General features: G+C 45.7%; 1 protein-coding gene across 1 annotated transcript; it reads left to right on the top strand.

Annotated features, from left to right (window-relative positions):
• The first annotated feature begins 20,923 nt into the window (after positions 1–20,923).
• DUSP5 (dual specificity phosphatase 5) lies at positions 20,924–69,486 on the top strand. Its single transcript, XM_081541278.1, has 9 exons — positions 20,924–21,495; positions 25,976–26,124; positions 29,188–29,407; positions 32,135–34,593; positions 37,809–37,889; positions 40,306–40,437; positions 53,322–53,488; positions 67,885–67,929; positions 69,225–69,486. Exons 1-4 carry the CDS (start codon positions 21,117–21,119, stop codon positions 32,539–32,541), a joined length of 1,155 nt encoding a protein of 384 aa, XP_081397404.1. The 5' UTR covers positions 20,924–21,116; the 3' UTR covers positions 32,542–34,593; positions 37,809–37,889; positions 40,306–40,437; positions 53,322–53,488; positions 67,885–67,929; positions 69,225–69,486.
• Positions 69,487–71,712: the final 2,226 nt, after the last annotated feature.

Here is a 71,712-nt window from a genome sequence, read left to right as displayed (position 1 = left end):
CCGGTTTGAAGGAGATTGCCAATCATATGAAAAAACAGAAGCACAGATCCCTTGAAGGTATTTTGTATGTCATAATACAAGAAAGAACCTTATGAATGAATGTTTGAACTCATTGCAAATGACCAAAACCAAATGCAAACTAGTTCAAGCAAAAATAAGTAGTAAGTAAATAATAGGTAAATAAATCTGGCTCATTAATCCAGGTGAGGCCAGAACCAGGAACTCTAAAAACTCAAATAATGAGCAACTCACTTCCTCACTCTGCCTGCCTCTCTCTGTGTGTTGGCCTCTTTCTTGGGGTGCTTCCATCTGGTAAAAGGAAAAGAAGAAGGGCTGTGGACCATGCCAGCCTGGCTTGCATCATGTCAGTTTGGCAAACCCAAAGGCAAAAGAGGGGGATTTTTCTTCTCCCTATATTTCATTCACAAAGTCCCAGGCAAGGATTCCAATTGGCCTGTTTTGGGTCATATGTCCACCCCTGGACCAATCACAGTGGCCAAAAGAAAGGGTATTAACATGATTGGAGGAAATCTCAGGGAGCAGGGGATGGGAGGGTTACCCAGAAAAAAGGGAATAATATCGTCAGAGGAAGCAGAAGGGACGACAGGACAGTCAACCATGACAGGTGTCCACTCCCAAGGCTCAGAGAGCAAACGGAATAAGAGTTGGCGTGTGGGGAACACAGTGAGGCTCTTTGGCAGAGAAAGTCCTAACCTGGAGGCTGCACAAGGGGCAGAACTTGAGGCCTTAGGGAGAGAGGGAGGCTCCTGCCAGACCCTGGAGGCAGGAGGCTGACGGTGTAAGGCAGGAATGGCTCCAGGGGACCCTGGGGGAGCCATTTTAATTGTTCTGTGGGCTGGTTGGCTCCAGGGTGTAAAAACAAACCCTGATGGGAGGGATTCCCTGGAAATGGAAAAAAAGGTACGTAGAAGGCAGAACACAGGATGTTGCGGAAGCCCAGTGGACGCCCCCACACAGGGCTCAGGCTGAGTCAAGCGGACGTCTGGGGCTGTGAAGGGGGCAGGCTGGAGGCAGCTGGGAACAAAGCGCAGCCTGGGGCCAGGAGCTCTTCCCTCGAGAAGGAGTTGCCTAGAAGGATGTTTCCAGCCCAGCTGATCTGGCTCACCATCCCCAAGTAGTAGCTCTCAGGAATCCCACAGTAGTTACATGGCAGAGAGGCAACCCTCAGTGGGATGACCAGGGTCTAGCAGGCCCGGCGGCCATGTTAGTGGCCTAAGACGAGGGGGGCCTGCAGGCCCAAGAGTCCCTGCCTCAGAGAGGTGTAGGAACCAGGGCAAGGGTGTCTACTCACATCAACTCAACAACTGCCACATATCCATTATGAATCCGGGGCTCTGGTGTTTGCCCAGGATACAAATCCCCATTCTGACATTTGACAAATACAGGACCTGGGCCACATGCTTCACTCTCTGAGTCCCAGAGTCTCAGTCAGGAAAATGCCCATAACACAGTGTCATACCTACCTGAGAGGCACCTACCTGAGGGGCGAGTGTGAGGCCCACGTGAGAAAAGGTTATGATTGGCAGGAGGTTCTGCATCAGTGTGTGTCATAGTTACAGTCAGTGTTGGTTGGCTTGTCGTTTCTGACTTTTTGTGATCCCCATAGACGGTAGCCCTCCAGGCTCCTTTGTCCATGTGATTCTCCAGGCAAGAATACTGGACTGGGTTGCCAATTCCTTCTCCAGAGGATAATGACATGATTTCATAACTTAGAGTCCCTGAGGTGAAAGTTGTGAGCACCTAACAGTGCAGACAGTCACACAGAGGCTCAATGACCCCAGGCTGAGGACACTGTACAAGGCACAGTGCCCTACACTTGAAGCAGTTTCCCACCTCACTGCCTTTGCTTGGAATATGCTTCCCTTGGATCCAACATGGCTCACTCCTCTTTATCCAGGTTTAGGATAAATGTCATCTCCTCAAAAAAACCTTCTCTGATCACCCTACTAAAAATGCAACCTCCCTATTCTCCAACCAATTACTCTCATTTATGATCTTCCTTTCATTATTGTTGTTGTTCAGTCGCTGAATCATGTCTGACTCTTTGCGACTCCATGGACTGCAGCATGCCAGGCTTCTCTGTCCTCCACCAACTTCCAGAGTTTACTCAAATTCATGTCCATTGAGTCAGTGATGCTATCTAACCTCGTGTTCCTCTGCCACCTTCTTCTCCTTTTGCCTTCATTATTACCCTTTTATATTAATCTATATATTTTATTTGCTTATATTAATAATCTGATTCCCCTCTGGAACATAAGGTTACTGAGTACAGACACCTGTTTTGCCACTGTATGCCTACCCTAGCATGGCACATTGACAGGTGCTTAAATATGTGTGGAATGAATAGATGAAGAATGCCCTTATAAAACTCAGGCCATGCATTTCAACTAAGGCTCAGCGAGGTTCGCTCACATCTGTCATGGCCTTATATACATCCGGCTTCTCAGAGTTCCCTGGGCGTGAGGTCCTGGTTCAAGTCAAGCCATGGAGTCACCAGAGCTGGGTACCATCTCTTGTACCCCCATACCAACCTGGTCCTCCCTTGGGTTCTGTGGTTCACCCAGAACCTGTGAGGGGGACTGGGGTTAGCCAGTTGGAGTTTAGCATATAGACCATTGTTAGACCATCATGGATAGGTCTATCAATAAACATTTGCAGAGTCACTTGCTACCCGCCTTTAGGGAGTATCCTGGGCTGGCCTGGGGAGACAGAGCCTGTTGGATATCCTACTTGGCTGCTGTCCTGAAGCCTTCTCCATGGCACCTACTGGGTGGTATCATGTTTAAATGTCTAACTTCGAATGATAATTCATGATTTCATGCTGAAAAATGTCACTGAGATACAAGTCTGACACTCCAGTTTGCTGATTGGCATGATCTCTGCCTGCAAGTCAGTGCTTTTCAAGACATGGTCTGTGGCCCATCTATAATGAATCATGAGATGCTTGGGAAAACAAACAAACAACAAAAAAACTACACAGGCTCCTAGCCAGCCTAGACTTGCTAGACCAGAATCTCTCTGCAGCAGGTTTTGAAGTCTGCACTTTTCTTTAGAGTAAATAACTCAGGCAAGATCACATAACTAGTGAGTAGTGGAGGACCAAACCCAGGCAGTAGGGCTCCAGAGCCTGTGTGTACCTGACTTTTGTTTGATGGTAGCTCTCTATTCCCCACAGGCCTGTCGCACCAGGGACTCAGCAACAGCTGTCTCTCTAAATTCCATTTGCACCCTTCCAACAAGCAGGTCCAGCCCCCCAGCTGATGGCCACCTCCTTCCTTTGATGAAATCTGTTGTGAGCAGGCAGGTCTGTCTGTCTCCCCCATAAGTTTAGAGGGTGAAGAGTTATTTAGATCATTTTTGTATCCCTGGAAGCCAGGACAAGGCCTCGCCCAGACCAACTCCAGTCTCTGTGGGTTGCAAATAGGATATATTCACCTACCTAATACTTCTGTGCCTACCCTGTGCCAGGCCTTTTGTGGGCGCTCAGGATGCAGCAGTGTAAAACCAAACAAAAACCCCTTCCCCCCAAGGAGTTTATCTTCTATGTACAAGTGAAGTGATAATGACCTCTGCAAGGCCTGCCGAGAATATAAACTGCAAGTTGGAAAGAAAAGTAAGAACTCTGGGGACTAAAGCAATCAAGTGGGTCTTCCTGTAAGAGGTTTCACTAGCATCACCTTCCTTATGATTGAAATCACCTAAGATAAGTCTGTTGAAGACTTGGGTTTTCTCTGTAGAGCCTCACTCCCAGTGACCAATGCTAAGGATGTGGTGTATCAGGCACAATTCCCACAGTTCAAAGCACCTTGATCAGGGTCTGCAAGGAAGGTGTGGGAGGAGGGGAAATGAGGATGGAGGGGCAGAGGTACATTTATTAATAGTAATGTTATTTTGAGTGAAATCTTTGTTCTGGAATCCAATCCCAACTGCTTCTCTTGGGTTGCTGTGGGGATTAAATGCTTAACTCAGACAAAGAAGGAGAGGTCAATTAATGGAAGGCATTGTTGCTGTTTTGGGTAGAAAACACGCTCAAGTAGTCCTAGCTCATCTGCCTGAGTGGGCAAGAGGGAAAAACAAGAGATGGTCTGGAAGACTCCCAGATTATGTGGGGCCTTTCAGACCAAGGTGAGGAGAAGGGATTTAATTTTGAGATGGGAAGCCACTGCAGGCTTTTAAGCAGGTGAAAGATCACCAGGTACTTAGAGAAAGGACTACTGGCTGGATAGAGTGGAGACAGAGACCAGTTAGGAGGCTACTGCCAAAGTCCAAGTGAGGGACAAAGGGGGCTTGGATGACGGTAGTAGAACAGGAAATGTTTCTGTGAAAGTGAAAGTGTTAGTCGCTCAGTCATGTCCAACTCTTTGCAACCCTATGGACTGTAGTCCACCAGGTTCCTCTGTCCATGGGATTCTCCAGGCAAGAATACTGGAGTGGGTAGCCATTCTCTTCTCCAGGGGATCTTCCCAAATCAGGGATAGAACCCAGATCTCTTGTATGGTAGAAGAGGAAACGTTTCTGCGGAAAGGCACCTATTTTGGATGTGTAAATGTGGCGGGGGTCGGGCACAAGAGAAAGAGGAATCAAGGAGGACCTCAGGTTTTGGGTCGGTAAATGAGGGTATCATATTCTTAGATGGGGAAAGTAGAGGAAGAGCAGATTTAGGAGACAAAATCAAGTGTTGCTCGTGTTGGTAGGGTTAGCTGAGGAATGCCCCCCTCATGACAGAACCTGTGAAAGTGTAACTTTATGTGGCAAAGGGACTTTGCAGATAGGATTAAGGGGAGAATTTTGAGGTGGGCAGATTGAATTATTTTGCTGCGTGTATGCATGCTCAGTCACTCAGTCATGTCCACCTCTGTGCAAGCCCATGGACTGCAGCACCCAGGCTTCCCTTTCCTTCACCCTCTCCTGGAGCTTGCTCAAACTCATGTCCATCGAGTTGGTGATGTCATCCAACCATCCTCATCCTCTGTCGTCCCCTTCTCCTCCTGTCCTCAATCTTTCCCAGCATCAGGGTCTTTTCCAATGAGTTAGCTCTTCACATCAGGTGGCCAAAATACTGGAGCTTCAGCTTCAGTTTTTCCAGTGAATATTCAGATGATTTCCTGCAGCTAATATAATATTGTAAATCCACTGTACTTTAATTTTAAAATAAATAAAAATGAAAAATGAATGTGATTTAGGAAAGGAAAAAAAAAAAAAAAGACAGTCCTTGGTATACGGCCACAGAAATCTAGAGTCTGAATGCTATCAACCAGCTCCCTTTGAATTCACCAAGTCTACTATGTACTGTTTCGTGGGAGGCAGATGGGGAGAAGCCAGCCAGGAGCTAGCTCACAGCCCAGGAGGAACTCATCAAAGGTAAGGGGAGAGAAGGCTGAAAACTCAGATACAAGGCCCCAAGCAGAGACAGTTGAGTCCCAGGAGCTCAGGGAGGATGGGCTCTGCTTAGACAGAGGGAGGAGGAGACACTATTACAGGGGCTAGGGGTTCAATAGCTGGGGAGAAAGGTCTAGAGGATGCTCTTTTAGCTCCTTCTGAGAATGAAAGCATGATTAATTCAAGAAAATTCTGTCTGAGGAGTGCAGGCAGCCTAAGAGCCAACTTTTGCCCCAAGCAGTTTGCAATCTAGCTATCAAGAGGAGCTCTGGAAGTGACCAGCGGAGCCTCGGAGCGATGCAGTGCAGGGAACAACTTCCGGACTCAGTTTAGCATCAGGCAGGCCTAGGTCTTTGCCCCATTTCTGCCACTAACCACTGCGCCTGTGCTTCAGTGTCCTTATGGAAATTTTACCTACTTCACCAGGTTGTTGTGAGGCTTAAAGGAAGATAATAAATCTGAAGTGCTCAGCAGAGAGCCCTGCACACAGTAAGTGCTCAGTAAAATGCAGCTATTATTATTAAAATAAGTAGGTGGTTCACTGGGTGGGAATCTCATGTTTTTGAGATTCCAGACTTCTGTCTGGATCATTGATAATTCACCCACCTGTATTTCTCCAGGTGGGGTCCCCAGCAGACCACCCCAGAGACTGTGGTAGGATCCAAACTCCACATTTTAACAACCTTCACCATGCCCACCTCCTTCACCCCATGATGTTCAGGCCACTCAAGGCCAAGAACCACTGCTTCAGTGTGACCATGCTCAGACCAGACTCCCCTGGTTTTTGCCTTTCAAAGCAGTGCATGGATGGCTTTCTCTTGGGAGCATCATAGAGGCAGAGTGCCTGACCTGGCCTTCAGTTTTCCCCAAGCCAGAGCCTTACACATACAATCAGAGAAACACCTGGTTTGCAATCTCCGATGGCTGGGACTCAAGGAGACTCTGAATAAGGATGGGGTTTAGAAATCTGCAGAGTTGAGCTCCCAAGAACACCAGCTCACTCACTCCCCATAATTTACCTCCTGGGTAACTCTCCCAGTAACCCCTAACACCTTTCCTTGTTCAATTTTTCTCCATGGCATTTACAGAGACTCCGAAGGCTACAAGTCTTACTCATTTTGTTTAGTGTCTATCTATCTCCATTACAACGTAAGCTCTCTGATTGAGCTTTTGTTTGTTTATTTGGTGTTTTGTTCTGCTCTGGTCTTCTCTGTCCAGGCTGTATCCCTGGGCTTAGAACTACTAGCTGGCATACCACCAGCCCTCAGTAAATATTCACTGAATGAGCAAATGAGTTGGACAGCTCTAATTCCTTCCTGCCCCAGAAGCTCCCGGTTCAAGAGACAGGACAAACCTGTGTCGCTTCTCCAGCTCTGTCGCCAGCTCATCCCTGGGGCAGTGTTGGGGGTGGGGTGGCCTGTAAACGTTTTGCTGGACTCTTATTAAATGTTTCCCCCTCTCCCATGCCAGTGTTTTCTTTAACTGCTCCTCTTGTGAGAATAGAGAACATTGCATGGGGTGGGGGGCTTTCAGAGCTGGCCGGTTAACAAGCAGTCATTCCCTATTCTTTCTTCCTCTCTCACATTCCTTTTTATGGGGCTGAGTGTATCATAGAAAGACAGGGGCCGCCTCAAAACACCCCTATCCTATGTCTACATATATAAACATTTACATGTGTATTGTTTTTGGTTATATAAGAAACAATAACAGCTGACCTTCCCTGAGTGTTTACTGAATCCCAGGCATGGTGCTAAGCACATGCATCTCTTTGTTTAACCCTCTCAACAACCCTGTGACGTGGGTTGTATTGTTGCTATCGTCCCACCTTTACATATGTGCTGCAAGAGCTTCTGTCTGATCCACAGACACATATCTGAGTTTGAAGGCAAATTAGATGGTCTGATTCCAACATATCCCTCATTCCTAACTGCTGCAATAACTGCCTCTCTCAAAAGATGTGTTCATTTTCAGAAAGTCAAATAAAGTGGTTAAAGACAACATGCTTCCATGGCAGGGGGCACAGGTTCGACTGCTGGTCAGGGAACTAAGACCTGGCATGCAGTGCAGCACAGCCAAAACAATTTTTTTAATAAATTTTTAAAAAAGTAAACAAGGAGAGTTTCCCCCAACCCTCTCAAAGATGCTGCTGTTAGCTGATAATGCTTTTATACTAGGGAACTTTTTATACCAGCAGTATGTATGCGGGTTTTTTCTTTTCCTACAATAGTTGTTCCAGACCTTTTGTTTCACTTACTTTTTTCACTCTCCAATATTATAATACATTTTGGACCAGATCTTCACTAAGTGATGCCTCCACTCTTAGAAGCTTTAGGCTAATGTTCTGGCTGCAGGGGCTAAGGATGGAGTGATGTGATGAAGACAAATCTATGGATATAGTAAGGAAGTATACAGCGTGCTGGCTAGACAGCAGCTGGATGAGTTTGGACTCTTACAGGTTTAGGAGCTGCCTTTAGAAGTGGGAGCTTATTTGTTTTGCTCTTGCTTTTTAGCTTAGGTCGTTCAGGGTACCATCCCACGGACTGAAAAATGAATAGGCTTCCCTCCTATTCCTTGGTAGTTCAGTCAGTAAAGAATCTGATTGCAATGCAGGGGAGCAGGGTTTGCTCCCTGGGTCAGAAAGATCCCCTGGAAAGGGAAATGGCAACCCCCTTCAGTATTCTTGCCTGGGAAATCCCATGGACAGGGGAGCCTGGCAGGCTACAGTCCACGGGGTCACAAAACAGTCGGATACAACTTAGCTACTAAACCACCACCCCTGAATCAGAGGATCTTAAAGACAAGCTCTTCTGGACAGTCCTAGGTAATCTCAATGCAAGCTGGGCTGCTGCTGCTACTGCTGCTAAGTTGCTTCAGTCGTGTCCGACTCTGTGCGACCCCACGGACTGTAGCTTACCAGGCTCCTCCGTCCATGGGATTCTCCAGGCAAGAATACTGGAGAGGGTTGCTGGGCTAAAGGGAGCCAAAAGGCTTGCCTTCTTAGGATCCTTACGGATTATACCCATAACTCATTGCTCAGCTTCCAGGCATAGTCACTGTGCTAGACGCCAAACTCATGACAGTAGTTCATTTAATCTGCACAACACTATCATGTAGGTCTCGCTGCCCCTACCTGACAAATGAGAAACTGATACTCAGAGAAGTTGTTAACTTACCCAGGAGCACACAGCTAGTCAGAGTCAGCCCTGTGTTTTTCTCCTTAAGGCCTCAGAGAATCACCAGAGAAGGTTGGAGCTGATTGAAACTCTGGCCCCTGATTTCATGTAAATGAAGCACACAGCCCAGAGCCCTAACACAGCTGGCTGCCGGCCACACAGCAGGTGTAAGGAATTGGCTGAGGTTCCGGTTTTTCAAACTCTATTTGTTATAAAAGACCTCCAGGGAAGTTGGTAGAAGTGAAAGGAGTGGAGTCAGTCCTACATCCTGGTAGCCCAGAGGCATCGGAATAACTGACTTCCTGAAGAGGATTTGCCCACAGCCAAACAGAATTAAGCTGCATGTCAATATGAATCCAGGGCAGGAGGGATCCTAATCTATAACTTCCTCCAGAGAGACAAACCCTACTCCTGCCAAGGGGGTCAGCTGATAGAACTGCCTCGAGGGTATGTGTGGGGATATTACTACTGGAAACCAAAGACTGCAGAGAAACTCATCCTTCAAATAGACCTGCTCACTCCAGCCAGTCATTTTTACCAACAGGGACTGTCCTTGAATCTAGAGCCCCTAATTAAATCCCTCCAACTCCAATCTGCCGGAGCCACCTAGAAGTACTTTCCCCCCTAGTTTATTCTTTTCTGCTAAAAACAAACAAAACACCCTCTGTCCAAAAAGGTCTAGATTAGGATGGCCCTCAATAGGAAATACAGGTTTAAAAAAAGTATGCCAAATCTGTACCATGGAATGTTCTGAGCCACCTCCCCTCCCCACAAAAGAATAAAGGGCATCTGAAAGATGTTAAGATCACTGAGACCTACTGGTAAATGTGAAAAAAAAAACAAGTTGCAAAATGATAAGCAGAATTGTTGTTTAGTAGCCAAGTCGTGTCTGACTCTTTTGCGAGCCCCCTGGACTGTAGCTCACCAGACTCCTCTGTCCATGGGATTTCCCAAGCAAGAATACTGGAGTGGGTTGCCATTTCCTATTCCAGGGTATCTTCCCGACCCAGAGTCTCCTGCATTGCAGGTGAATTTTTTACCGCTGAGCCACTGGGGAAGCCCTGATGAGCAAAATGAGTAACTGAAAAGATACAAAAAGCATATCACATCTACATAAGGAAAAATTTGGAAAATACAGAAAAGTAGGGAGGGAATCACCACCCCCCGCCCCCAGACCTCCCACCCCCAAAAAAGAACTGTTGTTAATATTTGATATATTGCTCTCAGGTCTCCTGGCTAGAAGCGGTCATGTTACATCAGGCGGTGGTCGGCACACACTGGAGTGTGATCAGAGCTCCAATCCCAGCTCTCCCACCTCTCCCTGAGAGAGTCTGTTCCGTGGAAGTCATTCCACCCTCCTGGAGTGGTTGTATTGATTAAATTAGGCCAAATATGGAAAGCTTGAGTGCCTAGGAAACAGCACTCAATAAACGCAGCTACTGTTATTATTTGTAACGGGCCATTTCCCTCAACATTGTAACATAATTGATTTTGAATGTTGTTCAGAAGCTTTGAAAACATCCCATGTAATGGCTGTTGTATATGCCGATTTCTTCACTAGTCTCTTGATTTCTTCACTATTCTCTTATGAGAAATGTTTTGGCTGCTTCCATTTTTACTTCATATAAATAGCTCTGTGATGAACACTGTTGTGAATATGGCTTTACCTCCCCCGTATTTCGGAGATTTTAGTTAAGATCATTTCCCAGAAGTGGAATCACTAGGTCAAAGGGTAATCACCATTTCTAGAAGGACCCGACTCACCCACAGGACCTGACTGCACAAAGCAGGCGTTATTACCTAGACCTAACCTCCTTATTGTCCCTAAAGTCTTCCTGCCCCCCACTGGGATGGGCTCCTTCTCCCTGGAGGGACACCTGGCTGCCTCCACCTCCCATTTCCGCCTCCTCCTCTCTTGTTCCTCCTGCAGTGGCGGAACCTTTTCACCTCTGCCTGTGGTTTCAGTTCTTACTTCTCCCTTCTCCCTGACCCACCCTGATGGCTGGCCCTCTGGTTTTACCAGCCCCTTGAATCTGTAATCAAACCTAGCCTGATTAAAGGACCCTCTTTCCCTTTCAAGATTTGGATTTGGGTCCATAACAACCAGACAATAAGCCCCTGAGGTCAGGAATAAAGCCCTGGGCTCTTCTTCCTTCCCCTCTCAGCCCCAGAGTGAGCCCTACAGTGCCAGGACCTGAGCTCCCATTTCAAATATTCACTGCATAAAAATGTCTTACTAGGGTCAGCTGTGGGCCATGCTGGGCACTATGGCTGCAGGGACCTTAAGATCTAGCTCGTCGATCAAGGGGAGAAAAGAAAATGTCAATAATCAAGAGTAACCATGAAGGTCGGGGCTTTTGATACAAGTTCATAACAGAGGAAGGGAGGGTCTGTCAGGTTAACCTGGGCTCTGCCCAAGGTGTGAAACTTGTTGGATGTCTTGCTGTGTGGCCCTGACTGAGTCACTTAACCTCTCTGAACCTGGATGCCCCCATCTGCATCAGGCTCTCTTCACTGGGATGCAATGAGGTTAAATCGGTTATTCAGGTGAACATGCTTAGCAGGTACTCAATAAATGTTTGCTCATGTGGACTCATGGGTTAATAAAGGGGCTGCACTGTCAGGCTGCTTACAGCCTTGGAACTCAAGCATCTCTGTTCTTCCCGTTTAGGAACTAGGTTGCTGGATGCCCATTTCTTCCACTGAGGGGCAAGTTTCTTGCAGGTTCTGGCCCCCTGGTTTCCAGCCTGGAGTCTGGAGAGATATGGGGAAGGGCTGGAGTCTGCTGCATGTGATATATGCTTGCAAGGAGCTTGCTCGTGAATCACCTTTGCCTCCAGTGCAGTAAAGCAATGGGATGGAATGTTGAAATGCCTCCTTTTACATCCATTTTCTGAGCATGCAGCAAGCCTGCTCCCATTCAGGCTGCAAATCATTGCCCCCCCCCCGCCCCCCCTGCCAAGCAGGCAACACCTTGCATGAGGCCCAAGGAACAGAGGCTTCCAGGGGTGATGTCAGTCAGAGCTCAAGGAATGCCAAGCTGGGCTCTCCAGTTATTCATTCTCCCTGCAATCAAGGCAGGCTCAGAGCAGACCCATTCCTGCAACAGATGTGGCTCAAGGTTATGGCCAAGGTCAAGCCTGTTATGTGGCCTTTAGTGGTGGGGGTGTGCAGAGATTACTGGCCTCAAGTTTGGACTTAAAGCTAAGAGAATTCTTAGACACCATCTAATTCAGTCACCCTTCCCTTTGCAGAGGGGTATTTGGAGGCTCGGAAACGTCAAGAGATCTGGCCAAACTCACCTCACACAGCTATGGCATGGATCATAAAACTAGGGCTTGCTTTTTCCAAACCCACAGTTAAAAGAACTCTCATCATCCTCTGCTCTATCTAGGCTTCTCTTTTGGCTCAGACGGTAAAGAATCTGCGTGCGATAACAGAGACACGGGTTCGATCCCTGGGTCAAGAAGATCCTCTGGAGAAGGGAATGACTACCTACTCCAGTATTCTTGCCTGGAGAATTCCATAGACAGAGGAGCCTGGAGGGCTATAGTCCATGGAGTCGCAAAGAGTCAGACACGACTGAGCGACTTTCATTTTTTTCCTGCTCTATCTGGGGTTACCTCTCAACCCACCCCCTACCCTGCCATATACACCAATCACTATAATATTAATATCTATTGCATAAGCCCCTGAAGGAAGCACCGGGCTAAATGTTTAGGGTGTATTGTCTAATTTAAGCCTTTCACAACCTCTAGGAGTTAAGTACAGTAACTCCCTGATACTCCAAGTGTGGTCTGTGGCTGGTAGCATCAGTATCACCTGGGAGCTGGTTGGAAATGCAGAATCTCCTGTCCTAGAAGGGGAATTTGCATTTCAATAGGCTCCCAGGCAAACGAACAACAGGTGATCTTATGCACAATCAAGTTTGAGAAGCACCGCCGTAACTCTTCCCACTTTAAACAGGAAATGGAGCTTTGGGGCAGGGAAGGTGTGTGTGTGTGCCGGGGCAGGGGCGGGGGAGGGGGGAAGTTAGGAGTGACTCCCACAAAGTCCCACCGCAGGTCAGGTGCGGAGTGCTGGTGGAACCTTGGGCACTGCTCTTGCTCTGAAGTGTAGGTTTTAGGAATGTTTTTCCACTAGTTCTAGCCCAGAGGAGGTAGGATTCCAGGCACCACCTTCCCTAGGACCAAGGAAGTTACTGATAAAAGGAATAGCCCAAGCATTTAACAAGGTACTTCCACTTCTATTATTTGTTTCTGCTTTACAACTTCTTAACTATCCCAACTTTACTCAAGAAACAACTTGGAAGAGTTTAAGCCTTTTGTACAAGGATACGCTGCTGGCCACTTCCAGAGTCTGAGCTTGACACCGGTCTCCTTTATTCCAGAACCCAATCACTGTTTCTCCATGCACAAGTTGGCATCCTGGTGGCAGGAGAGGAGACTGTAGGTGGTATACAGATGAGAGTCTCCCATCTGAATTGTCATAGATTTTAATTTCTACTACAAAAAAATAGAATTAGGTTATTAAACCTCAGAGACTACAATTTAAGACAAAATGTGGGTTGGTTTTTTTTTTGCTTATTGTTTTTAATGAGTCTCCGTCAAGTCAATCGGAGAAGGCAATGGCACCCCACTCCAGTACTCTTGCCTGGAAAATCCCATGGACGGAGGAGCCTGGTAGGCTACAGTCCATGGGGTCGCTGAGAGTCGGACATGACTGAGCGACTTCACTTTCACTTTTCCCTTTCATGCACTGGAGAAGGAAATGGCAACCCACTCCAGTGTTCTTGCCTGGAGAATCCCAGGGACGGCGGAGCCTGGTGGGCTGCCATCTATGGGGTTGCACAGAGTCGGACACGACTGAAGCGACTTAGCAGCAGCAGCAGTCAAGTCAATTTCAGGAATGATAGAGGAGGTGTCACAATACTCAGGTATTGTGAAGTCCATGAAGGTGGTAAAAGACTGGAGTCTGGAAATCATCTTCAGGAACCATACTGAGAGGGAAGGAGGAGAAACCAGCAGCCAGAGATCTCTACCCAGAAGCTGTGGGCTTTTCCCTTATAGGTGGTTTTCTCCCCACAGCGTTCCCATCTTCTTGCCCCCAGGGTCCACACTCCCCATTTAAGTTTTACCAGTTATTTATCTTTCCAGCCAGAATCTCCGTGGCAAAGCTGGAGAGACCACAAACTTGCTCCTTCTAACATCCTCCCACCTCCAGCGCACTTCCTGTAGTTTCAAGAATGCCCCGCTCCCCATTCATTTAGACCAGACTTGAAATGCTGCAAGGAGGAGGCTGGGAGCGGGGAGTAAAAATCCCCCTCCCATTCCTTCAGATGGGATGACAGAGGATGAGATGGTTGGATGGCATCACCGACTCGATGGACATAAGTTTGAGCAAGCTCAGGAATTGGTGATGGACTGGGAAGCCTGGTGTGCTGCAGTCCATGGGGTCGCAAAGAGTCGAACACGACTGAGCGACTGAACTGAACTGATTTCTTCAGAAGTAGTCAGTGGCTCCCCAATGGAGGGGATGACCTGTATCTTTGCTTTCAAGTGTTGGCACTCTTCCACCTCTTCCTTTCTCTACCCATGTCCAGGGACCTTAATGGCCACTCTTTTTTGGTTGGACCTTTGAATTTTGAGTAATTGGACATTCTCTGTTGCACCCCAGTTTCATTCAGGGATCACAAGAGTTCTGGCAAATAAATGAAAAGTCTTCCAGGAATCCGGAAAACACTTATGTAAGGAACAAGGACTTATCTTAGAAAAGATAAGGTGGGGAAGGGACAAGATGACCATCTTCAAATATTTCAGAGAGTCTAGATTTACACAATATTTCCAGACCTGGAAGCAAAGAGTAGGAGATACGGGAAAGTCTGCTTCAGTTCTTTGTCCTTAGAAAGTGAAGTCACTCAGTCGTGTCCAGTTCTTTGCGACCCCATGCACTATAGCATACCAGGCTCCTCCATCCACAGGATTTTCCAGGCAAGAGTACTGGAGTGGGTTGCCATTTCCTTCTCCAGGGAATCTTCCTAACCCAGGGATCAAACTTGAGTGTCCCGCACTGCAGGCAGACGCTTTACCGTCTGAGCCACCAGGAAAGCTCTCTCTTTGTCCTTGGCTCTCTCTCTATGTCCTTGACCAACTGTAAAATTGGGGCAATAGTACTTCATCACAGGGTGGTTGTGAGGATTTAGTGAAGTGCTCAGGACATACCTGGCATCTCACAAAAACCCCAGGATATGCTTGTTTCCTTTTTTGGCCTCATTCAAAAATGCCTCATGAGGCAATAAGCTCCCTCTCTGGAAAATTTCAAAATAGAATTACAATTCCTTACTGCCAAGATTCTGTGCTTTCGTGCTGCCCGTGACTTTTCATAAAGAAAAATACTGGCTCACACGGAGCCCTCACCACGCTCCAGGCGCGCAGAGAAGAGCTTTTCATTGGTACTCCATTTAATCTTCTCATCAGCCCTCGGAGGTAGGTACTATTATTATGTCCCCCCAACCCACATTTTTTTTTTTTCCAGATGAGAGAACTGTGGCTTAGAGAAGTGAAGTAACTTGCCCAAGGTCACACAATCAGTAAGCAGCTGACCAGGGGCTTAAATGTCACACTCCAAAGTCCTTGCTCTTAGAACTGGAGGAGTTATTTATCAAACCTAAACCCCTCTCCCTGACTCACCTGCTCTAATGCTCCTGGCTTAATTGATCTCTCTTCTACAAAGTTTCTTCAGGTCTCAATATCAAAACCATCCAATTTAGCACTTATTATTATCTGAATGGCTTCTTGTCACTTCTAGTTTACTGTAAGTTGGTCTGGGGATTTTTACTCTTCAAATATCCCCTCAAACTCAGTAAGCCTTGAGAACAAGTTCAAAGGCTTCCAATAATTCTTTCACTGTCAGCTGAATTAGACAGCAAGTACCCCTCTTCCTCCCTGCCATGCCTATTCCCATCTTACTTTTTCCTGTGCCATTAAAAAAGTCTTTTCTTGGCTGGAACAAATACTACAGTCTGTTCAACTAGTTAACGTTTATTGAGTTCTTAATATGCACCAGGCATTCTAAGTAGCCGTCCGTTCTAAGTAACTTAACCCACTGAATCCTGATAGTAACTTATGAGCTAAGTCTTTTTTCCATTCCCATTTTACAGAGAAGGAAACAATGTACCAGTGTATCGGGATTTGACTGAGTAAATGCTTTGCTGATGGATATTATTATTATTAGCAACAACAACCATACAAATACCTTATGCTTACATCATGCTATAGCTTTATGTACATTATGTCATTGTCACTCACCATGTACAGATAGATGCTAATGCCCCTACTTTAGAGAAGAGGAAATCATGACAGAAAACAAAGGGTGAGTGATCCTCAACAGTCACACAGCAAGTGCCTGTACCCCGAAGTGAACTTTGTATTCACTCCACTCTAAGGCCCTGGGGGTGAGGGAGACGGGAGGGCCATGGGGAGAAAAACACCTACACACACAGAAGGCACTCTACAAATATTAAAGAAACGACAAAAGCTTGTCATAGCAGAAGCTGAACAAAAATCCAGCTCCTTGACTCCTAGTCCAGTGCTCTTTCCTTTTTACCAAGATGGTGTGAAGCAAGTCTTGGGTCCAGACCCAATAGCAGTCTTGAAGAAACCAAAGAAAGTAGTGCTCTTAAAGAAAAAAACCATCATTTTCACATCTCTGCTTTTCCCACATTTTCAATAATGAGCACGTGCTACTTTCATGATGAGAAACAAAAAAGCCAGTGAAGTGAGTTGGCAAAATGCATCCACTGGAGGGCTGGGGCTGCTAGTGGACCCTCGGGTTGTCTTCAGAATGGCTCTGTGCCCCTGCCCTGGCATTCTGGGGTACCCTCTGATCCACCCCAGAGGTCACCTGGCCCCACTTTACGGGCAGATGAAGGCAGCAGGGGCAGACATAGGCGTTCCCAGGTCTGTGAAACCTCCTGACACTGGAAGCTGAAAACTGCGTGTGCACATTTCCAAGGAACAGGCCTACACTTTTTAGAAAGGGGCACTATGAACCTCCACCAGGCAAGAACATCAGATCACAATCATGAATCAGGGCCTGAGGGCTAAGATGACCGGTCACAGGAGGGACAAGAAACACAAAATTCTTCTTGCCCAGCTCTAAGTAGAACTGGCATCGGAGAGAGAATGACAAATAGAGCAAGGTCTTGCCTCCTATACTCATGCTAATTTAAATTCTGCTTTTTTTCTTGAACCTCCCCTCCCCGCTTACTCCCATTCCCAAGCAGTGGTGGGGCTGGGGGTGGGGAGGAGTCAGACATCCTCCTCTTCCTCATAGGTCTGTGGCCTATGAATTTGACTCCTGATCCTAGGGCCTGTGGGTCCACAGCTTCCTATCTTGTCTCCTGATCCAGGGTGTAAGGCCCTTATTTATGTTGTGGCCAACTTTTTCCCCTGCATGCCTACTAAGAAGGCTGCTGCTTTCAAGTCTCAGCAAGCACCAGATTTCATTCCGCCAACACTGTGTGAGCTCCTGCCATGTGCTGGGTGTTATGATGGGGTCACCGATAGTGGGAAAAGTCCTGAGTGTGGCCTGGGAGCCTTCAGACTAACAGCAGGACAGATAACACTCCCGTGACGGGCTGGGGGAGGGGCAAACTGCAAGAGTGTGAGAACCGCCAGGAGGGCAACTGATTAACAGGCTGGTGGATCAAGGGTTCACTTCTTGGAGGTGAAACCGTAGCTCTGGAGCTGGTGTGTGAAGGTGGAGAAGAATTCCTGATAAAGGAGTGAGGGAGGCACTCAAATCCTGTAGAAAAGAGTGGAGGCAGCAAAATGCTGGGCAGGTTTAGGAAATGGGCAGTTCTGTGTGACTGGAGGCTCTTCCTGGAGGCTGGAGTTGGCAAAGGGAGATGGAAGGAGAGAAACAAGGCTGGAGGTGGGTGATGGCCAGTTGGCAAGAACAAGGATCTTGGCGTTCCACTAAGGAATCTAGATTTTTATCAGACAGTGTGTAGGTGTCACTGAAGGTTCCTGAGCAGAGCAGGTGGGCTCTGTGCTCTGATCTAAGCTTTGAAACATCACATTGAAGAGGACCTCAAGATTGGGAAACAGGATGCTACTGTAGGGCCCAGTGGCAGGGCTAAAGGGGCCTTTTAACTAATACTGTGGATGGCATCACCGACTCAATGGATATGAGTTTGAACAAACTCCGGGAGATGGTGAAGGTCAGGGAAGCCTGGCATGCTGCAGGCTACAGGGTCTCAAAGAGTCAGACACGACTTAGAGACTGAACAACAACAACAAATGGGCAGCACTGGCTACATAATTCATGGGGCCCGGTACCAAAGGTAAAGTCAGGGTTCCTTGTCGGACAATTATTAAGAATGTCAATAGAGTGACAGCAAGCATTAAAGCAAGCACTGTGCCCTTCTAAGTACGGCCTTGTGCAGCTACACAGGTCACACGCTCAGGAAGCTGGCCCTGGCCATGGGACTAGAAAGGGCAGGTGAGAAAGGAGATCTGAAAGGCAGAGTCCCAGGACTTGGTGAACTGTTGAGCATGGGAAGTGACAGACAAATCCATTGACAGATGGCCTTCCTGCACTGTTTGCCAGTCCACCCTACCACTATACCCTTGGGTTGCCCACGGTCAGCTTCTACTTATTAATAATCTAAACTTCACCCCCAACTCTTCCTCTTGCTACACACCCAGACTTGTTCCTGCAGGGTCCCTATCTAAAGGTATCACCATTCACTCAGTCACCTTCTACCCCTCTCTGCCTCATCCCAGCCCTTCCAGCAATTTACTTCCTAACTGTCTCTCCCATCTGTGTGGCCTCTTCAATTGCTGCTATCACTGCCAAGTTCCGGCTGGGGCCTTATCAGCTCAGGCCTGGATTACCCACAAAAGCCTCCTATCTGTCTCCCTGAGTCCAGTCCGGACCCCACCCCCACCCTCAAATAAAACATCCTTCCTCCACAGGACAACCTAAATGAGGTCCCCAAATGCTCACCTGACCAGGTCCCTGAGTAACATCCTCATATGGGGCTGCTCCAGCCAAAGGCTAAGATCAAAGGCCTTACACGACACACAAGTCCTTCTGTCACCTGACCTGCTTCATCTTCTAATAAATATCAGAAATGCCTTAGTCTCCCACATACCGCCAGCACACACCATGCTGGGTTCTTATTGGGTTTTTTTTTTTTTTCCTTTACCTTCCCTGGTGGCTCAGATGCTAAAGAGTGTGCCTTCAGTGAGAGAGACCTGGGTTTGATTCCTGGGTCGGGAAGATTCCCTGGAGGAAGGAATGGTTATCTACTCCAGTATTCTTGCCTGGAGAATCCCATGGACAGAGGAGCCTGGTGGGCTACAGTCCATGCGGTCGCAAAGAGTCAGACACAACTGAGCGACTAACACTAAGCACTAAGCAATTATACAAGCGGTTACCTCTGCCTGGAACACTTTCTACTCTCTCCCTCCACAGCCTGGCTCTCCTCGATTCATTCTTGCAAGCTCACCTCAGCTCTCCTCTGCTCTAGGTGGCCTTCTCCAGAGCTCCATCCTACCCCACCTCCCACACATGGATGCTCTGTCACACTGACTATAGGTCTGTGGCTGGGCTGAGCCTCTTCTCTGAGCTGGGAGCAGTTGGAGCACTTCTGATCACATTAGTGTCCAGCGACCAGTACAGAGCCTGGCCACGTGGGTGCTCCATACATGTGTGGTTGTAGGTTGAAATGTCTGGAGGTAGATGGTTCTGGTGACACTAGAGGAAGGGCAGATTGCAGGGAAGGCTAGCACGGATAACTGCAAAGAGAAAGAAAACCCCGCACATCTTCATTAAGACTCCACCGACAAAGCGAGGACAGTCCCTCTGACTGAAGGCAGCTGAGAGGCAAAGGCCAGCTAGCTGGTGTCTGGTGTGATTGCATTTGATTTCAGAATTCAATTTCTGCTTTCTTCTAAAAATGTCATTCCCCTTTGTAGCAAACAAGCCCCTCCCTAGTGGAGGCAGCCTATTTTCCATCAGGCAGTCCCCTCTCCCCTCAAGCCCACAATAAAATGGCTAGTCCTCAGCTTGAGGGTAGAAGCCTGTTTCTCCAAGAGTGTCTCTGCAGCTACCAGGGCACAGAGCTGCCCCTCAATAAATACTTGCTGAACGGGTGAATGTGTCCAGTTCCCCAAGACTGGGGATGGGAAGCCTAAAGCTGCTGGGGACTGGTGGGGGCAGACAGCCTGGGATTATACTTTATCCACAGATAATCCCCTAAATCCCAGAAGCCACCTGGACAGTTGGCTGGGCTGAGCTCCATCAACAGTGCATGCTGACGCTGCAGATGAGTTCACCACAGATTTTTTCCGGGTGACAGAAAATGGTTCCTCAAAAAACAACCATTCTAATTTTTTTTTCAGTGAAATTTTAATTTTTTTTTTATTGGGGGGTATAGCTGATTAACAAAGTTTCAAGTGAACAGCAAAGGAACTCAGACTTACATATACATGTATCCATTCTTTCCCAAACGCCCCCCTCCCATACAGGCTGTCACAAAAAATTAAGTAGAGTTCCAAGTGCTGTACAACAGGTCCTTACAACCATTTTAATTTTTATCTGGGAGTGTGATGAAGAAAAGGACTATCAATCCTTTGAGAGCAGAATCTATTTGGGGAGATTAATTGCTGGCTCTTCTCTTCCTATTTTTCACTTTCAGGTACTTTTATGGTGGAAAATTTCAAAATATAAAGCAAAGTAGAGAAAACAGTATAATGAACCCCCAGGTACCCATCACCAAGCTCCAATGATTACCAATACAAGACCAAACTTGAGTCATCGATAACCCAGTCCTCGAAGCAAATTCCAGCTGTCATCTCATTTCCCGCGTAAAGACTTCGTAACGCCTGAAATCTGCTTCTGATTCATCTGGGGGGATGGCCGAGGGCGCCCCTAGCTCTGCCTACCGCACTGTCAGGCACAGCCCCTAGAAGGTCCAGAACCTACGTCTATGAAACTCAAAGCCTATGGTGCGACGCTAGCTCTGCCTCCTCCGCTTCCTCCTCTTCCCGCACAGCGTGGGTCACCTCGGCCTCCTGGCATTCCTGACAACCCACCGGCAGTCCTCGGTGATGCACAAGTGAGTGTCTGCGCGCAGCGCCGCAGAGAACACAGCGAGGCGCCTTCCACTTCCTCTTTCTCTGGCTGACTAACGCTGGGCGCCTGCCCCGCGCGTCCCGCCCCTGGGGGCGTGGCCGCGGCCCGAAGGGGCGGGGAAAACCCATATTCCGCCTTATATGGGCAGCCACGTCACAGGCCGCACACCCATTCACATAAAACGCTGTGCTGCCGGTGGAATCCCCAGCTTCTGCGGCAGCGAGTGGCCGGGCTGGGCGCCGAGCGTGCGGGGCGGGAAAGAAGAGTTGAGCGTCCGCTCTGGCGCCGGGCTCGGTCGGCCGGCCGCAGCCCCGCGGGTCGTCCTCCTGGGCCTCGCCGGCGGGCACCCTGGCTGTGGGCACCTGCGGCGTGCACGGCGCGGGAACGCTGGGAGGCGGCATGAAGGTCACGTCGCTCGACGGGCGCCAGCTGCGCAAGATGCTTCGCAAGGAGGCGGCGGCGCGCTGTGTGGTGCTCGACTGCCGGCCCTACCTGGCCTTCGCCGCCTCGAGCGTCCGCGGCTCGCTGAACGTCAACCTCAACTCGGTGGTGTTGCGGCGGGCCCGCGGCGGCGCGGTGTCGGCGCGCTACGTGCTGCCCGACGAGGCGGCGCGCGCACGGCTGCTGCAGGAGGGCGGCGGCGGCGTGGCGGCCGTGGTCGTGCTGGACCAGGGCAGCCGGCACTGGCAGAAGCTGCGGGAAGAGAGCGCCGCGCGCGTCGTGCTCACCTCGCTGCTCGCCTGCCTGCCCGCCGGCCCGCGGGTCTACTTCCTCAAAGGTGAGCTGCGTCGGAGCCGCCGGTCCTCTGTCACCCTCCCCCCGCCCCCGCGCCAGGACGGCCCCGGGCTCTGGGGTCCCCTGCTGGCGCCGGCGCCTTCCTCGATCCTGGCGCCGGGGAAGTTCTGCACCCTGGGGCTTGACGTGCGCCGGGAAGGCCACGGCCGGTGTCAGCCCTCGCAACTTCTCCGTCCCCACCTGCGTTCCTCGAAAGCGTTTGACGGCCTGGCTGCCCAGGGGGGTGGGGTTGTTGGACGCTGCTGGGGGCGCTGCTTCTTAGCAGTTGGGGAGCGCCCAGCACGAGCCGGGTTTCCTGGCGCCGGCTTCACGTCCTTCGTTGGGGCCGACGCTCTGGAGCCTTTCTGATGGACAGATCTGAAGGGATCCGCGGGTCGCGACCAACCCCCAGGAGCGTGGCGCCGCGGTGTCCCCTTTCCTCCCGCCTGGACAATTAACGTATGTTAGGCTGTGTCTTCATCTATCGGCTTGCCTTTTTGACCCTGGCGAGTTCCTCCCCCCTCTTCCTTTTCATTTCATTTTATTGCTTTTTATTGTTCCTCGGCTTCCCCTTCTCCCCTCCCAGGCCTTTCTAGCTCCATTTGGAGCTGACAGTCTTTAGTCTTCCCATTCTTTTTCACCTCCTCTCTCCCACCCCGGGATCATCCCCTTGGACTGGTCATGGGCCAGAGCTGGGGCACCTAACGCGGTCTCCCGGGGGCGGGCGGCAGGCTGGCCGGCGAGCCACGACCTAGGAGAGGGGCCACAGGGTGCTTGTGAAGGGGACTGCGGCGCATTTGGTTTGAGACCCTCCAATAGCTGCTTCACCAGTCTGCACATTACACCTGCTGGGGGAGATGACTTTGGTGGTGGGTGGGTGATTTACTGTCAAATTCCAGAGTATTGATTTCTGGATCACTTCCTGTGATTGCTGCCGCCTTTTATTTGAGTCCGGTTTAACCTCAAGTGTATGGAAGGCTTAGCCTGTAGGGAAGAGACGACGAGGACTCAGCCCAGCCAGCTCTGGGAGGTCGCCATGAGATGTAACATAGCTGGGATTCAGAACTCAGGTGCGGTGAGCTGAGAGCGTGAGGGCGCTGTTTTAGAGCCGTGCAACGTGTGGAGTTTTACATCTTCCAGGCTGAGAGATTCCAGAGGTACAGGGGCAACTCCCACCTCGATTAGCACCTCTTGCAGGCTGTCTGTCCCCAGTTGATTCCTGTTAGGGAAACACCAGAGGCAGATCTTTCTCTTGCGCCCAGCCTCAGCCCCCGGGAGATGGAGAGTGCCCTCTAAACTCTGCAGAGCTTTCACATAGGGCCCCTGATTTCTTTGTCTTCCTGATACCCTTTTTGGTCTCCTCTTCTTAGCCATGAGTACAGGAAAAGCTTCTGCCTCTCCAGCAGCATGAAAGATACCTTCCAGGAAACCCCTTCTGGTCCTACCTCTGTTCTCCAGCCCTCTCCAAGGGGCCATGCAAGCCATTTGAAAGTTATTGCCACAGGAAGTAGGCAGCTCTGTAGACTCACATCTCAAGTAAAAATGTTTTTTAAAAATTTTTTTAGTGAAAGTAACATGCTGTACGATGAAAAGTGGATCTTCTGCACACCCTAGAACCCAGTTCCACTCCCCAGAGGCAACAGTCAACTATTTTTTGTTCATCTTTAGATAAATTAATTTTCCATGAGTATCTTTTAAAAATAGAATGATTTTGTTTATTTCCTGTTCCTGCCTCTTTCACCTAACTAGATCTTGAGAGACTTGTCCATATCAGAGCATACATGTCCTATTCACTTTTTAAACTCCTCCCCTGATGATAGCCAGTAAGTAGATTGTTTCATGCCTTAGTATTTGAAGCTGTGTAGGAGAGTATATCACTGTCCAAATGCTTTTGTGTGTGCACTATCTTTTGGTAAAATTATGAGAATCGTCAGGTCACAGTTTATGTCTGTTTTAAATTTCAGAAGAAATTGCTTGATACTTAGCCTTACAACAATGCTGAACTTTTAAGTTGTTGCCAAAGAAAGTAATTTCTTCACCTAACTCATGTCCAGATAGGAGCTCAGGTTTTTGATCTAGTGGCATCTCAGATCGTGGGGGCAATGCCTTGTACACTTCTGTCAGTGCCTTCTGCACACACACACACAAAACCCACTAAAATGAATTGACCAAATGACATTGTCAGTGTGTATTTATAGTGTCCGTCCTCCTTCTCTGCTCAACTCCCCTGGTATTGCGGTGGTGATCAAAAACAGAACCACTCTGAAGACAACTGAAGCAGCCAAGAGTTGCTAGAGCTCTTGCATCTCAAGTGAGGCACCAGAGAGGAATGCTCCATCTCTCCACCCCTCTGATGCAAGTGGGTGAAAGACAGAGACCATCTAATCTGGAGGACTCCTGACCCCAACTTGAAGAGGCAGGACCCTGTTTATCTGTCCCTCGTCTCGCACTGAGACTCTTTGCCTGCCATATTTTGTCAACAGGCAGGCAGGACCCAGCCCACACCCGCACCTACTGTCTGTCCTCCTAACAGCCAGCTCTTTTAAATGCTCTGTTTAAAGCCAAGAGATGGGGTGACCTGAAGACTTTTCTTTCCCAAGCTTCATTCTGAAGTTTGAGAGGGCCTGGGCCACTTGACTTCAGATTCCTGTCCCTATCACTCATTGTGTCTCCTAGAAACGAAAACGTTGAGTTGAGGCGCAGGAAGTCCTTTGCTTACTAGGGACACCTCTTTGGAGGAAGCTGAGGGTCCATGCAAGTGTGGGTTTTTTCTGCCTCCTAGGAGTGCAGGGGGCGGAGGCAGAGGTGGTGAGGGAGGGGAAGCTAAGCCACAGATACCTGCAAACTTTCCACCTCTGCCCCACTCCGGCATGGCCTGTCATCATGACCAGGAAATTGGTCATTGTGGAGGTCCAGAAGCTCATCTGGGGAGGCTCGGGTGGCTATTTGTTGAAGTGACCACAGGGGAGATTTGGGTGTGCTTGGTGGGGGCAGGGGCAGTTCCAGCACGCTGAGGGGAAGCAGTAATGGCAAGATGACTCATTCTAGGAATTGGCCGCAGCTTCTGAAAGAGAATGGTAATCCATTAACCATTTGCCTATGGCAGGGGTTTAAAAAAGCCACCATGTGCTCCACTGTGGGGCTATCATAGCACCAAAAGACAGAAGGAGAAAAGGGGGGCCGTTGGGAAAAAAAAGTGCATGGTCTCAGAATGCTTCTTTAACTGATGATTGAGGGAATTCCTTGGCAGTCTAGTGGTTAGGACTGGGCACTTTCACTGCCAGGGCCCAGGTTCAATCCCTGGTCTGGGAACTTAAGATCCTGCAAGTCACAGAGTGTGGCCAAAAAAAATAATAATAATGATAATGTTTTGACCCCAATTCTCTGGAAAAAGAAACAGGTTTTCTGGAGTCTCTAGGAAATGCCTTAGGTCCCTTTGGAGTGAAGGCAGAGGGTTTCCCCACACAAGGCTGGCCTGTTCACCCAGCAGCACTTGGCATTCTCAGGCTTCAGGGCCAATTTTTCTGCTTGGTTCTTCCCCACTTCCTGTACAGGCCCAAGAATTTACGTACTCAAGTTTCTCTGATTTGGTCAGAGTAGTTCTTACCTTAAGTGATCCAACTGGAGAAGTTTAAATGTAGTTAGGAGTTTTATAGAATCACACCTGTGGGTAGTTGACTTATCAGTTTGAGGGTGTGTATGCACACACAAGGGCATGTGTAGCTGGGGGGAAAGTTCAGGAGGGGAGGGTAATAAGGAGATAAAGGGAGGGTAGGTGGCCATCAAGGGGAAAGCAGAGGGGGTGGGGGGTGGGGTGGAGATAAGAATTAAGTTCAGAAGGCCTCATTCCTCTAGTTTGGTTTAGAAGGTAATTAACTAGATTGATTACACTGGACCTGTGGAGAGGACTGTCAGCAGTGTTCTTAGCACCTTGGGAAGGAGAAAGGGCAGGGCCGTTTTATGGCCCTGAGGTTAAAACCTCATGTAAGCCCCCATTCCCTTATAGAGGGGGTTTCATCTATAATCCTGTTCAGAGCCGATTAGCTAGGAATGAAACAGACCAGTTTAGGAGCTTCTTTCACAAATTAATGAAATTCTGCATAATCACACCTGAATTTTAGATAAATGTGAGAAAATGGCTTTTGTTATCTGGAGGGGTTTGGTTAATATTTGCCAGATGTCAGATATATTTCCTTTCACAGTTTAAGCTTCTTCTGATAGACATAAAAAGTTAATCATTGCCTTTGAACTGTAGCTTTTTAGGGGAGAAAGAGAGTGTGTGTTTGTCTGTGGAGCCCCTTTCTATTCTAAAACTATTACTTGTTTTGGCTCAGTTTTTTTATAAGACCAGAATGTATAGTAACTTAATACCTTTTTTTCAGTATTCCACTTTCAGGGTATTGGTAAATTCGAGGCATTTTCTGACAGACTGAAAAAAAAATCAGTGCTTATATCTCTCTTGCTTTTTTATTTTTGTCTTTTAGGGGGATATGAGACTTTCTACTCAGAATATCCTGAGTGTTGCGTGGATGTAAAACCCATTTCACAAGAGAAGGTTGAAACGGAGAGAGCCCTCATCAGTCAGCGTGGGAAATCAGTGCTCAGCATCAGCTGCAGGCCGGCCTATGACCAGGTATGTGGTGTAGAAGTGCCATCGGGCCCCTGGCTCTGTTCCTTGCACGGCACCCTGGCCCTCCCTCTTCCTGATCACTAACATTGGTTGGTTCTTTTGCGGATCAGGGAGCTGGCAGAGGCCTCTAGCTGTAGAGAACCTCTGTTGCTTGCCAACTCGAGTTTCCATCCAAGAGTACATGGGCTTCCTTCCAGCAAATAAGCTGTCAAGAGCAAACATGCTTCAGGATGCTCGGTGGCTTCTGGAGAAAAGGGGAAATGAAAGATAAACTATTGTTAGCGGGCCTGGAAGGTGCAGAGAAGCGTCGAAATAGCAGTTTAGGTTTCCCTGAAGACGTTTTCAAGAGCTGACATTCAGGCTTCCTGTGTTGGTCTTCTGTGTAATTGTTCATGCTCTGCAGTTTCTGCAAACCAACCCGGTACCTGTAAAGGCGTGTCTTGGTGTTTTTAACTGAAGGAGGAAGACTGGGGGAGGGTTGCGGAGAAACTACTGTTTGGATGGCTATGCAGCCTCCTTTAGGGGTTTCTGATGCTTATAATTCCATAAATTCTGAAACCAGAGATCAAGAGACACTAGAGGATTTCATGTGTCTACAAACATGTGGGTTTTTTCCCTTCCTAGAATTGTACTTTCTGGCAACCCACTAAAGGCAAAAAAGAGTGGACAGCCCCCATAGCCAGGGGGTTACCTATGATGCAGGAGGATGGGGGGGGCGCGGAAAGCAAGCAAGGACCCAGATGTGCAGAGACCAGAGATCAAAACCCACTTTCCCATTTTACAGAGGGAAAAACTGTCACAGCTGGTAGGTGATTGAATTTTGCCAAGAATCCTACAGCTTGGTTCATGGCAGCACTAAGCTCAGAACTACCTTCTCTTCATCCCTTGCTCTGGTCCTTTTCAGGACCCTGTTCTGTTTGCCACTTGCCTTCTCTTGGAAGAGGGTCATTCTAGTAGGTACCTGACTTGGTAGGAGGAAGTTTTTAGGTTCTTCGCACAAAATAAGAACATATCCAAATCACAAGAAGGAAGGCTTCTAGATGCTGCTGCCTAAGATGCCAGCTGCCTGCCATGAGCAGAGCTCTGCCCCTGGGGATAGACTTCCAAGTTCACCCAGGTGGCTTTTCCTTGAATGGAATCTTCGGTCAGGAAACCTATTTGCTTGGCCGAGGTGCCAAGGTCATTATTTTGTTTGTTTTCCTTTGTTAACATTACAGAGTATGATGAACCCTGGGCTTTCAAGCCGTGGGCATCCGGCTTAGCTGGATTTTCATTTGCGTTTGTTTGTTTGGGTGGTGTTTTCCCCCCTCCCTTTCTCAGAAAGTGAAAGAGAAACGAGAATTTGCAGGATGTTGTGAAAGCATAGCGGCCCTTTGGCCAAGCAAGGACTGGGGGAGGCCCTGAAGTGTCTCCAAGACTCATCTGGGGAAGCCCCTAGTGTTACTTCTTAGAAGCGCTTCTGCCTTGAGAAAAGCTGGGCAAGGTTGTGTTAACCTTTGAGGTTTCTGAAGGCCTTTGGTTTCTTCCTCTTGAGTCTAAGAAGAAGATTCAAAAAAGGAAAGAAACATGGTTTCAGGGGTGTTGGTTGGGCTAAGCTCCAGGAGAAACTGAGCAGGATCCCAGGTCTGGTGTGGCAGCATTTTCCAATCTCTAAAGAGAGGGAGACATCTATGTAGTTACATCTTAAGTGTTAAGCCCAGGGGCCAGCTAACAAAAGTACTGGTTGTTACTATTACTACCTTTTGTAAAATCTCTTTAAGTTTCTTTCAAGTGGTCAAACTGGCCTTTTCCTTAAACATCTGACATCTCAGGAAAGGAAAAGCAGACACCCGTGTGAGGTATTCTGAGAATTGCCTTCTTCTGCCGGCCCTCATCCCATGCCCCTCTCCCTGTCATGGGTCTGGCAGAGAGTTTCCATTCCACTAAAATTCCAGGACAGGAAATGGAAACACAGGAAACGGATGGATGATATGAGAAAGGCTGCCAAAGACACAGCCACTGTCATTCCAGCTCAATGTTTTTCCCTGTAAATCTCCAAGGGCTCCCATTGTTCCAACTATGGAACGATAGCTTTTTTGGCCACCCTGGAAATGCTGAGACTGCCAGAGTTTGATTAGCCAGCAGTTCTTTTTAGCTTTGCCTCAGGGTAGATGGTCTCTGGTTCTTTGGATCCTTCGTAACTAGAAACCTCAGGTAGAGGTTGTCTCCCAGAAGAGTAAGGATGTAAGCATCTCTCAGCAGAACTCAGCTCTACTAAAGATCAGGCCTGGGACTTCCCTGACGGTCCACTAGTTAAGACTCCACACCTCCACTGCAGGGGGCATGGGTTTGATCCCTGATCAGGGAACTAAGATCCTGTATCCCACATGCTGAGCAGCACAGCCAAGAAAAAAAAACAACAAAGACCAAGCCTCTGCTCATGGCTTATAATAGCTTTTCCTTATCTGAGGATTTTGGGTAGATAGTGTGGTTATTTTCACTTCTGAGAAGTATACTTTTGGGGGTGGTGGGAGGCACATTTCGTTGTTGCTGAGATCCAAATGCCTCTTAGGATCAACAGTGTCCTAGGTTTGATGAAACATATTATATCCAAGGTCAAGACTGTAAAGGAAGGGACTCACCTTGTTGGACCCTTTTCCATTTTATCTAGAAGGAAATCGAGGTTGCCCCCAAGGTTCAGGCCTTGGCATGGCACTCATGGGGCAGCTAGAACTTCAGCATGGTCTTCTCAAGTCTTCCACCACTCCACCCTGCTTCTCATCCTTGTCAGTCTAGAAGGGCTGCCGACATTTCCCGCCACCTCAATATATGTAAGGAAATGAAAATCTCAGCTGTGTGGGATTTGCCGTCCCTGAGTCCCAAGACAGTGACGTAGGGTAGAGAGTTTACCAGGACGGAGGCTCTACCCAAACTCTTGGTTAAACTGCCCTGGCTCTCAACTCTCTACCTGGAGACCAGAGAGGGAACCTCCCACCTGAAAACAAATAGATCAGGGTTGTTTTCTTTCTTCTCCCCAAAGAGCAAGCTGATCAATATTTCCTGGTTGTCCTTTGCCCCTGCTTCCAGGGGGGCCCAGTTGAAATCCTTCCATTCCTTTACCTTGGAAGTGCCTACCATGCATCCAAGTGCGAGTTCCTTGCCAACCTGCACATCACAGCCCTGCTCAATGTCTCCCGGCGGACCTCCGAGGCCTGCATGACGCACCTACACTACAAATGGATCCCCGTGGAAGACAGCCATGCAGCTGACATCAGCTCCCACTTTCAAGAAGCAATAGACTTCATCGGTAGGTGCCGCCGTCCTCAGTTATTTAGGGGGGTGGATTTTGATGTACTGATGGAGGTCACCCCATCACTGAGAAGAAAAGCATCTTGTTTATGCAACCACCACAAGTGGGAGCCAAAAAGAGATTCACCTACCAGAACGACAGAGGGGAAGATTTGAGTTGCTGTTTAATAGGAGCTTTCATTTGCAGGATAAATATATTAGTTAGTATCATCTTAAGGCAGTACTCACTGCCGCTCTGTTGTTAGTGTTTCTGGCTGGGTGGGAAGCAGAGTGCGTCCATGAGTGATGCTCCATGCCAGGGAAGCAGGGGAGGGAAAGAACCACGCAGACTCTGCTTCTGCGTAGATTGGGATATTTTTAAAAGCAAACAGAAGGATCGAGAGAGCATTACTTAATGCACTGAACCCTCGGGGCCCCAGCAGCTTTCCACGGTTTTTGGCAAACTGCTTTGGGGGCAATTTGTTTTGCATTTTCAGCTCATTTTGGATTAATGGTAACACTCGACTCAAGCTCCATGCTTTATGCATAGAGAAGTTGGTATCTTTTGCATCCTTTGTATGTTCCGTAAGGCAGTTATCACTTACTCCATTGTGTAGGCCTGGGAACCTCTGGTCCCTCTGCCTTGAGAGGGCTTTTGGGCCTTGGGATTTCAGCTCCTCAGAGCGGACTGGACTGCTCTTTTGTTTGACATCTTTTTCTCCCATCCATTGCCCTTGGGGACTAGGCTGGGCACCGCTCCCCACTCTTGTGGACTTGCTTCCCTTTCCAGAGTCCTCTTTCCCCTTTAACGTGCACAGCTGTTGAAGCTGAGCAGCGGTCTTCCTGCTTCTGGCTCTGAGGGATGTTGGAGAGGAAAGGCTGGTGTTGAGGGTAGCAGTGATTTCTTAGTGCAGGGAGCCATTAAAGGGCCCCCCTCTTCTGCCACATGGTGGGCCCTCTGCTCGTCACACACAATTTCTACTCCATGAAAACCCACCAAGAAACTCACTGCAAGCAAAAGGCTGAGCCTGCCCTCCCTGGCCCCTGAGCCTCTGGGCTGAGACAGTTCCTCTGGAGCCTCCAAGGGGCAGCTGAAACGATAGGCTCAGGGTGGGAAATCCTTGACTTGTTCTCCCTGTCCCTGGGAATGCCTTGCCCTTCTCAGCCTGTTATTTAATTACCTAGATAGCTTCTCAGTGAGGTCATGAAACAGCCCCCATCACTTCTCAGCAGCCTCCCTCCCCATCCGGTGCATGCATTGTGTCTGTTGTGTACACAACCACACAAACCCACAGCATTCTGAAGGCACACGGACTGCTTTTCCCCATACCCCACCCCCTGCTGAAGGAGGGAGGGACTGAGGCCAAACCACGCTTGCACTGACCCCTTCCAAGGGCCACGTGGAAGGCAAGCCCCGAGGGGTGGAATGGAATCCAGGAGCAATGTACTGTAGGCTCCTTGGTTTCTGGGATTTGGCTCTGGGCCAACTAAAAGCTGGATGACAAGGAGGCCAGTGGAGGAGCAGAAGAAAATTGTGGAGTCACGACCCTGTAATCCTAGGAACTTGGAGTCCCCTTTGAACTAATTTACAAGAACTTTTTTTTTTTCTTTTGAATCAGAGACTGTATTGGGGGCACCTCTAAGGAGCTATCCTGGGGCATCCTTTGAGATTTTTATTCTGGAAACTCAAGAGATCCTTCCTGACTGCTCAGAAACCTGATCTTTTAGATCTTAGAGATGTATCTGCAAACTTTTTAAACATGAGGCAGGAGGTGGATAAGGGGGCTGACTTTTTATTTGCCTTTCAAAATCTTAAATGTTTTTGCATTCGGTAGCCTGACATAGTGCCAGGTATGTCTAACTTCCTGTGATGTAATTGTTTCCTCACTAGCAAAAGAGGGAATTGGAAAGACTCTCTTTTGTGGTTTTAATTTGATGTGTATATGTTTAACATTTTACCCCTGCCCATTTTTAACAGTTAGAGCTCTTTTTGGGGTAGGAGTAGAACAGAAAAGGAGGGCACCCTCCGCTTTGTCATACTGAGCTAAACCATGCTAACTGATGGTGGTAGTTTTATAGCAGCAACTCCCATTGTTGTGCAAGATGGAGTTTGCCAAAGCCATTTATATCCTCCATCTCCTAAGCGTCACTTAGCCAAGGCTATAATTAGCGGCTGCGCACTATTTATTGTATGTTTCATTGGTGGGAACCCTGGGGGCTGAGCCAAGCATCCCGCCCTGGCACAGCCAAACAAGGTGCCCGGGGAGGCTGGAAGGCCTCTCCCAGGATGAGGACTAGGTCATCACCATTAGAATCAGACTCAGAGAGACAGGAATTGCTTTTCCAAGTCAATCTTTGAGCCTCTCAGAAAAATGTGAATGTGCAATAAAAACTTGCATGCAGTTTGAAAGATTTTCCCAAAGCCTTCTTGAAACCCATTTGTGGAACCCAAGTTAAGATGGCATCCCCAGGAAGGGGTTACTCCAGGTCTAGAGCCTCTCTAGTGGCAGAACCTGTGCAAGTACCCTGACAAACTAAGGTTTGTGAAGGTCCTACAGAGGGATGGACATCAGTGGGACTCCAAGGTCTATCCTCTAATGAGGATTAAAGACTGGCAGAAGCCTAGTGTGGGACCACTGCTGTTGAGCAGACGTGATGAGACTTGATAACTGGTCACTTTTTTTTAAACCCAATTGCCTTTGAGTCCCCATCCCAACTCAGTCCCACTGTCTCTTCTTTCTTCCAGACTGTGTCAGGGAAAAGGGAGGCAAGGTCCTGGTTCACTGTGAGGCTGGGATCTCCCGCTCGCCCACCATCTGCATGGCTTACCTCATGAAGACCAAGCAGTTCCACCTGAAGGATGCCTTTGATTACATCAAACAGAGGAGGAGTGTGGTCTCGCCCAACTTTGGCTTCCTGGGCCAGCTCCTACAGTATGAGTCCGAGATCCTGCCTTCCATGCCCACCCCCCAGGCTCCCTCCTGCCAAGGAGAGGTAGCCGGCCCTTCGTTCCTCGCCCACTTGCAGACACTGAGCCCTGAAGTGCAGGCTTCCTACTGCACGTTCCCTACCTCGGTGCTGGCCCCGGTGCCCACCCACTCGACAGCCTCAGAGCTCAGCCGGAGCCCCCTGGCCACAGCCACATCCTGCTAAACCTGAGCTGGGGGAACCAGCCCAGCCCCAAGACCAACTGTGATTTTGTATTTTGACTCGTGGACATTTCATACCTGTGCAATACTGAAGACCTCACCCTGTCCTGCTGTCCTGGTGGGACAGCAAAGGGGTCACTAGGTTTGCAGACAAACTTCAGACTGACCTCGGGACTGAAGGAAGGCCAAGCCATTTTGAGAGCACAGTGCGTGCTGACTACTGTACTTCCAGACCCCTGCCCTCAGGACTGCCAGTCTTTGCACCTCAAAATTGGCCTTTTCATTTCAAGCATAAGGCAATAAATACCTGCAGCAACATGGGAGAAAGCAGTTGCTAGACCAGGAGAAAAGGCAGTCATGAAGCCAATTCATTTTGAAGGAAGCACAATTTCCACCTTTTGTTTTTTTTAATTTTGGCAGTCTCTATTCTGTCTCTGTTGCTTCAGGGCATAAGCTGATCACCACCTAGTCAGGAAAGTAACCCTGCAGGGTTTTAGGGACATGATGTATATGCCGATTTGAACCCTCAGATGCTTTTGAGACGCCATCTTGGATCAGGTGGAGTCAGTTGGGTGAAGTAGTGAGATGGGAACACTTCGGTTTCCTTCTCACTGTGGGTTCTTCCCTGACTTTGGACTTGGGCATGATTCTTATTCATACTTGAACCTTGCTTGTTGCACCTCTCCTCAAAGCAACTCTTGTGTCATTTGAAAAGAGTTCTTTAGACCATAGACCAAAAATCACCCATTTGAGGTAGTGGCAGTGGGTGCTATGAGAGAGAAAGGGTACCCACTTCCTGGGTCAGTGGCATTGAAACGGTCGTCACCCCAGCTTGCTGTCTTTATATGTGCTTGTCTCACCTCTGGTGACACTTGTGTTCTTCCCTACCCCTGGGGGTTGTCTTCAAGCTGTTGACTTCTGGGATTTGCAGATTTCTCAATGTGGTACTATTTTTTTGTCTGTAGGTTATTTCTCCAGGGGAAAAGGCAATAATTTCCTAAAATCCATATGAATGTGAAGAAAAGCAGTATGTTACTGGTCTTCGTTGTCGTTTTTTTTTTATAGTGCAAAATAAAAATAGTAAAAAGAACAAAAGTGCTTCTTCATGTTGATGAGTTCAGGCAGGGATCCATTGAGGTGGGGACCCAGCCTACTTTTCTGGGCTCTATCCAAATGAACTCTTAAGGTGATGGTGGTGAGTGTGCAGTTGCAGGCATGAGGCTGTTTGTCTACTCAATGCTTTCCAGTTGGGAGGCTTCCCTAAGCTCACTCGCAAGAGAATTCCTTAGACCCAGGCCACGTGGAGAGGTGGTCAGAGCATCTATCCACCTTGAGCTCTTCACTGCCTTAAGCCCCAGGTAAAGAGTTCAGCTTGAATCTCAGCTTCTTCATCCATGAAATGAGTGAACTAAGCTAGATGATCCCCAAAGTTCCTCAGAACTTGAGACCCTTGATTGCAGCAAACCTGAGTGGCAAGCTTGTGGTCAGCCTTCTCCTAGGTACCTGTGTATGGCAGACTCTCAGAAAAGTATGGAAAAATGACCGAGGGACAAATGAGCGAATGAAGTGAAGGTTTGCTTTAAATGCTTGTTCTCCTTTTTTACCGTTGGGATTAATTCTTACAGATAATTCCCTGAGGAGTTCCTAGGTAAATCCTTCCATGAGTGGGTTTAAATCCAAGGCTGAATCAGCTTGCCTTCTGAGTAATGTCCTCTGTGTGGTGGAGGAGGGAAGGGGCAGTGTTTGCTTATCCCCATGGCTTATGCCTCTGCTCCAGCCTACTCTTGGGGACTGTTTCGTAATCATGAGGAACAGGAAACTGACTGGGATTGATACCACACATTCCCGACATGGATTCTAATCCATACTCCTTGACTAGGGGGTGTCCAAAAAGGCCTCCAGCTCCTCCAGCAGGTGCCATGTCAGCAAATAGCAAGATGGCGCCTGAGCCAAGGGTAGCCCAGCTCTTTCTAAATGTCTCACCTCAAAAGCTTTGCTTGAGGCCTTGCTCCCTACAAAACTTTCCTTCCCCACAGATTCCTTGGAAAGACCTCAGGTAAGAATGTCACCCCTACTGGGGAAGCTGCTTTACCTTCAGCATTTACATAATCCAACCAGGGCTTTCAGGGGAAGCAACGCAGGGAAGAGCACTGCACAGGAGGGAAATCCTGGGTTCTAGCCCTCACCCTGCCCTGAGTCGAGTGCTTTAGAGCTAATCTATAATATTGCTGGACCAAACTTTAGGGCTTGGTCCACCTGAGGTCTCTCCCAGCTTTTGTATCTCTGAGCCTCCGTTCAGCCCTGGAATGTGTCCCATTGTGCAGGTCTGTCCAGGTGCTGAGTGGCTGGAGGGGCCTCAGGCCGGGAGAGGCAGGGAGGGGGAAGCTGAGTGCAGGCTGGGGTGATACGCTAAGCCACGTCCCACTTGCTGACATTTGCTTTATTGCATTAAGGTCTTTCTCTGAAGGGTGAGTAAGTCCTCTAAATCAGGCATATGAGGATTGCTCATAAGCCCGTGAGTCACTGGCGGGTAAGCCAAGTGAAGCCCCACAGCTGGGGATGGCTCTGTAACTCTCACTCCCTTAACAGTCTCCTTATTAATTACCCTTCCATTTTTGCCAAAGCCAACTCTACATGGGCTTCGGTGCCAGATGTGGAATTAAAGCTGGTGTGGTCCAGTTCCTTCATCCCCAGGTTTTGAAGCAACACCTTTGCTGGTCTGCAGCAGTGCTCCAGGAGGAGATGTGTCTGGGAGAATAGAAAGGTTCATTCTCTAAGCTGTTTCCCAGCTGACTCTGTGGGTGAGTCCCTCAGGTCTAACCTGGCTTCTGAGCCCAGTCTGACCTAGGGGCAGGAAGTGTAAGAGCAGCTCACACCAGTGTGCTTACCGGAGCCTCGGGTACCCATGGCACTCCTTCGTGTGAGGACCCAAGGAAAAAGCACCCCAGATCTCAGCACCCTGGAAGCCTCATCTCACTGAGTTGTTGATGGTTTATCTTCCCAACCCCATAAAGTTGGTGACCACCCCTGTTTCCCTCTTTGCTCAGGCCACCAGGCTGTTCAGAACCAAATTCTTAGCCTACCTCTGGCAATATTATAGGACTTTATGGCATATGTTTTGAGTATTGACTCCCCCTGGTGTCCATTAAAATTTTCCAACTGTATTTTTCTTTGCTTCCGTTGCCCCAGTGACTTTAAAAAAAGAACAACCCTTGAGTAATGACTATTAAACATACCACAATGCATTTATGGAATGAGGTGATATATAAATACACATGGAGAGAAGGCTATACATCCTCCAATGTTGCTACTCTCCATCTCTCTCTGAAGGATTTATCCATGGGGCTGCATAAATCTTTACCTTCTCAGTAAGTCTGACCAAGTTCTGTATTCTTTTTGGAATAAATCTTGTCCAGAACCCAAACCCCATGACAAGGGCCTGGGTCCAGGTCTTGTCTTAGAATCTCAGGCACTGCCCCATACTTTCAACACTGAATGCTGATGCTGGTGACCTTCTATGGGGTGGGGGCGGAGCCCTGGCCCTGAGGGACAGGTTGCTCAAAGCCACAGTGCAGATGCTTCTGACCCCCACACACTGCCCGTGATGGATGTGACTCTGTGCCTAGATAACTATCATCCCTGTGTCCATTTCACACTGAACGCCTGCTAGAACCTGGGATTCAGTGGGGAATGAGGGCTTCGTAAGTACTGAGGACTGTTCACTGGGCATCCTGTGCCAGAGTGGAGCTGGCCTCTCAAGGTGTGCTCATGTCCCCAGCCCCACACAGCCCCCTTCCCAGCTCCCCTCGTCTTGGCTCCAGCTCCATCCTCTCCCCTCTCCCCAGCATGCAGAGCTCCTGGATATGCCAGCCTATGGACACATGGCTGTGTTTACCTGTGCTTACCATCTGACCCCTGCCTTGGCTCATCCCTTAGGTTCTCTTGCATCATTTACTGCCTTGTTCTGAACACTGTATTAATCTTGCTCCCACCTCCACACCCACCATAGTCCAAAAAAGTAGCAAGTTCTTATTGAGCCCCGGTCCTTTCTCAGTCATTTGGCTAATATCAAAAGTGTATATTAAGCACTATTGACTATATGCCACACTCTATAAAGAATCCACCTGCAATGCAGGAGACCACCTGCAATTCAGGAAATGCGAGTTTGATCCCTGGGTTGGGAAGATCCCCTGGAGAAGGGAAAGGCTACCTACTCCAGTATTCTGGCCTGGAGAATGCCATGGATTCTATAGTCCCTGGGGTCACAAAGAGTCGGACATGACTGAGCAACTTTCAGTATTCTTGCCTGGGAAATCCCATGGACAGGGGAGCCTGGTGGCCTACAGTCCATAGACTTGCAAGAGTTGGACATGATTTAGCGACTAAACCACCGTCATATGCCACAAGTCAAGTTAGGCATGCACATAGGCCTTATCTCTTTAATACTCATCAAAACTCTGTACAATTGCTTTTATTTAAAAAAAAAAAAAAAAGATTATTTTCACATGGACCATTTTAAAAGTCTTTATTGAATTTGTTTCAGTATTGCTTCTGTTTTATGTTTTGGTGTTTTGGCTATGAGTCATGTGGGATCTTAGCTCTCTGACCAGGGATCAGACCCACACCCCCTACATTGAAAAGCAAAGTCTTAACCACTGGACCACCAGGCAAGTCCCTGTACAAATGCTTTTATTGTCTCTATTTCTAGATCCATAAACTGAACCTTAGAGATACTAGGTAACCTGCCCTAGGTCCCATAGCTAGTAAATGGCAGAGCCCAGGATGAAGCTATTTCATTGATCTTGTACCCCTCTCACCACCTGCGGTATACAGTAGGTGCTTTTGTCCATTGGACTTTTGTGTCCAAGGAAGAAAGTCTCCTTAGGCCACATTAAAAAAAAAAAAAAGACATTTTATATATAGATACAAATGGCATTTAATGCCCAGCTGCACTCTACTCCGACCACAATGGTTTTATGACAGTCCTTTAATAAGCCATGCTCCCTCCTGCCTCATTGTTCACACTGGCTCTTCTGCCTGGAACACATTTCTCCCCTAAATTCACCCTTCAATTAAATAACTCCTACTTGTCCTTCACTTCTCAGCTCAAACTTCACCTCTCCAGGCGAGATTTCTCAGACTTCCAAACTAGGTCAGACATTCCCATTCAGTCTCTCATAGCTTCCTACCTACAGCTTTTCTTCACATTTTGTCAAAGTTTAAGAAATATTCATTTATCTGTAATTATATTTTATTAATGTTTGTCTTCAGAATAGAAGCACCAGGAGAACAAAGATTATATAGAATTTCAAGAGGGATCTAGTGCAGCGCCTGATTTATAGTCGGTGTTCAGTAAGTATTGGTTGAATGAAGGAGTGAATGAGGGACAAGCTGGGAAATAAATGCTGTCAGAACCAGAAGTTGCTCTTTCCATCTCTCTCAAAGCTCAAGCTGTCCTCTGCACATAAGCTCATAAGCATGTTAACCCCAGGGGCCACTTTTGAATCCCTTACCAATCCTAAAGGAAACACATTTCCTAGATTTAATTACTGCTATCCTATTGGTCAGCGTCCATGTCACCACATCACCTCATTGGTCGCTTGTCAGTCTATGGGTGGGCTGCCCTTGGGTCAGGTGTCCACCCTGGCACCAGTCAGTTTCCTCCAAGTTCAGAGACCTGCCTACCTCAGACTCCCTGAGCAGAGTTTGTAGACAGAGCAGTTTCAGTTAGAAAGGGTGGAGATCCTGCCACACACTTGCCTAGCTTGCCACTAAAGAATTTAATTAATGCCCAAAGACTGAGTGTTGGATAAGAAGGCCTTGGAGATGACCAGATAGCCTGGGCACAGTAAAACTCAACCCTACCCCTTTTGTCCCACCTCCAGTAAGTGACCTCATATTATCAATTAGGGTACCTAAATTTAAAATCTTGGTAGTATTTATTTATAGTGGCAGGTCTGATCCCTTCCTGCCCCACACATCCACCCCCATTCGCTTATAAAGTTTATAGAAACCTAGAAGTTACTAGGTGAGAGTTTAAAATAGAACCTTGAAGCATCCCTATGCTTACATTCTGGGCTTCCCCAGCAACCAGGAATGAAAGTGCTGCTTGAGAGAAATAAACCTCCCAGACAGTGAAGCCTCAGATGTATCTCTAAGGTGGGAAGGTGAAAACAGTTGATCTCCAGCCCACGAGGAAAAGAACAGTAGACTTAAAATCAGGAAGCGTAGCTGCCAGACCCTAGGGAATCTAACAGCTTAAGACCTTTAAAATGACCTTTAAAAAAGCACTTACTTTTGGCAGGCTGTATACTGATCGTTTTGCCTATGTTCTCTCATTTAAGATCCACAGAAATCCTGCAAGAATAATATTGTTAGCCCTGTTTTACAGATAAGCAAATTGAGAGGTTACAAACTTAGCCCAAGGGTTACATAGTTAAAGCCTATGAATGTCAAAGCCAGGATACCCAACTTGCATTGGACTCCCAAGGGCATACTCTCTCCCTACACAACACTATTTTCCAGAAAAGAAAATTCAAAAGATTCTCAGTTATCTGCCTCCATGTCTATATCCCTTAAATAAGGCTATGAAATCTATTTGTTCTTCAGAACAGGGTTTCAAGTGATCTCATTGTAATAATTCCTTAACTTTACAAAGCCTTCTCTTCCAACATTAAGTTTAGATTTGGGAGCTGAATTTTCAAGTGGGACATGGACAAACTAGTGTGTTTACAGATGATGGGCAATGAAGGGGTTGGAGACTATGTTATATGAGGAGAGTTTGGAAAGGTGGAAGAGTTTGGTCTGGAGAGGAGAACCAATCAATTGTCTAACTGAAGTTATGTACAGCAGTTTCTTGGAACTCAAGGGCTGGAATTTCAAAAACCTGAGTTTGAATTCCGGCTCTGCCACTTGCTAGCTATGTGGACTGGAACAAATTACTCCATCTCCTTAAACCTCAAAGTTCTTATCCATAAAAAGAGTACTAATTGGATCTACCTTGTGGGTACAATTTTGAAGAGTAAATCTGATGAGTAATTTTCTTGTATGAGGTCAAAGACATAGTAAGTCCTCAATGAATAGTGGTCATGATGATTAATTACAATAATTACAATGGTGACCTACCCACTGGTGTGAGGGTTGAGCAAGCAGAAGTGGATTCTCTAGTGGAAAGTCTGTTGTGGGAAGGATTTAGGTCTCAGGGCCTTTGCACACCTGCCTCCCTCTGCTTCATCCCTTTCCTTCTTCACCCGGTCATTTATGGGCCTCCTTATACCTCATTTGTGACTTCACTTCCTCAAGGAAGCCTTCTCAGATTTCAGAATTCCTTATTAAATGCCCTCCTGGTACCTATACCTTCCCTTCAGAGCACTATCACGTGGAAATTAAATAACAATGCTCATAATTTTTAAAAATCAATTTTGTAGAGGTAAAACTTACATAGTATAAAATTCACCCATTTGGGTTTTGACAAATGTGTGTGTACAGTCATGTAACACTTCCATAATCAAGATATGGGACTATTTTATTCACCTCCCAAATTTCCTTGTGTTCCTTTATGTTTACTCCTCCTTCCCCGTCCCAAACTTTGGTAATTACTCATCTGTTTTCTTTCATTTCAATTGTGCCTTTTCTAGAATTTCATATAAATGGGAACATACAGTATGTAGGTTTTTGAGTCTGGATTATTTTACTAAGTATAATGCATTTAAGATTCATTCATGTGGCATGACTACTAATAATTCATCCATTTTTATTGCTGTAATAGTACTGTATCATAGTGATATGCCGACCTTCGTTTATCAATTCACCCATTGATGGACATTTGAGTTGCTTCCAGCTTTTGGCTATTACAGATAATGCTGCTATAAACATTCACAGACAGCCTTGCAGTCAAATGGTAAGTATGCTTCTAAGTTTATAAGAAACTGCCAACTATTTTTCAAATCGGTTATACCATTTTGCATTTCAAGCATTAACGATTGAGACTTCTGGTTTCTCCATATCCTAGCTCATACTGGTTTTGTCAGTTTTTTTTTTTTTCTTTTTTAAGGTTAGCCATTCTAGTGCATGTGGAGGTACCTCAGTGGAATTTTTAAATTTGCATTTTCACACTTATGATTTTGAGAATTGTCTCATGTGTTTATTGGCCATTCATATATCTTCTTTGATAAAGTATCTGTTGAAAATTTTCTTCAAATAAGCTGTTTTATTATTGTATTTTAAGAGTTTTTTTATGTAATCCATTGATCTACATGTCTATCCTTATACCAGTACCACACTATTGTGATTATTGCAGCATTGCAGTAAGTTTGAAAATCAGGAAGTCCTTCAACTCTTCATTCTTCGTGTGGCTTGAGGGATCTTAGTTCTCTGACCAGGGATTGAACTCAGGCTCTAGGCAGTGAAAGCGCAAAGTCCTAACCACTGGACAGCTAGGGAATTCTCTATTGTTCACAACACTGTTTTGTCTATTTTGGGTTCCTTGATTTTTCACTGGGATTTTTTATCAGTTTAGTATCAGTTTGTTTCTGCCACAGGATCAGCTGGAATTTTGGTAGGACTTGTATTAAATCTGTAGATTTGTTTGATAAGCTCCTTAACAATGGTAGGTCTACTGATCCATGAACACAGGTATCTTTTCATTTCTTTAGGTTTTATTTAATTTATTTCAACAATGTTTTATAGTTTTCAGTGTACAAGTCTTGCACTTCTGTTGTTAAATGTATTCCTAAGATTTTTTCAAACCATTGTAAATCAAGTTGCTTTCTTAATTTCATTACATGGATTAATTTGAGTGTTAATCAAACCTTGCATTCCTGGGATAAGCCTCACTTTATCATGATGTATATTGCTGGGTTTAATTTCCTAGTATTTCCTAGTATTTAAAGTATTTGTGTTAATGTTTATGGGAGATATTGTCTCTAGTCTCTTCCTGTCATGTATTTGTCTGATTTTGATATCAGAATAACTCTGCCCTCGTAAAAAGAAGGGGAAAGAGTTTTTTACTCTTCTAATTTATGAAAAAGATTATATAGAATTGACATTCCTTAAATGTTTGGTAGAACTTACCAGTGAAGTCACTGGGGCCTGAGGTTTTCTCTCTGTCAAGGTTTTCAGCTATAAATTCCATTTCTTTAGTAGATATAAATCTATTCCATTTATTTGTTTCTTCTTGAATGAATTTTGGTGGTTTGTATCTTTCAAATAATTTATTTTCATCAAAAGTGCTGAACTAGGTAGCATAAAGTTGCTAATAATATTTCCTTATTATCACTTTAAGATCTTACAATTTATAATAGTGTTCCCTCCCTCATTCCTGATATTAGTAATTTTTGTCTTTTCTTGCTTTTTTCTGATCAGCCTGGTTAGAAATTTACGATTTTATTTATATTTTCAAAGAACTAGCCTTTCAGTTTCATTGATTTTTCTATACTACTTGTCCATTTTCTACTTCATTGATTTCTACTCTTATCTTTATTTCTCCCTCTTCCTGTTTATTTTGCATTCAATTTACTCTTTCTAGTTCCTTAAGGTGAAAATTAATCATTGATTTTATACTTTCTTCTTTTTTTAAAAAATAAACCTTTAAAGATATGAATTTCCCTCTAAGCATCCTATACATTTTGATGTGTTTTCATTTTCATTCAGTTCAAAATATATTTTAATTTATCTTGTAATTTCCACTTTGACCTATTTATTTTCAAGATTTGGGAGATTTTCTAGATATCGTGCAGTTATTGATTTCTAGTTTAATTCTGTGGTGGTCAGGAAACATAGTTCATGTGATTTCAATTCCTCAAGTTTATTGACAGTTTGATTTTGTGGTCCCCAAATACAGTCTGTCTTGGTGAATGTTTCATGGCACGTGGAAAAACAAATGTGTATTTCTCTCTTTTGGGGTGGAGTGTTATGAACTGTCAAACAGGTCAAGTTCATTGCTAATGTTGTTCAAGTCTTCTATATCCTTAGTGACTTCCTGTCTACTCTTCTGTCAGTTATTGAGAAAGGAATGTTAATGCTTTCACCTTCAACTGGAATTTGCCTCTCTCTCCTTTGAGTTCCACCAGTTTCTGCTTCATGTATTCTAAAATTCTGTTGAGTGCAGTAATGTTTAGATCAGTGTATCCTCTTGATTGTGGGCTTACCGGGTGGCGCTAGTGGTAAAGAACCTGCCTGCCAATGCAAGAGACATAAGAGATCTGGGTTCGATCCTTGGCTTGGGAAGATCCCCTGGAGAAGGGTATGGCAACCCACTCCAGTATTCGTGCCTGGAGAATCCCGTGGACAGAGGAGCCTGGCAGGCTATGGTCTACACAGTCGCACAGAGTCGGACACAACTGAAGCGACTTAGCACAGCACAGAACATCTTCTTGATCAATTGACCCCTATATTGTTATGAAATGTCCCCCTTTGTCTGTTGTTCTGGTCCTTGTTCTGTTGTCTAGATTGCCTCATACCGCTACCCTGTTGTTCAGTCGCCAAGGCGTGTTCGAGTCTTCGTGACCCCTGGACTGCAGCACACCAGGCCTCCCTGTCCCTCACCATCTCCCAGAGTTTGCCCAAGTTCATGTACATTGCATCAGTGATGCCATTCAATCGTCTAATCTTCTCTTGCCCTCTTCTCCTCTTGCCCTCAATCTTTCCCAGCCTCAGGGTCTTTTCCAATGAGTCAGCTCTTTGCGTCAGGTGGCCAAAGTATTGGAGTTTCAGCTTTGGCCTTAGTCCTTCCAAATTCAGTATTTTTCTGTTTGTGTTCTATTTGTCCTCTTTGCTTTTGAATCTTTTTTTCTCTTTTCCTGCCTTTTTTGGACAAATTGAGTATTTTCTATAGTTCCATGTTTCGCCCACTGTTGGCTTATTGGTTATACTTATTTTATTGTAGTTAATGGTTGTACTGAGGTTTAAAATATCCATCTTTAACTTATCACTACCTTCAAATAGTACTATTACTATTATGTGTAACTGGAAGAACTTCTAATTATATATTTACTTGTCCCTCTTTCCAGTCTTTGTGCTACTTTGTGTTGTAATGAATTTAGTTCTACATTTGTTATAAACCTCATAATAAGTTGCTATTCTTTTAGCTTTAAACAGTTGATTATTTTTTAAATAGATTGAAAAATGCAGAATAAATTTTTCTGGACCCTTGATTTGCCCAATTATTGACTAGCTCAGGGAGTGTGAAGATGGACTCACAGCTACACCTTGGGTGATTTCCAATAACACTAGACAGTCCCTGAGTCCCCAGCTGCCTACAGCTCCACTCCAAGCCACATGTCCTCCTTTGTATAATGGTCACTCTTAGTTATAGCCCTCACAGTGGGGGACTCACAGAGCTCCAGAGCTGGGCTTCTTTCTAAGTCCTCTGTCCCCACAGATGCCTTCAGCCAAGGATGGGCTGTGATATGCCCTTAAGCTCTTTTTTAAAGTTTACAAGAATGTTGAGCCTCACGCCAGATCATCAGTCATCATGATGGCTTACATTTATTGAGCTCTTTCTATATGTCAAACACCTTGGTCAGCTGCTTGTGTTCATTATCTCTTAATTCTCACTGCAATCTGTTGAATTAGGTCCTGCTATCCTTTTTACAGCTGGAGAAATTGAAGCAAGAAGATTTAAGTGAATTGCCCAAAGTCATACAACAAGATCAATAAGGGAACCACAGTTTGGTTCTCAGAGGTCTGATATCACAGCCAACCACTCTCAGCTGCTGTGTTCTATGTCTCCCTAGTCACCTGCCTGGGGACACTTGGTGGCCTCTTAACACACACACACACACCTCCATTGGTATTATACACGTGGAGAACCACTGAGCTCGGGGCCTCATCTTCTCTGTTCCATTCTGCGTGTCAGTACCCGTGGTTGAAGAGTATATGTGTGTGGTTTAGTGGCAAGAGCACTGGGCTGGAAGTCAGGGCACTCCATACTTACTCCAGTTCTGTGGCCCACCAGTCATTTCTTTTTAGACAACTTAGTTCATGTCCCAGGGCTTGGAGTTTCTCAATAGCTAAGGGAAGGGGGTTGAATTAGATCAGCTCAAAGGCTCCTTCAAGTATCAACATCCTGTGAGTCTATGACTTTGTGGCCTTGCTGATAGAAAGCTAATAATTACCTAAACTGGCAGGACATCTAAGATTTATTTACTTTAATAATATTTATCAAAACCCAGAGCTTAACCGCTCACTTTATACTCATATATCTTCTGTGGCTTCCTGTTTATCCCAAAGGTTATCTTTTCATACTGCCCTTTGGGCTTATAAAATCTCCTTTGTGTTCACTAGATATTATTAAGTGAACAAAAATCAAGTTACACAACTGTATATATATCATTTACTTTTCAAAGTATGTTCATACTTGTATATAATATATATATGCAGTATATAATAAAGTATATAAGTATGATTTATATAAATATTACATGTGCTTATATTTATAAGTAACATTTATGTAGTCTGAACAGATGTGCATCAAAACGTTAGAATGACTTTTTCTGGATGGTGGAATAACCGGTGATTTTCATTTTCTTTTTTCTTGATATATTTTTGTCCTTTTTCAATTTTTGTCCAGTGGAATTGCTTATATTTTTAATTCTTACTGCTTACAAACACAGTAGTTCACAAACCAATAAGTTATATCTCTTTTGGACTCAGAATCTCTTGCTCCTTTAACTTTGTCTTTGTTGTTTTCTCCCAGGTTTGCTATATGTCTTTCTGTTTTAAATAATAAGAAAACAGAGGAGGGGGTACACAACACATAAGACCAAGTCATCTAACATCTGGGGAATTAGCCATTTCCAGCCCCAGATTTTGACTCTCCCCACTCATCTCCAACGCCCAGTCACTCTCTCTCCTTTTGTGTCAATATGGTGGGGACTGACATGTTCCTCAACAAGTCTTCCATTTTAGTTTCTCCCTCTATAATTGCTCTTACGCACTTCCAGCACTAATTTGCTCACTCACTCATTCATTCATTCACTCACCACAAATCATGCATGAAGCAGAAAAAACGAATAAGCATGTGGTTTAGAGTTGAGGGCTGGGGTCTGAGTCTGAACCTGCCCGAGGTATACCAGGATCATGTGAAAAGCATTTGGGCAACTGTAAAGACTGGACCAGTGGGAACGGTTATCACTCAGGCCCTGTGCTGACCCCCATGGGGGAAATGACAGGGAGCATCTGTCCTCAAGAAGCTTAGAGTTGTCTGAGAGAGTCCAGGTGTAAATGCAAAGGGGAGGGGGAGGGCAAGTAGGGATGCAGAGGTAATGTCCATAGACATGGCAATGAATGACTGGATTCTGCAGAGCAGGAAGAAGCATGAGTCAAGAATCACCATGGGGCTTGGGGATGGTGTGACTGAGAAAATAGTGTGCCATTAACGTATTTATCAATCCATCTACTCATTCATTCCACAAATACACACTGAGCATCTGACAGCAGCCTGGTACTGTCATAGCTGCTAGAAATAAAACAGCAAACAAAACAGATAACAATCCCCCAACCACCCCATTCTGCTTATATTCCATGAACATGAAGAGAAAGAGGAAGAAAACAAGTACATAAACAAGATCATTTCCAAAGGTGCTAAGTGTAATGAAGAAAATAACACTCGGTAGCGGGTCAGAGAGCAACCAGGGGAGGTGACATTTGTTCTTTTGTGTCATCAGCCGAAATAGAATTTGGGGTCTGGACTGAGGAGGGAGATGGTGAATTTCATGGTAGGGCTGCTGACTCAGAGATGCTAAGATTCACCTCCTGGTGAAAATGTTTTACCTCTTATTCAACTCTGCATTGTATTATCCTCTGGCTCAGAAACTTTCAGTGGGTTCCCACTGTCCTCTGGATAAAATTCTAATTCTTTAGCTTGACATTCAAGGGCCTTCACAATCTCCCCCAGCCTGCCTGCCTGCCTGCCCACATCCTCTCCTAAACCTTGCATTTGGCCTCGATGGGCTCTTCACCATCTCCACTTAGTCTGGGTCCCTTTGTAGCTCCAAACTTGGATCCTGGCAAAGTCTCCCAAGTCCTCTAGGCCACAACTATCCTGCTTTTCTTGGAGATCTGGCCTTTTCTCTGCCTCCCTGCTCTCTGAGATTGTTAAATGTCTCATAAACGAAGACCCTACTCTCCTGTAAGAATGCAGTCTCCTTAAGAGAGGGGCTGGCCCCTTCGTAATCCTCTCTCTGTTGGATTTGCTGTGTACATCTGCCCAGAAACACATTAAGCAGCTTTACAGATCAATTATCTTCTTGTATAAAATAAGAAAAGACAGAATGAGAAGAGTCCAGAAAACCAAAGAGTTTCCCACGCAAATTTGCACAGCCAGGAGATGACAGAATTTGGCCATGGTCAAGGGTTCAGAAGCAATCAACAAAGAAGTGATTCAGTTTGCTAGAGGAATCAGAAGTTGGAATTGTGTATCTAGGGATGAACCTGTTTGGCATTGCATGCTCTGAGCCAGAGAGCTCTGGGATTCCTCCCATCCCTCGAGGGGCAGTCCACACAAGGGGCAGAATCTGGACTCAGGTCCAGAGGAATCCATAGCCCCTCTCTCCAAGGAAATCAATCCTGAATATTCATTGGAAGGACTGATGCTGTAGCTGAAGCTCCAATACTTTGGTCACCTGATGCGAAGAGTCGACTCATTAGAAAAGCCCCTGATGCTGGGAAAGATTGAAGGCAGGAGAAGGGGGTGACAGAGGATGAGACGGTTGGATGGCATCACTAACTCAATGGACATGCGTTTGAGCAAGCTCCGGGAGATGGTGAAGGACAGGGAAGCTTGGCATGCTGCAGTCCATGGGGTCGCAAAGAGTCAGACACGAATGATCCACTAAACAACAGCAACCAAGTCTTCCTTCCTCAGTTTCCTTGGCTTCATCATAATTTCCTCCTTTTAAGCTGTGGGGGAATGGAACAGTCAGTTTACCCATCTGAAATGCAGGATCATGGGGGATGAGCTGCCCCTGCCCTTCCTACCTCCCCTTCAGCATCATTTGATACGGATGCTCAACTTCTCTGCTTTGAGGCTGTGACGTCAGGGAGATGGAAGGTTAGGAGAGAGACACATGATTGTCATGATGGATGTTTGGGATGAAAGTCAATGCCGTAAACACAGATTCATCGTGACACTCCTTCTGGTACATCTTTCATCTGGGGAATCTCAAAGCCCTGGACAAATGGTAATTAATATTCACAGCAGCTTCCAGGGGAGGATGTGGTCTGTCTGCTAAACACCAGAGGGCCATTATTTCCGTACCCCTCCCCAGCCCTCCCAGCTCGCTCCCAGCTGCTGCCTGCCCCAAGGTGACAGTGCCAGGTGGATATGATGTCCAGGTCTTAGACTCCTTAGGGGCATTTCTCTGCCTAGAAGGCTCCAGGGGCAGAAGGAGACTCCCAACTCACCTCCTGCCCCCACCCCTACCCTGCTTTCCCAGAGGATGACTAAGCGTAAACCAGGGCAGGAGTGGGAGCATTTCCTGCCTCCACTGGCAGGCTGGGGCCAAACAACTAGTTAGTTGACTCAGCAGGAACCACATGGCTCCAAAAATACAACCACCTCTGCCCAGATACACCTCACGCTCCCTTGGCCCTTTGGACACCGTCACCTGCTCGTCCTTCCTCCTCCCCCTACCCCAGGGGAGCTACTCCAAGTGGTGTTCGCCTTCCCTCTGATTCTAAAGGAACTATATGCTCAACACAGAACACCTGGAAAATACAGAAAAATATAACGGGGAGAATTATTTTAGTCATCCCATAATTCCACAGCTCCCCAAATAACCACAGTTAAAATCTTATGTTTCCTTTCTGTTTTTTCTACATTTGGGGGGGGTGGTGGTTATTTAAAAATTAATACATGATCGTGGCAAATATATATCTAATATTATATGCTGCATATATATTACTTTATACATGTAAAATAGGACAGAATGTTATAAAGTGAAAAGTCCTCTCCAACTTTCTCTTCCTACCCAAGGGGAAAACACTGTTAAGAGTTTCTTGTGTATCGTTCCAGAAATTGCTATTGCATGTCCTGGCATGCATCTGCACGCTCATTTTACATGGCTGAGGTCATACAGTATGAATAATTTAGCCTTATCTGTAGTTCATATGAACATGTGAGCATTTTCCATTCTGTTAAAAATTATTGGTTAAACGACTTTTTTATTGACTGCCTGACATTTTATCTTTCTGGTGTGCCATAGTTTATTTCACCTTTTCCCTGTCATTGGGCATGTACTCAGGTGAGGGACAGCAGGAAAAGAAAATGAGCCAGAATGAAATATTGGGAGGAGGAAGCAAATTTGGAGAGTCTGAGGGCCTACACTGTGCCAGCCACTTTTCCTATCTGCCCAATCACTCAGTGTGAGAGTTTAAACACTGTTCCCATCCTGCGGATGAGGGGCTTTCCTGATAGCTCAGTTGGTAAATAATTCACCTCCAATGCAGGAGACCTCGGTTCGATTCCTGGGTTGGGAAGATCCCCTGGAGAAAGGATAGGCTACCCACTCCAGTATTCTTGGACTTCTCTGGTAGCTCAAATGGTAAAGAATGTGCCTGCAGTGCAGGAGACCTGGGTTTGATCCTTGGGTTGGGAAGATCCCTGGAGGAGAGCATGGCAACCCACTCGAGTATTCTTGGCTGGAGAATCTTCATGGACAGAGGAGCCTGGTGGGCCCCAGTCCATGGGGTCCCAAAGAGTCGGACACGACTGAGTGACGAAGCACAGCACACATCCTGCAGATGAGGAAGCTGAGGTCCAGAGCAGTTAAAAAAGAATCTTTTTATAGGTAGGAGAACCAGGTTTTGATGTTTTGATTTTTTGGCCACACTGAATGGCCTGTAAGATCTTAGTTCCCCGACCAGGGATTGAACCTGTATCCTCTGCACTGGAAGTGCAGAGTCTTAACTACTGGCCTGCCAGGGAAGTCCCAAGAGTCACGTTTTGAAACAAAATTTGTCAGCTCCAAAGTCCATGGCTGTTCTGTTTCACCAAGATGCCTTGGACAAGTCCAGGGTTTAAGATTTCCCACCACTTAGCCCAGGAATGGGGAAAGCCGTTCCTGTACTTATTCTCTCACTCACTCCGACAACAGTGATGCACTGGGCGGGAGGAATTCAGGGTGGGAAAGACTCCGTCCCTGCCCTCTAGAAGTCCACTCTTGCATGGGGGTGGACGTGTAAACAAGTTATCAACCTGGCGTGGGAGAGGAGGATGTAAGGTGCCATGAGACTCAAACTCCTCTCCCAGCCTCCAAAGGTCAAAGAAGGCCTCCAGGCTGAGGACGCTGGATGCTGAGTCAGTCCTCCGGCACTGGCCAGGAAGTGCCAGTGAGGCCTGCGACGCCTCTGCTTCCTCTCCTCCCCAGGCCCACGCACTCCAGTCACTGGAAGCGGGAGTTGGCTCCACCCTGACCTGGCTTTTGTGTCAGGCTTCCTGCCCTTTAGTTGATCAGCTTGCCAGGCTCCCACGGCAGTAGAGTGGGTGGGGGGCTGCCAATTTCTGAGAAAAACTTCAAGCTGGTGTTTCCGGTTTGTTTTCTAGGAGTTCAGGAAATGTTTATCACACTCTGGGGAAGCTAGGAGTATTAGTGACAAAAGGTTTGGTTAAGGGCTTGGGGTGTGGATGGACAGGTCAGGATTGGGGTCCTGCTTCCATCATTTGCTCTGAGACTGCAGGAAAATCACCAACACCAGTCAGAACTCTTAGTAACAAGCTACAGAGATGGACCCAATGATCTTAAAAAATGAAAAAAAAAAAAGAATCCAATGCAATAGAATGGGCAGGGATTCAAAACGGGCAAACTTGGGAAAGGAGCAGAAATTAAGGTCACATTCAAGGCCTGGAGAAGCAGAAGGCACAAAACCACCCCTTGGCCAGGAAGTACTTAGTCAGGACACTGATGCCATTGCAGCCAGCTATCACGGCAGACAGAGTTCTAACTCTTTAGCGCTCCGGGTCCAGGGCCCAAGCCTCAGGTCATGTGCCCACACCCATTACCAGAAAGCTAGAAGCAGGAGGATTTGCCCTTGGACCTCAGTAATAGGAGGTTCCTTCCTCCAAGTTAATATATAAAGGCAAGTCCTGCGCACAGGCCAGGGGGGCTTTGGAGAGTGGACCGCCCAAAACTCAACATTGTGGACATGCCCTAACATCTCAGAGCTTTTGTAAAATAGACTCATTAATAATGTCCACCTCACAGGATTGCTATGAGGATTTAAAAAAAATAGGCGAAGTGCTTGCTTGATACAGATACCCAGTAAATGCTCGGTAGATGTTAGTTTACTATTATTGTTGTTGCTGTTGTTTACTATTATTACTATTATAATCCACTTTCTCTCTTTTAAAGTAAAACATGGATGGTTTTCACTATAAAGTAATATATTCCATAGATAGAAAGATTAAAAAATACTGAAAAGTTGAAAGAAGAAAATGAAATTACCTCTACCACCCACAGAAAACCACTGTCAACAATTTGGTGTTTCCTGCCACCCTGTTTTCTACGTATTCTGGGTTCTTTCTTCCCTTTTTTCCTTTCGAACAGCTGTGATCACCCTGTGGGTATAGTTGTATATCCTACTTTACAGCCTCTGCATTTCCTTATGTTATTAAAGACTCTTTGCAATCATCATTCTTAGGAGCTGTGAAATATCCTGTGGAGTGGATAGGCTCATTCCCCAAGTATTGTTTCCAGTTTTTAGAAGGGTAGGGGGGGACATGCATTTATAAATTATGAGTGTTTTTTTCAGAAACGGTTTCTGATTCTGGAATGCTTCTTTAGAGTATCAACTGATACTTAATTGACATCAATTAAGCAATTTGTCCCAAGAAACTTTCAAGAGACCATTTCCTAAAATTCCCACAAATCTGATGCAGGTCAGGGGACAAGACCCTACGGGACCTGTACCCCTTCACTGAATTTTGACAGGGCATTTTCACTGCCACCAAGAGTATGAGCTCCTCAGCCCCACAGTCACCTGGAGCGGGCTGGCCTGCCCACTGCTTTCTCACGTTCCCAATATGCTCAACCACTGATTAGACTGGGGTGGTTTATCCTGCCTGTGAAATTGCCTGCCATTAGTGCAGTGGGAAGTGCCTGCACTCTGCCTTTTGGCAGCTTGGGACTCAGGGCAATTTTCTTACATCTTCTGGAAAAAAAAGAGAATCCTAGATAAGTTCACTTAGACAGTGCTTCTTCTCTTTTCCTGGAGACTTTCCTATTCTTCTCGTCTTCACCTTACATTCCCCACCTACACACTCACACCCCAACTCTGCCCCAGCCCCCACTAGCCTCCGGGCACCTGTGGGTCCCAGATTGGTTTCCAGGAAGTGGCTTTCATCTAAGGAGGGGATGGGGATCACACGACTGACCTGGCTCTCCAACCAGGGGTGACTAAAATGCCAGAGACGCTGATTGTTTGAACTTCCTGGGCAGGGCCCGGCATCTGCCGGTAGTGGGGCTTTGGAAGCAACAATAATTAATATTTTGCGGAGTGTGATTCTGATCGTCTGGCCCAGGAGAGGGTCCCACCCAGAGCTGAGAGCCCCGTGGGAACTGCCCCAGCTACATTCCTGGGCAGTGATTGCGAAAATGGGCACCCTCGCCCCACCTGGGAGGGCTCCGAGGGTGCGGCGGCGGGCAGAGGATGCACCCCAACCTACCCTGGCTCTGCCCTGGCCACCAGTGTGGGAGTGAAGTGACCAGAAAGGGTGACTGAGGAGGGCAAAGGGAAATGAAATCGTCCTTTCCCCTCCCAGACACACTTCCTGCCCTTCTGAAATACAATTAGAACCTAGAAGTAGCAGGGGGCTCAGAGGTGTCCTCGCCCAGCTTTCTCCTGTCACGTGGCTGGGAGCTGAGGTCCAAGCAGAAGTGAATTGCTTGCTCTACTTGAATTTTCTATGAGAAATGACTGCATGAGCGTGGCAGGAGATTTCAGAAGCGCTATCCGTGACATTGTTTATTGCCTGCCATTTCACTGACTCAGAAAGGCTTTCAGCCCCCCTAAACTCTCCTCCTACTCCCTCCCCAGCACCTGAAATGCCACATCACTTCTTCTAGTTTCAGACTTTGATGCCAATTAAAAATTAAGCTTCCCCTAGCGGGGATCACTTCCAGTGTCAGTAAGTGGTACTTTCTGTTCCTTTTCTGAGAGCAGGTGATGGAGGGAGGGTAGGAGGGCATAAAACCTCACCATGGCAGAAGTCCTCAGATCACTTCCCAAATGTGGCGTTTTCAGTTTTTAATTCACTCGAGATGGGGCAATTTCTGGTCACCTTTGCAACCATGCCATGAGGTGGGAGAACGCTTAACTGTCGCTTCCATTCATCAGATGAGGAAATGGAGGTTCTGAGAGGTTCAGTAACTTGCCCAAGGACATGCAGCTAGTAAGTACCCAGGCAGGGTTGAAATTTTGACACTCAGCTGCTCCCCAAAGACAGGATAAGGGTGTGATGTTAGTGTTTTTGTTGACTGGTTTCTCGAAAAGTGTGAAACAAGTTATAGGTCTCAAGATTTGAGAGGGCTTGAAGTAATACAATGCAGAATGCCTGCCTTCTCTCATTTGAGCCTCATGACAGCCCCAGGCAAGCATCATCCCATTTTCCAGAGGAAAAACCTGAGGCTCAGAGATTTACTATTAATAAATTAAGTCAGCTGTAAGTACCTCCAGGGAAATGAACTGGGTCACATCCCCCTTTTTAGGTCTGAGCCATAACTTTATCAATGAATGTTTGTTGAGTGTTTGCAGAAGGAATCCTAACACAGCCTATACATTTTACAGATGAGAAAACAGATCTGCAGCATAAAGGAATATGCCTGGGTCACACAGTGAGTGGCAGAACCTGGACCTCAGAGCTTTCAATCCCTGCTCCAGTGTCCTGTCTACTTCGTTCATCCATCCATCCATTCATTCATCCAACTGTAAGAACTGAGCTGACGCACCTCCAGGTACTGTGCTGGGCTCTGGGGACACAAACAAACAGGACAGGGAACAGTGCGAGGAGAGTTGTGTACTTGCTTTGAGTCCTAAAACCTAAGGGAAGGGTGGAGTGCCAAAAAGATAATATTTTAATGCAATGTTTTTAAAAAATCACATCCTAACTATGGCCCATAAGCCTGCAGTCTATTTTTGTGAATCAAGTTTTGTTAAGATTAAATCTCAGCCTCTGTTTTGAGGAGCCCACAGTTTGATCAGAGGAGAGAAGCCCACGTGGAGTATTTATTTAATTCTCTGTGAGTGTCCTCAGGAAGCCAGCCAGGGGGTGCGGGGGAGAGTCGGGCAGGGAAGGAAATGTGCAGAGGTACAGCTGTATGAGAGCTGGGGTTATGGAGGGAAATGGCAGCAGAGTTCTCTGGTGCAGGAGAGACAGGGTGAGGAGGCAGGGGAAGGAATGGTGGGTGAGCAGGTCTCAGAGATTAGGGAGAGGAGAGAGCAGTGCAGGGTGCACTGGGCTGAGAAGGGTCCTCAAAGGATCTGGGGCTAGCGAACTACCCTCAGGCTGACACAAGAACAGGAGGATAAGACCCAAACCAGAGCGGGCAGCATGCGTGGGTGCTAAGTCGCTTCAGTGGTGTCTGACTCTGTGCAACCCCATGGACTGCAGCCTGCCAGGCTCCTCTGTCCATGGGATTCTCCAGGCAAGAATACTGGAGTGGGTTGCCATGCCCTGTACCAGAGGACCTTCCCAACCCAGGGATCGAACCGATGTCTCTCATGTCTAACCTGCATTGGCAGGCAGGTTCTTTACTACTAGCGCCTCCTGGGAAACCCAGAGGGGTCAGATCTTCCCTCAGAAATATGTTCACAACACAATGAATGTGTTTGGCCAGTTGTCCCTGGATGTGCCTAGGGTATCTGCCCCCCTCTATTCTGTGTCCCCCACCCTGGGACTCTCCCAAGGGCGGAAGATGCCCACAAGCTGCTGCTGCCTCAGGAGAGCTGCTCAGAGCCAAGGAACACCTTGGAAGAAAGGGAACTTCCGAGGAATTCTTCTCATTTGTTGAGAATACTATAAATGCACACCTAAAGATATTCCATGTGGGAACCTCCCTGGGGGTCCACTGGTTAAGACTTCGTCTTCCAATGTAGAGGGTGTGGGTTCCATCCCTGGTCTGGGAGCTGAGATCCCACATGCTTTGCAGCCAAAAAACCAAAACAGAAAACAGAAATAGTATTGTAACAAATTCAATAAAGACTTTTAAAATGGTCCACATCATAAAAACCAAAATGTGAATCACTCAGAAGAGAGTCTGGCATAAAATAAATACTCAAAAAAATGATGGCTATTACTTTATTTTATGATAAGAGTATTTTAGATCGTTTTTTAAAGTTACAATTTGTAAGACCCATTTTTGAAGGACGTTGTCCTTCATATGCTTGTCCTTCCGCATATGTTTACATTGGTTGTTGATGACTGCAAGATGTATCTGCTAAATCAGACTGTCAGCTAATAGTTGAGAGGGCAGGGTTGTTTGGGAGGGAGTAGAATCCTGGGGAAGATTTAATCAAAGACGACTTCCTGGAGGGGGTGCTGGGAGAAGAGTTTTAAAAGAATTGATGAGAAGATGGATGGAAGCATGCTAAATGACATGGCATCTGAAAGGTGGAACAATTTTGCCTACCTTCTCTGAGACTTAATTGATATCATATACATTAAATGGATGGCATGTAACAGGAACCCAGTTAGTGGTAGATGATGAAGCAGGAGGGATGCAGGGGACAGGGGGCAAGAGAGAAAGAGGGAAAGGGGCCAAGAAGCAGGAGACCTCGGTTCCAGACATAGGTGTGCCTCTGGTTAGCAATGTGAGACTTTGGAAACATCACTACCTTCTTAACACCTCAGATTTCTTTTCTTCAAACGGATTATTCAGGTTAAGATGTCCACCTCTGGGAGTCCCTGATTATAATAAATACAAAATTATAACAGCTATTGTTTATTACTGCCTACCATATACCAATCACTTTTTTAAATGATAAACATAACATCTTATTTGATTTTCACAACAAAGCTGTTCAGTTCAGTTCAGTCGCTCAGTCGTGTCCAACTCTTTGTGACCCCATGGACTGCAGCACGCCAGGCCTCCCTGTCCATCACCAACTCCCGGAGTTTACTCAAACTCACGTCCATTGAGTCAGTGATGCCATCCAACCATCTCATCTTCTGTTGTCCCCTTCTCCTCCTGCCTTCAATCTTTCCTAGCATTAGGGTCTTTTCAAATGAGTCAGTTCTGTGCATTAGGTGGCCAAAGTACTGGAGTTTCAGCATCAGTCCTTCCAATGAATATTCAGGACTGATTTCCTTTAGAATGGACTGGTTGGATCTCCTTGCAGTCCAAGGACAAAGCTGTTAGTGGTAACAAGTGAAAAGCTTGGTGGACTCCATTATTATTCCCATTATTTTGTTAAGGAAATAGAGGCTCAGAGAAGTCAAGTAACCTGTACCAATGGTAATAGAGTCTCTGACTCAAGGAAGGCAGAGAGATGCTGCCTCCTGGGAGCCATCCCCTCTACAGAGAAACTTTTCCCCACATGGCTGGGATTGGTGTTGGCTGGCTCACTGGAGACAACAATGCTACAGGAAGGAGTCTGCTGTCCTACCGGGTTTCACCTCCCAGTTTCTGTGGCAGCTCCGGCCCATACCTTGAACATCCCCCTACCCACCCACACCCCTACCTCAGCACAGTAACTTTCCCCCAAAGCTGTGTCACTCCCAACAGATGACACTCAGGAAAAAGCTCCGTGGTTGAATCACAGTGACCACTTCCTGTTTCATTCAGGGTCCCCTGTGCTCCAGAGCCCTCACTCTGCCATGCCCTGTTTAGTAATAAGAGCCATGATATGTGTGACCCCCCACACACACTCCCCGCTCCTAGGGAGACTTACTCACCCCTTCCTGTGCCCTTAGCCTACCAGGCTGAGGGGCGCAAGCTCTCAGCTTCAGCCCTGTCCCACACCTCTGCTACAGAGAGCCCAGTGGGACTCTGGTTGTCCTGGGGCTGGGTAAGGAGGCAAACCAGGACCCCATCCCTCCAGATGGGTGATGTAAGACTGATGGGTGCAGGTGGGCGGATGTTCAAGCCTCAGCCATGAAGTAAGGAGTAGTCACTGACCCTGTGGGCGCCTCGTGGGCACCCACTCAAGGCACTGCTGTCTCTAAGCACAAGGGTCAGGACTCTGTGTGGAAAGACAAACACAGATGGGGTTGTGTGTCTCAGGGGAAACCCCAGTCTTCTCCCAGTTGCTCAGAACAGGCTTCCTGGAGGTTGACAAACTGCACGGAAGGTTGAGTGTGAGAGCAGAAGAAGTCATCAGATATTTGAGAGGCTGTCTGGTGGGGGACACTTCCTCTGGGTAAGGGAATCCAGGAAGATTGTTTCAGATCTTTTGAAGTCTTAAGCCTCTAAAGGTATTTCTTGCCCACCCTCCCCCCAAAGGTAATACAAAATTAAGCATCTAATTCCTAAAAACAAGTATAAAGAAGTCCAATAAAGTTCTGAGTTTTCTCATGAACCACTTTAGTGCTTTTTTTTTTCCTTCTCTTTTTAAAAATAGTTATCACATATCAGTGTCCCTTGAAATTGTTTTTATGCTTTCAGATGCCTCCACTTTGCTGTTCCAACAGCCCTGATGGTCGGCCTGTTGGATAACCCTGCCCTGGGAACGGTGGATGGTCACTGGGCCACATGTGTTGTCAAGTAGAGGGAAGAGCTTTCTCACCATGTGTGTGGTATGACCACTGAGTGGGCTGCCCAGGAAAGGAGCGCCTGGTCCTTGGTGTGTTCCCACCCCCACGAGGTCAGAAGTTCCCATGACGAGGATGGGTTGTGTGGGAGAGGGAGTCTGGAAAGGGTACCCTAAGGTCCCTCCCAGTCCAGTGATGCTAGGGTGGGAATTACAAGCGCTTTGGAAAGAAAGCATTCATGAGATTTGCTAGTGGTCAACACAGGCTAGTGGTCAACCCAGCTGTCGGTTGGCCTCTGGGGTCCTATTGGGGACTTTGAGGAGAAGAATTTCTCTTCCCACAAGGAAGGCAAGCTTAGACTTGCCTTGGAAGCTTTGGGACCAGCCCTGAAGGAACATCTGGAAAACCAACCACTGCCATAAGATGGCGATAGTGGTGGGCGTGCCAGGACCAAATGGGCGGGACTATCGGGGCCATCAATCCAAGCTCTCTGTGTTTAATGCTTTTTAGGCAAATGCTGCCCCGAGCCCTTCTGATTCGTAAGAGCTCCTTGAAAGTCACAGCTGCTTTATTGGGTCCTTGTATGCCTGGCACCAAGGCTTCCCTGGTGGCTCAGATGGTAAAGAATCTGCCTGCAATGGGGGAGACCCAGCTTCGATCTCTGGGTCAGGAAACTCCCCTGGAGAAGGTCATTGCAACCCACTCCAGTATTCTTGCCTGGAGAATCCCATGGACAGAGGAGCCTGGCAGGCTGTAGTCCATAGGGCGGCAAAGAGTCGGACACTACTGAACAACTTTCACTTTCACTATATGCCTGGTACCAGCTTCCAGCTAAATTAATTGAATGACTAGAGTCAGGAGAAATGGGATGGCATATTTCTTTTAGGCTGTACATAAATGCACATTCTACAGACAATAAATAAAATGTCTTCTGATTGTTTAGTGACTTTGCAAAGGATACACAGAAAACTTGTCATGGCATTTGCCCCTGGAAGGGGAGCCCGAGGGATGAGGTTTGGGGGTGGGAGGGAGACTCTTGGTCACTTAATATTATTTTTATCATGTGCAATTATTAGTTACATAAACTAACATAAAAACACTGGCTTAAAAATTTTCCAAAGTGCTTTCAGCAACCACAGAAAGTGGTTTAAGAGGTGGAAAGACGTACTGGATGCTGTAGGTGTGCGACCCTCCCTAGAAGGGGTTCTTGACCTTTTACTCAACTTTATTGACTTTCAATTTATAATTTTCACAACATTGAAATGTTTCTTGTCCAGGATAGAGCTCATTAAACACATCGGGTTAAAAGTGGGTTTGTGGTGAGGGCAGCCCACTTTCCCCAAGAGAGGAGTCAGAACAAGGGTACCTCAATCAACAGCCACCAAAATGACCAGAAGTTACTGGCAAAAGACTACATTGTAGTAAAGAAAAACTGGGTGGCCACACCCCATGGCATGTGGGACCTTAGTTCCCCAACCAGCAATGGAACCTATCCCCTGCAGTGGAAGCACTGAATCTTAACCGCTGAACCGCCAGGTAAGTCCCTGTAGTCTCTGTTTAAAGTGACTCATAATACTTCCTTGTTAAAATCAGTTATTCCAGACAAGCTGTGCCTTCAGAGTAAACTGGTGAACCCAGCTAAATTCTAAATTCTCAGAAGGCTTTCTTAAAGTCTACAGAGTTTATTTCACTGCACCAAGAAGTTTTCACTGACACCGTCCATGAAAAAGAGGGGATTTCCACCCCAAGGACCAACGCTGAGCACAGAAGCCCTTCCTTGACCTCCAGCTTAGTCCAAGGTGAAAATCTGCATTTCCTTCTATCATCCGTGTAAATAAGCACTGGACACCTTGACCTTGGAGAATTGCTCAAACTCTCTGGGACGCAGTTGCACGACATCCAACTAGAAATTAAAATTCCTACACTACATTCTGTGTTCTGATTGTGATGCTATCAGCATGGATCTATATGTTTTTAAAATGCATAGAACTGTATACTAGCAGAATCTACTGCACAATAATTTTAAAACAAACAAGAAAACTTAATCCTATGCTTTAAGTAAGACACTCCTTATATGGCATTATTTTTACCTGTTTATTCCTGGCAAGGTCTAGTTGTTATTTGTCGAATGAATGAATATTGGAAAGAGAAGAATACTGATGGCAGGCAGGCACTCAATTGTTGTTTGTTCCTGCCACCTTCCCTTTGGTCATTTCAGATAACAGGACACAGTGCAAGTCTCCAGAAAATACTAATGCCTTGATCGTTTCTCAGCCACTTGGGCAATCTTTGACCCAAAAGGAGAGGAAAGGCAGCTGCTGGCACAGAGAGTGACCTGGGTGGTTCCCTGTGGCCATGGATACGTTCTATATCAACAAAGTGACTTCTTCCTGCCAAGCACGAGGCAGACTAGAAGAGAATTCAAAATACAATCAATTTAGGCACATCCCTTTCCTTGATCTACTTACATGATGGAAACTGAGCATTTATCTCAATGTCCTGGGTTAACACAGGCTGGGGAGTTGCCCAGTTAAGAACTTCACTTACTTTATATGGTTTCAACCTCACAACATCTTCTGAGGAGTGACTCTTTTTATTAAGCGAGGAAGGGAGAGCTCAAACACAAAGATAATGTCCAAAGTTGTGCAGCTACTACAGGGTCCAGCCTGAGTTCCAACTGAGGCTTGTCTGATTCTTAATTCAAGCTCTTACCCACATGCTATACTGCCTCCAGCAGTTCCAGACAGGCTTTGGAATGAGAACATCCTGTGTCCCTACAGAATCGGAACAAGCCTAAGGTAGGCATGGGGTGAATTCCTTGATGTGTGGGCCCCTCTTCCTTTGGCTTTCAAAGGCTCACTTCAGTGAAGTTCTGTTAAAGTCAAAAGGTGACATCTTTTCACGGACAGTTGGCCAAGTCTGTGTCCAGCTCTGGCACCTCAAGGGTTGTTGTCAACGGAACTTTGGATCACTCTGTGGTTCTATAGTTACCCCCTCTTTTTCTTTCTTGTTCTTCCACCTTTTCAAGAGAATACTTGAGAGATGGCAGCTCCAAGTGGCCCACTTGTTACTGATTGAAGGAGATGCTGACTTGAAATAAAAACAGTTCCCAGGACCTTCAAGGCCCCAAATAGAAAGAGCCATGTTCTCTAAACACTTTGATTGCAGAAGCTGATTCACAGCTGTACCCAGAGCCTTACAAGGTGCCAGGAACAAGGTGGTACTCAGCAAATGTTGAAGGAACTGACTAATTATGAAAAGTGAAAGTGAAAGTTGCTCAGTCATATTCAACTCTTTGCAACCCCATGGACTATATAGTCCATGGAATTCTCTAGGCTAGAATATTGGAGTGGTAGCCTTTCCCTTCTCCATGGGATCTTCCAAACCCAGGGATCGAACCCAGGTGTCCCACATTGCAGGCGGATTCTTTACCAGCTGAGCCACAAAGGAAACCCAATTATGAAAAGAATTCCCTAAAGAAGTCAGCTAGAAAACTGGGATAGAGAGATGAGCTAACATTTGTAGTGACAATTGGAATAAAAGTACAGGAGTGTATGTGCATGTACCCCAGAGCAACGTCTCAGCAACCCCTGTGATGAGGGGAGACACCCCTGTGTCTGTCCATGTCTCCTCCACATCTTGTGAACTGGAGCTGTCAGTGTAGACGCTTCCTGCCCACCCAGGCTTCTGACCTGAGGAATGAATCAACCTCTCTCTTTCTCTCTCTCTCTCTCGATAAAATACACATAGTATAAAACAACATACAACATCTTCCAATATGTCCCTTTAGCCTTGAGTTGTCCCATTTTTACCTACTATCTTGGGTTTTGGGCTTCCCTGGTAGCTCAGCTGGTAAAGAATCCACCTGCAATGCAGGAGACCCCGGTTCAATTCCTGGGGAAGTTCCCCTGGAGAAGGTATAGGCTACCACTCCAGCATTCTTGGGCTTCCCTGGTGGTCCAGATGGTAAAGAATCTGCCTGCAATGTGGTATACCTGGGTTCAATCCCTGGATTGGGAAGATCCTTAGAGGAGGGCATGGCAACCCACTCCAGTATTCTTGCCTGGAGAACCCCCATGGACTGAGGAGCCTGGAGGATTACAGTCAATGGGGTCACAAAGAGTCGGACATGACTGAGCAACTAAGCACACACACACACACACACACACACACACACACACGTCTTGGGTTTTAGCTATAAATACAAAGACACTGGGCTTCAAACTCTTTGTTGAGTCTTACTGTGGTACAGTACAGTATTGGTACCAATAAATGTTCACCAGGTAATTGATCATGCTCTGCTTTATTTTTTTGCTATACTTCAATCTTGTAGTTTAAGAGCAAGTTTGGCTTTTTGATGCACCCAACAATTATATACGAAATGCTGGAGTGGATAAAGCACAAGCTGGAATCAAGATTGCTGGGAGAAATATCAATAACCTCAGATATGCAGATGACACCACGCTATGGCAGAAAGTGAAGAAGAACTAAAGAGCCTCTTGATGAAAGTGAAAGAGGAGAGTGAAAAAGTTAGCTTAAAACTCAACATTCAAAAAATGAAGATCATGGCATCTGGTGAATCACTTCATGGAAAATAGATGGGGAAACAATGGAAACAGTGAGAGACTTTATTTTCTTGGGCTCCAAAGTCACTGCAGATGGTGACTGCAGCCATGAAATTAAAAGACGCTTGCTCCTTGGAAGAAAAGCTATGACCAACCTAGACAGAATATTAAAAAGCAGAGACATTACTTTGCCAACAAAGGTCCACCTAGTCAAAGCTATGGTTTTTCCAGTAGTCATGTATGGATGTGAGAGTTGGACTATAAAGAAAGCTAAGCACTGAAGAATTGATGCTTTTGAACTGTGGCGTTGGAGAAGACTCTTGAAAGTCCCTTGGACTGCAAGGAGATCCAACTAGTCAATCCTAAAGGAAATCAGTCCTGAATATTCATTGGAAGGACTGATGCTGAAGCGCCAATACTTTGGCCACCTGATGCGAAGAACTGACTCCTTAGAAAAGACCCTGATGCTGAGCAAGAATGAAGGCAGGAGAAGGGGACGACAGAGGATGAGATGGTTGGATCGCATCACCAACTCGATGGACATAAGTTTGAGTAAGCTCCGGGAGATGGTGATGGACAAGGAAGCCTGGCTTGCTGCAGTCCATGGGGTCTCAGAGTCCAAAAAATAACTGAGCCACAGAACTGAACTGAACAATTATAAGTACTTCTTGACTGCCCTCTAGTGGGAATGGTGAAGAAGTGAAACTCAGAACAATGTACATCTTTCCTGCTAGAAAAAAGTGGCCCTTCTTTTCCCTAACTCAAAGGACTTTACATTACTCAAAACTGTAATCAATCCTACACACCACCAAATGTGTAAAAGAGATAAACAACAAGGATTTAGATAAGCACAGGGAACTATATTCAATATCTTGTATAACCTATAATGGAAAAGAATCAGAAAAAAATATATAAATATATTTATAACTGACCGATCCCTGGGTCGGGAAGATCCTCTGGAGTAGGAGATGGCAACCTGCTCCATGGTCTTGTCTGGAAAATCTCATGGACAGAGGAGTCTGGCCGGCTATAGTTCTGACTGAGCAACCAAGCACGTAACTGAATCACTTTGCTTATGTCTGAAACTAACTCAATATTATAAATCACCAATACTTCAGTAAAAAAAAAATAGTGGGATGAATGATTCTGACTCAGCCTAAGTCCTGCATCTTGATGACATCAGTAGTAGTCAAATCAAAGATGAGCTCTTGGACTGACATAGTCCAATCAGAGTGGACCCCAGAATGTTTTCTGGAAATGCCAGGATAAAGATGCTTGCTATCTTTCACTGAATTTCAGCATAGAAAGATGCTACTCCAGAAGCTGATGACATCATCTTTCAAGCCTAAGAAGGGAACTGCCAAGAATGGAGACAACGTCAAGGCAACACAGCTGAGAAATGTAAAGAAAAAACTAAATTTTGGAAACATGGTTTGGGCTCTGAGTCAAGTCATATCTGAAGCTGATATCTTTGAATTGCTTGATTTACAAAAACCAATAAATACTTTTCCATGCCTAAGCCAAAAAAGAAAAACAAAATTGTGATCTATCCAAAGTTAGTAGTTTATCCTCACGTTATATATGAATCTGATGCATAGAATGGTGCTTCTCAAACTAAATGTGGTGAAGGGCCAGTTTTTATATTTTCTTGATCTGTTGTGAATCATTCCATTTGTAAAGTTCAATATAAATGAATTACTTAATAAATTACATTAAAAACCAAAGACATACAAAATAAAAACCTAATTGTCATGATCGGATTCAATAAACAATATTACATTTCAATAAACACAATCAGAACAAACATAACATAGGGAAAAAGTAAAATAATTGCAAAATATGTATGTGTTGTTCATTGAATGTACATGTTATAAGTGATGAATAGAGAGAACTGCTTTTATACTAATAATTTTTTTGTCATTCTTCAGTCAAAACTATACAAAAATTGTAAGTAAAATATAATGTTATTTTACTTATAAAATTATAAGTAAAATATAAATGAATACTATTCATATCAATATTGTTTTTAGTGGATAAATATGCTTATAAGGACTTATTAAATCTAGCTAAAGCAGGCAGAATGGAATATACTGCTACTCACAAGGTACAATGACTGTTGAAACTGTTTTTATGTTTTGTTTTAATAAAAGCTCTAGTGGAGAAACCCGGAGAAGACAATGGCAACCCACTTCAGTACTCTTGCCTGGAAAATCCCGTGGATGAAGGAGCCTGGTGGGCTATAGTCCATGGGATCACTAGGAGTCAGACATGACTGAGCGACTTCACTTTCACTTTTTACTTTACTGCATTGGAGAAGGAAATGGCAACCCACTCCAGTGTTCTTGCCTGGAGAATCCCAGGGACGGGGGAGCCTGGTGGGCTGCCGTCTATGGGGTCGCACAGAGTCGGACACGACTGAAGCGACTTAGCAGCAGCAGTAGCAGTGGAGAAACCAGTATTACAGAGGTTTGTTAACAGGAATAGAAGAAGAAATTTTAAAGTCATTCCAGGAAGCTCAAGATTTCATCTTTCACTTTTATCCAAAATAAAGCAAGTGATTCTGATGTTCAAAATCCACAATCCATTGGCATTTCCACCAATTTATCCTTTAAGTTTATAAAGTTGAAAAGTTACCTTTCAAGGAAAGCAATGGTTTCTGGACCTGTAAATTTCCCATGCATGGATCTTCTTCTGATGGAAATGTAAACAGTTCTGTCAAATCTGTAAGGCATTTGGCCATAACACTTACCAGATGTGCAATATCAAGATCATCACCTACTTTACTGATAATTGTTGTTAAATTAAGGAGCATGTTGTATAGTCTATGGAAACCCTCTTTTTCCAAGCTTCTTGCTTTCATTTTTGCTCTTCGATCCTATCTGCCATTTTAAATCATATCGCAGTCTTTCCTTGCTCAGAAGTAGCAAGATTGTCAAAAATGCCCAAAATATCACACAAATAAACAAATCTGTCATTCAAACCACATTTTTAAAAGGCAGAGACCTTATGAAAATGTTTTTCACTTTCTAGGAATACTGCAAATATGTTTCACGTTAAGACATTGCTAATAGAACATTCCACTTCAGTCACCGCTTTTGTCAGCGTGGAATCTCATGCCTCCTCTATATGCAACAATAGGTGTTTCCATGTTTTCACATAATAAAGAGAAAATCTCAAACCTAATACAGTGATTTTTGCATAATTCACAATTTTTTACTGTGTAACTTAACACTGTTTAGTTCAGCTAAAATTTTTTCAGTGCAAAGCTATCTTGATGAAGGAAGCTGCATGTTGATTTACACACTCATGCAAGCTCTTTAATTTGGGTAATGACTTGAGAATGTTTTTCTGTCAATGCAGCTGCACCATTAGAACATATTCCTATTCTAAATTTAAACCACATTCCTTAAGAGTGTAATCCTTCACAGTTTTATGTGGTTCAGAGTTAGTTGTGTTTGTCATCAATGAAGCTGAAAAAAATTCTTCCTCGTATCTCTACTGTGTTCAAATTGCATATGCATGCGTGCTAAGTTGCTTCAGTTGTGTCTGGCTCTTTGTGACCTATGGACTGTAGCCCACCAGGCTCCTCTGTCCATGGGATTCTCCAGGCAAGATTACTGGAGTGGATTGCCATGCCTTCCTCCAAGAGATCTTCACCTAGGGATTAAAACCTAGTCTTCTGCATTGGCAGCCATGTTCTTTACCACTAGCACCACCTGGGAAGCCCCAAATTGCATATATATATTTCAAATTAATTGTCACATTAGCAGTTTGTGTGCATTCAATGATTTGAAATGAAGAAAAAAGAAAAATACCTTGCTACCTGTATTTTTTTGTGTGAGTTAATCTGTCACTGTCTTGAGCTAGTTGCTGAATGTGTCCAACTATGAAGAACGATATTTGATCTACCTACTTAGGCATGATTCACCCATAATTTCCAAGATTCTTGAGAGTTTTGCACTATTTTTTAAATCTTAGCATCCCCAAGTGCTACTTTATTAGGCACAAGGGACAATGCTTATATGGGAAATTTTGAATCTCCATGTCTATCAATTTTTAAAAATTCAATAATCTTTCAGAGTGTCCTTTAAGTTTTGAACTTATTCTTTTGTTTTCTTTGTAAATGCTACCTAAATTTGATGTTTACTTATTTATACAATTTTTACAGGTACACTTCACTTATATTATTACAAAACACTGGCTACATTCCCCATATTGTACAATATATCTTGTAGCCTATTTTACACCCAGCACCTTCTACTACCCCACCTTTATATTGCCCTTTCCTCATTTCCTCAACAGCAAACACTAGTTTGTTCTCTTTATCTGTGAGTCTGTTTCTTTTTTGTTACATTCACTGGTTTGTTGTACTTTTTAGATCTCACACATAAGTTTTATCATGCATTGTCTTTGTCTGTCTAACGTTTCACTTAGCATGTTGTGTGTGTCGTGTGTGTGTTTAGTTGTTAAGTCCTGACTCTTCTGAGACCCTATGGACTGTAGCCTGCCAGGCTCCTCTGTCCATAGGATTTCCCAGGCAAGCATACTGGAGTGGTTTGCAGTTTCCTCCTCCAGGGGATCTTCCTAACCAAACCTACATCTTCTGTACTGGCAGGCAATAACGTCCTCTAAGTCCATGCACATTGCTGCATATGGCAAAGTTTCATTCTTTTTTACGGCTGAGTAGTATTCCATTGTGTGTGTGTGTGTGTGTGTGTGTGTGTACACACATATACATACATATATACATATCACATCTTTAGCTTTTCTTTGTTGTTGGACACTTAGGTTGCTTATAATGATGCTATGAACATTAGAGTGCACATGTATTTTTGATTTGGTGTTTTTGGTGGGATTTGTTTACATACATCTATACAGCCAGGAGTGGAGTTTCTGGGTCATATGGTAGTTCTAGCTTTAGTATTTTGAGAAACCTTCATACTTTTTTCCACAGTGGCTGCACCAATTTACATTCCCACCAAACAGTGTTAGAGGTTCTCTTTTCTCTGCATCCTTGCCAACATTTGTTCTTTGTGTTCTTTTTGATGATAGCCATTCTGACAGATGTGATGTGGTTTTTGATTTACATTTCCCTGATGATTTAATGATGTTGAGCATCTTTTCATGTGCCTGTTGGCCACCTGCATTTCTTCTTTGGAAAAATGTCTATTCAGTTCTTCTGCCCAGTTTTTAATCGAGTTGTTTGTATCTTGATATTGCATTGCATGAGCTGTTTACATATGTTGGATTATATAATTCCTTATTAGTCATACCATTTGCAAATATTTTCTCCCATTCAGTATGCTGTCTTTTTGTTTTGTTGATGGTTTCCTTTACTGTGCAAAAACTTTTAAGTTTATTTAGGTCCTATTTGTTTATTTTTGCTTTTATTTCCTTTATGAGACAGATCAAAAAAAGAAAAAAACTTTCCTCAAATCTATTTCCTAATCTTCCCACCCAATCTGCAACCCCAGGCAACTACTAATCTATTTTATGTGTCCTATGAATTTGTCTGTTTTGGACATTTCATATAAATGGAATCATATAATATGTGCTCTTTTGTGACTAGATTCTTTCACTTAGCTTACGTTTGCAAGATTCATTCTTTTTTTGTTTTTCCCCTTGGCTGCATCGCATGAGTTCCCCGACCAGGGCTTGAACCCAGGCCACAGCAGTGAAAGCCCAGAATCCTAACCACTAGGCAACCAGGGAACTCCCTTGGTATTCTTAAGTGTATGTGTCAGTACAATCTTCAGCATGTATCAGTATTACTTTTTATTGCTGAATCACACTTTATTGTATGGATTGAGCACATTTTACCCATCTATCAGTTGATGGACATTTAAGTTATTTCTACCTTTTAGCTGCTAAGAAATTATGCTGCTATGGACATTCATATACAAATTTTTGTGTGAAAGTTTTCATTTCTCTTGCATATATACCTAGAAATGAAATTGTGAGTCATGTGGTAATTCTATATCTAACTTTTCGAGGAACAAAGTGGATGCACCATTTGACATTCCCAGCAGCAGTAAGACAGTTCCAATTTCTCCATATCCAAGCTAACACCTGTCATTGTCTGTCTTTTTTATTTTAGCTATCCTAGTGCATATGAAGTGGTAGCTGACTGTGGCTAATGATGGTGAGCATCTTTTCATAAGTTTACTGACCACTTGGGAAAACTTGTATTCAAATCTTTTTTAAACCAAGTTGTCTTGTTATTGTTATTGTAAGAGTTCTTATATATTTCAGAAAAAAGTCCCTTTTCAAATATATCAATAAATTTCACAAATATTTTCTTCTTGTTTTATTTCTTTAGATGCACAAAAGTTTTTTTTTTTTAATTTTATTTATTTATTTTCAGCTGTGCTGAGTCTTTGTTGCTGTGCACAGCTTTTTGCTTTTCTCTCCAGTTGCAGAGGGTGGGGGGGGCGGTGGGGGGGAGTTGCTACTCTTCCTTGCACTATGAGGGCTTCTTATTGTGGTGGCTTCTTTTGCTGAGAAGCACGGGCCCTAGAGTGCACAGGTTTCAGTAGCTATGGCTTGCGGGCTCTAGAGTACAGGCTCAGTAGTTGTGGCATATGGGCTTAATTGCTCCATGGCATGTGGGATCTTCCCAGACCAGGGATCCCTTGCATTGGCAGGCAGATTCTTAACCACTGGACCATCAGGGAAGTCCCTGCACTAAAGTTTTGATAGAGTATAAATTATGTTTGTTTCATCACTTGTGCTTTTAGTGTCATGTTTAAGAAACCATTGCTGAATCAATAGTCACAAAGATTTACTCCTATATTATCATCTAAGATTTTCTATTTTTAGCCCTTACATTTAAGGAGTCTATGGCTACAGCTAAGACCACGTTGTTTCTAGGAGTGAAATAGGCAGCCAGTTGTGGTAGAGGTTCATTTACATACCACATTAGATTAGGCTTGGGTGAGTGGAGGCTGATGTCAGTCACCACAGCAGAAAAATCACAACCCTTCACCCAATTTCTAGGCTTTAGCCAGATCTCACACCACAGCCCATAAGTTGAATAGAAGGCTGGGTCCTGAGCAAGGTGTATTCCTCCTGCAAGTATATTCAGTATATTTATTCCTCCAATCTGACCTGAAAATTATCAGAGTAACTGACCCATGGGAGAAAGGGAGCAGTCAGATTTTTGAGTGTTACTGAACCCAGGAAGGACCCTGGGGGCCCCGCCACATACCAAAAGCCTTTCTGTGTCCCCCATTTCTTATTTGTAGGAAAAAGGCTTCAGCCTCCTAGACTTCCCCTGAACTCCAAAGGGCATATTCAAAGCTACTAACTAGGGGAGTGAGGGAATGTAGAAATTAAAAGGAGGCAAGAAACAATAGAGCAGTGACAGGGAGGGGTCCTGGTTCTTTCTCAAGGTACACACACTACAATCTGATGCACATCTCTTGAATTCTTCTATAGGCACTAAGTCCCCCAAGCAGGTCAAGAACGGTAACTGAAGGCTGAGCACAAGCATGTGGATCCCAGACTGGCCGGAACAAGAGGGCTGATAACTAAGATTCCTGGAATACCACCGTTACTATACCAGAAGGTCACACACCTCTGCAGCCCTTCCTCCAAAATTTGCCTATAAAAACTCTTCTCAGAAAACCATTGGGTAGTTTGCGCTTTTTGAATATAAGCTGCCCCATTCTCCTCGCAATAAACCTTTCTCTGCTCCAAACTAAAACGTTTCAGTTTGTTTGGCCTCACTGTGCATCAGGCACACGAACTTGGATTCAACAGCACTATATTCAACAACACTATTCAACAAGACAAGATCTGTACTGACACTGATAACAGGGGAGCTCAAACATGTTTCTGGGTCCTGACAGACTGGAGGTGTGCAGGGGCCAGCTGAAAAATGAAGTCCTGGTCCTTGTTTGTTTCATATGGGTTGCAATGGATCCAAAAAACTCACCGCTGTGGTCATTTCCCTGGTCCATGAATGCATAATCACAATAGATATTTTTAACAACTGACAAATCCTGTAAGGAACTAGGGTAGGGGGTCCCCTGGAGGAAAAAGAACCAGATATAGCTTTTGGACATCAGACAAGCCATTTTAGTCCTAAACCATTTTGTGACCTAAACCTGGCCACAATGCTTGCCCTTGAACAGGTCTTAGTAATAATGATCTTAAGGGAACAAAAGAACAAACTGTTAACACACAAGTGGAGTAACAATAGCAAAGACAATAAATCAGTTGTAAACCCTTAGTTCTGTTTCCACAGTAAAGATTAGCCTGAGGAACAGTTCTTGAACTGTTTTGCAAAATGTAAATCCTCCTTTCAGCACTCAGGGCTTCCCAGATGGCGCTATTCGTAAAGAATCCACCTGCCAATGCAGGAGACATAAGAGACATGGGTTCAGTCCCTGGGTTGGGAAGATCCCCTGGAGGAGGGCATGGCAATCCACTCCAGTATTCCTGCCTGAAGAATCTCCATGGACAGAGAAGCCTGGAAGGCTATAGTCCACGGTTGCAACGAGTTGAATATGACTGAAGCGACTTAGCATGCACGCATGCAAAGCACTCAACCACCAGATCAACTGGAACCTAAGGGATGATCATGTTGACTTTTCCTGACCCTCGTGACTTCAACCAACCAAAGTTTTGACTCTGCCTACCTTACCCAAATTCTATGCCGAATTCTTCCCTGCTCAAACCTCTTAATGAATATGCATCCACCACCCAAACCCCTTCATGAATATACACATACCCTCAGCTTCAGTTCAGTCACTCAGTTGTGTCCGACACTCTTTGTGACTCCATGGACTGCAGCACGCCAGGCTTCCCTGTCCATCACCAACTCCCAGAGCTTGCTCAAACTCATGCCCATCGAGTCAGTGATACCATCCTACCATCTCATCTTCTGTCATCCCCTTCTCCTCCTGCCTTCAATCTTTCCCAGCATCAGGGGCTTTTCCAATGAGTCAGTTCTTCACATAAGATGGCCAAAGTGTTGGAGTTTCAGTTTCAGCATCAGTCCTTCCAATGACTATTCAGGATTGATTTCCTTTAGGATTGATTGGTTTGATCTTGCAGTCCAGGGGACTCTCAAAAGAGTCTTCTCCAACACCACAGTTCAATTCGTCATCACTCAGTCTTCTTTATGGTCCACCTCTCACATCCACATATGACTACTGGAAAAACCATAGCTTTGACTAGATGGACTTTTGTAGGCAAATTAACGTCTCTGCTTTTTAATATACTGTCTAAATTTGCCATAGCTTTTTTTCCAAGGAGCAAGGATCTTTTAATTTCATTTTAATTAAGCAGTATTTTGGAACCCAAAAAAATAAAGTCCGTCACTGTTTCCATTGTTTCCCCATCTATTTGTCATGAAGTGATGAGACCAGACGCTATGATCTTCGTTTTTTGCATGTTGAGTTTTAAGCCAGCTTTTTCACTCTCCTCTTAACCTTTGTCAAGGGGCTCTTTATTTCCTCTTCCCTCTCTGCCAAAGGGTGGTGTCATATCTGAGGTTATTGATATTTCTCCCGGCAATATTGACTCCAACTTGTCTTTCATCCAGCCCAGCATTTCGCATGATGTACTCTGCATATAAGTTAAATAATCTGGGTGACAATATACAGTCTTGAGTACTCCTTTCCCAATTCTGAACCAGTCTGACTATGTAACCTTTCCATACTCGGGGTGGGTGGATTGAGGGGTAGGGAGAGTGTCACAGTTCTTGAGGCACTAGCCTATCGTGTTCCCTCTTTGCCTGGCAAGTAATAAAGCCACTCTTTCTTTCTCCTCCATAGCTCTGTCTCCATTTCTGTTTGGCAATGGTGCACAAAGAGACAAGATTTTGGCAACAGAGTGGGTGGCCATTTCCTTCTCCAGGGGATTTTCCCCGCCCAGGGAACCGGGGCTCCTGCATTACAAGTGGTCTCCTGCATTACAA

Source organism: Giraffa tippelskirchi, chromosome 2, assembly GCF_054371585.1.
Source record: "Giraffa tippelskirchi isolate mGirTip1 chromosome 2, T2T-mGirTip1v1.2.pri, whole genome shotgun sequence".
Classification (NCBI taxonomy): domain Eukaryota; kingdom Metazoa; phylum Chordata; class Mammalia; order Artiodactyla; family Giraffidae; genus Giraffa; species Giraffa tippelskirchi.
This window is presented reverse-complemented; position numbering and strand designations above follow the sequence as displayed.

Excerpts from the sequence above, each read along its gene's own strand:
- DUSP5 (XM_081541278.1), top strand. The coding sequence starts at position 21,117 with ATGAAGGTCACGTCGCTCGACGGGCGCCAGCTGCGCAAGATGCTTCGC. Across the intron at positions 21,496-25,975 it reads GCGGGTCTACTTCCTCAAAG|GGGGATATGAGACTTTCTAC; the intron begins GTGAGCTGCGTC and ends TTTGTCTTTTAG. Across the intron at positions 29,408-32,134 it reads AGAAGCAATAGACTTCATCG|ACTGTGTCAGGGAAAAGGGA; the intron begins GTAGGTGCCGCC and ends TCTTTCTTCCAG.